The sequence below is a fragment of the Lolium perenne genome, chromosome 7 (assembly GCF_019359855.2).
Source record: "Lolium perenne isolate Kyuss_39 chromosome 7, Kyuss_2.0, whole genome shotgun sequence".
Lineage (NCBI taxonomy): Eukaryota > Viridiplantae > Streptophyta > Magnoliopsida > Poales > Poaceae > Lolium > Lolium perenne.
Genome location: NC_067250.2, coordinates 81768736 through 81840824, shown reverse-complemented (window position 1 = coordinate 81840824; position 72089 = coordinate 81768736). Strand labels below are relative to the sequence as shown.

General features: G+C 43.7%; 2 protein-coding genes and 1 long non-coding RNA gene across 5 annotated transcripts; all 3 read left to right on the top strand.

Annotated features, from left to right (window-relative positions):
* The first annotated feature begins 16145 nt into the window (after positions 1-16145).
* On the top strand, positions 16146-16723 carry LOC127316868 (histone H2B.2). Its single transcript, XM_051347339.2, has one exon. The coding sequence runs from the start codon at positions 16195-16197 to the stop codon at positions 16645-16647; it is 453 nt and encodes a 150-aa protein (XP_051203299.1). The 5' UTR covers positions 16146-16194; the 3' UTR covers positions 16648-16723.
* Positions 16724-22708: 5985 nt separating this feature from the next.
* Positions 22709-23667, top strand: LOC127316869 (thylakoid lumenal 19 kDa protein, chloroplastic). The gene has a single exon (XM_051347340.1). The coding sequence runs from the start codon at positions 22788-22790 to the stop codon at positions 23532-23534; it is 747 nt and encodes a 248-aa protein (XP_051203300.1). The 5' UTR covers positions 22709-22787; the 3' UTR covers positions 23535-23667.
* Positions 23668-31176: 7509 nt separating this feature from the next.
* LOC127316870 (uncharacterized) lies at positions 31177-38568 on the top strand. Of its 3 annotated transcripts, XR_007860690.2 has the most exons (9): positions 31177-31883; positions 32313-32397; positions 32559-32602; positions 33196-33388; positions 36197-36442; positions 36574-36647; positions 37526-37599; positions 37673-37770; positions 38149-38568. It is a non-coding gene; the product is annotated as an uncharacterized lncRNA (long non-coding RNA). The 3 variants fall into 3 exon arrangements; XR_011749346.1 differs by lacking the exons at positions 37526-37599; positions 37673-37770; XR_007860687.2 differs by lacking the exons at positions 36197-36442; positions 36574-36647; positions 37526-37599; positions 37673-37770; positions 38149-38568 and adding exons at positions 34956-35024; positions 35360-35578.
* Positions 38569-72089: the final 33521 nt, after the last annotated feature.

The following is a 72089-nucleotide window of genomic DNA, read 5'->3' as shown; positions in this document are numbered from 1 at the left end:
ACTCAAGCGTCTAAGCTTGGGGATGCCCAAGGCATCCCCTTCTTCATCAACAACTTATCAGGTCACCTCTAGTGAAACTATATTTTTATTTGGTCACATCTTATGTGCTTTACTTGGAGCATCTGTGTGCTTTTATTTTTGTTTTGTTATTTTCATTCTCTTAATAAATTGGATCCTAACATACTTGTGTGGGAGAGAGACACGCTCCGCCTTTTCATTTGAACACTGGTGTTCTTCGTTTTACTTTTAATGTTCATGGCAAAAGCTGAAATCCGCTGCACTTATTGTTATTTGGTTGGAAATAGAAAATGCTTCATGTGGTAGTTGGTATATTGTCTTTAATAATTTGATACTTGGCAATTGTTTTAATCTCTCAAGTAGATCATGTTTAAGCTCTTGCATCATGTAGTTTAAGCCTATTAGTGAAGAACTACCATAGAGCTTGTTGAAATTTGGTTTGCATGATTGGTCTCTCTAAGGTCTAGATATTTTCTGGTAAAAGTGTTTGAACAACAAGGAAGACAGTGTAGAGTCTTATAATGTTTGCAATATGTTCTTATGTAAGTTTTACTGTACCGGTTTATACTTGTGATTGCTTCAAACAACCTTGCTAGCCAAAGCCTTGTACTGAGAGGGAATGCTTCTCGTGCATCCAAAACCTTGAGCCAAAACCTATGCCATTTGTGTCCACCATAACTACCTACTATGTGGTATTTTAAACAATTCAAAACTTTATTACTCCTTATTTGTGTCAATGTTTCATAGCTCATGAGGAAGTATGTGGTGTTTTATCTTTCAATCTTGTTGGGCAGACTTTCACCAATGGACTAGTGGAATATATATCCGCTTATCCAATAATTTTGCAAAAAGAGCTGGCAACGGGGTGCCCAGCCCCAATTAATTAACTTTCATTAATAATTATGTTCACATGTTTTGCCCTGATTTATCAGTAAGAAACTTAATTTTGCAATAGACACTCCTCCATGATATGTGAAATGTTGGAAGGAACCCGAGGATTCAGTTAGCGATGGCTTGTGAAAGCAAAAGGTTGGGAGGAGTGTCATCTATAAATAAAACTAAAATACATGTGTAAACAAAAGAGAAGAGAGATGATCTACCTTGCTGGTAGAGATAACGTCCTTCATGGGAGCCGCTCTTTGAAAGTTTGTTTGACAAGGGGGTTAGAGTGCCCACTACCATTCGTTGACAACAACAAACACTTCTCAAAACTTTATTTGTATGCTCTCTATATGATTTCAAAACTTGAAAAGCTCTAGCACATTATTTAATCCCTGCTTCCCTCTGCGAAGGGCCCTTCTTTTACTTTATGTTGAGTCAGTTTACCTACTTCTTTCTATCTTAGAAGCAAACACTTGTGTCAACTGTGTGCATTGATTCTTACATGCTTACTTATTGGGGAGGGAGCAACCTGGCTCCCCCGACGCTGCCTCTCCGCCTATTTATTCCTTCGTCCGCGAAAACCCTAGTACCGAGAGCCAAAATACGAGAAAAGCTTCAAAGACGCCGCCGCCGTCAACCCCATCTCGGGGGGTTCAGAAGATCTCCTCCGGCACCCTGCCGGAGAGGGGAATCATCACCGGAGGGCTCTACATCACCATGCCCGCCTCCGGACTGATGCGTGAGTAGTTCATCCTTGGACTATGGGTCCATAGCAGTAGCTAGATGGTTGTCTTCTCCTACTGTGCCATCATGTTTTGATCTTGTGAGTTGCCTATCATGATCAAGATCATCTATTTGTAATGCTACATGTTGTGTTTGTTGGGATCCGATGAATATGGAATACTATGTCAAGTTGATTATTGATCTATCATATATGTTGTTTATGATCTTGCATGCTCTCCGTTGCTAGTAGTGGCTCTGGCCAAGTTGATACTTGTAACTCCAAGAGGGAGTATTTATGCTAGATAGTGGGTTCATGCCTCCATTGAATGCAGGACGGATGTAAAGTTCTAAGGTTGTGGATGTGCTGTTGCCACTAGGGATAAAACATCAATGCTTTGTCAAAGGATATTTGTATTGTTTACATTACGCATAGTACTTAATGCAATTGTCTGTTGCTTGCAACTTAATACTGGAAGGGGTGCGGATGCTAACCCGAAGGTGAACTTTTTAGGCATAGATGCATGCTGGATGGCGGTCTTTGTTCTTTGTCGTAATGCCCTAAGTAAATCTCATAGTAGTCATCATGATATGTATGTGCATTGTTATGCCCTCTCTATTTGTCAATTGCCCAACTGTAATTTGTTCACCCAACATGTTATTTATCTTATTGGAGAGACACCACTAGTGAACTGTGGACCCCGGTCCATTCTTTTACATCTGAAATACAACCTACTGCAATCATTGTTCTTTTTTGTTTTCTGCAAGCAAACATAATTTTCCACAACATACGTTTAATCCTTTGTATTCAGCAAGCCGATGAGATTGACAACCTCATTGTTAAGTTGGGGCAAAGTAGTTTGATTGTGTTGTGCAGGTTCCACGTTGGCACCGGAATCCCTGGTGTTGCGCCGCACTACACTCCTTCACCAACAACCTTCACGTGATCTTCATCTCCTACTGGTTCGATAACCTTGGTTTCTTACAGAGGGAAAACTCGCTGCTATACTCATCATACCTTCCTCTTGGGGTTCCCAACAGATGTGTGCTTTACCGTCACAAGCACACGCATGCCTGTGTCACTTTGGTGACTAAGCCAGAGTGACTGGCTGTTAAGCATGCAATGATCCTTGTGAGATGTGTGTGTTTGGGTTGAAACTTGAGCCCATCGATCATTGGCTCCACCATGGTCTGGCTGATGCTTATCTCCCTTTGGCATGGTTTTGGAAACTGAACAGTGGCATTGCCACTTGTATTATCACAATTCTGGTTTGTTTCTTTGTGTATGCAGGTTCAAGCTTCAAATGATCAAGGGTCAAGAAGATTCAAGACTTGTAGTTTAGGATTTGTAGTTATAGATCAACATTGTAATCTTCTTTTACTTCTTTTATTATATTGCCAATTCTTGTATATAAAGATATTGTAAAGACAATGTATGTGTGTTAGTATGATCAATAAAGCTCAAGGTTTTCCTTAAGATCTTTTTATTATTATATGAATTTCATTTTTGAATTATTTTGTGTAAGTGTTGTATAGTTTATTTATTTATTTATGAATTATAATTCATTTATATATTGATTACTTATATAATTCTATGTTTGAAATTCAAATTTGAATTGTCTATTCAAATTCTCCTCCAAAACCCTAATTTTCGAAAGAGGTCATGTCGAAGTTTATAGCACTCACATTGCTCTAGCCCTAATAGCAACGAGAGAGAAACCTTGATTCCTCTTAGGTTTTATACAATTAAGCGTGAAAATTTCCCCCGTTTTGCGATGAAATGCACATTTCTAAATCTACCCCTCGTTTTCCCTATGTTCTGGGATATTACAGTAGAATAAAGCCTTGTGTTCCCAACTCCACCATGTGGTTGTCAAGCACAATGTTTAAAAGCCTTGTGTTCCCAACTCCACCATGCATGTGGTTGTCAAGCACAATGTTTCGTGTAAGTAAATAAAGCACAAGTAATAATAAAGCAAGTAAAACTAGATAAAATAAAGTAACTAAGTAAAAATAGTAAAGGGGTTGATTGCTTTGGGTGTTTTGGATGCTAGTAAGAGAAGTAAATATTTTTTATTTTCGGATTAAAATAGTGCAGAAAATAGAAAATAAGATAAAAGCGAGTTAACAGTGTTTCTTATGATAAAAAGTGGACCGGGGTTCATGTGTTCACTTGACTAATCTCTCTTTTAAGTTGTAGTGGACAAAAACAAATTCATCAATGAGATATGAGATGCAAAATAATAACATGTGAAAGATACACATTCATATGGGCATCACGTCCTAACATAGATATGATGCAACACATCTCTATTATACTCCACAAGAAAGGGAAAACTCCATGCAATCTTGTATTAAGAATTTACAGAGCATAGCTATAAGTACTTTGACATGATGTTTGAATATCAAATATGCTACATCGAATAAACAAGCTCATCAGTTTTGTCACGTGACGAACATAGCACATGCATTCAGTTTATCCCCAGCGAGGTAGCAAAAGAAAACACAAAACCGTAATAGATCTTGAATTTGTTGTCACTAGTCAATAGCTAAAACCATGCTACTCCATCTAATACACACATCACCCCACACACTCTCTTGCATATATGTTGGATCAGAACAAATACTTAAGAATGGGGTACACAATATGCATCTATCAATACATCTTGCACATAATATGATGAGATCTCATAGCACAGTATCATAGAATAAGGATCCGCCACATAGGTATTACAAATATGGCCATAATCATGTAGGGAAGCTCTTATGGCACTAAGAACTATGAAGAACATCAGAGAAATAGATGAAGCTACTACCACAAACCCGTAGTCTAGAGGTGGACTACTCCCCCCTGATCATGGTGACGATGATGAAGACATTGGAGAAGGTGGAGATCCCTCCGGCGGTGATCCCTACGGAATTTCCCCCTCCAATCTTCGCTCTTGGAGGCCTCTGTTTTCGTGTTTTCTGTATTCTGCGACGCTCTCCTCCCGAGAACTCTTCGGGGCCATATATATAGTGATTTTTAGGTCAAAATACGCCGGTGGGCGAAAAAATTAGGTCAATTGGGCGATCGACGGCTGAAAGAGGTTGGGTGTTGCCCCAACATGTTTGGGCGCGCCACCTGCCCTGTTTTGGGCCTCGTGCCTATCCATGCCTTCTCCAAAGCTCCAGGGTGCTTCTCCCGGTGAAAAAGTAACGCACCAAAAATCTCAGGTCAATTTGACTCCGTATAGGTCACTGAAAGTGAAAAATACGCGAAACATGGATTTCCTGTTTTGCAGAGTTATAAACCAAATAGAGGGGATCATTGGTAAATCCCCATAAATCAATGTAAAACATGTTTTTATCATCATATATGCTGCAAATATGTGGGAATTCAACATGATAAAGACAAAGTTCATGTATGCATTTTACACGCATCAAGTATCTACATCAAATGTATTAAGTAGGATGTCATGGGTGAGTCATCTACGCAATTAGATCTCCATCATGTGCTCTGGCATGGCGCCCACTTCGTGACACGTCCAGTTGATTGACCATCATGGCGTTGTGCTATCACTAACTTAGCAACAACTAGTAGAAAACTACTTTACACCATGACCATAACATGTTACAAGCCCCTTGCAACACAAAGATAGGTGTCTCTACTTTATTACTTGCAAAGTTTATGTAACTTTTAGAGATTTTGCAAAAGAACCGTTCTTACCTATGAACATACAACCACAACACCAATTAAACAATTGTATCTACTAAACCCCTTTTGGGGCTCTCTGTTGCAAATGCCACACCGCTAAAGTAAGAGAGATAGACACCCCCAAGTTGCGTATATGGTATAAGCCATATGTCAAGTGAGGAACCAATCTCGCATACGTGTGTATCATTCGGGGACGCTTCATCAAACAATGTTGCAGTAATGACGAAGTACACGTGATAGGGTAAAAATTATAGAATTGATGCCCGCATGCAGCGCATGCGTTCCAACCGTACATGCATACTAGGCATAGATCAGCTCTGATACCACTGTTGGGGATTCATAGAAGAAAACAAAAAAATCGAACTAACGCAAGTTGTTTGCCCAAATCTATTATCTAGGAGTAATGAAGTAATGGAGATGATATCAGTAACATACCCTCGTAGACCGATAGACATTAACGTTATGCTAGAACGTGGTTGATGTAGTCGTACTTCATCACCGACCTCGGGGCTGTGTAAAATTCCTCCTGTACCATCATGAGTACCGCAAGTGCATCACCTTGTAGTTTTGCACACATACGGTGCTCAACGATGCCCCCGGCCCCAATCCAGCAAAGTTTCGGAAGTAGATCTTCTGGATCCGGATCCCGGCAGCGCTCCCGCGTACCGGGTGGAGTACTCCCACCGTGCGTAGCTCTTTGAGGAACCACGAGTAGGGATAGAACTAGAGAGAAGGGATTAGGAGAGGAGACACCCAAAGGGGCTCTCTTTCTCCCGAAACCCTAATTCCTAACGTGTGATTTCTTCCTCTCAATCCATCCACTAAATATAGGGGAAGGGGAGGGGGTGGGGTGGCCAAAGGGGGAAACCCTAGGGGGTTGGCCGGTTGGCCCCTTGGAGGTGACCGGTTGGGGCCCTCAAGGGCCCATGCGCCCCACCTAGGAAACTCTATCCGTCCGCACCTTGGAAACCCTAGCCACCCACCTAGGAAACCCTAGGGGGTTGGCTGGCCACTTAAAGGCCCCCTCCCGGGTTGCACCTTTTTAATTAAATAAATAAATATATTTAACATATGTTAAATTAATTATATAATAATATCATTTAATTCCCGATGATCTGAGACGCCTCTCGTATCACTCCGAACATCCTTAGGATTCTATCGGAACCCTTTTCGGTTCTCTCTTCTCTATTCTCCGTTGTTTCATTTGAATCCAAAACAATCTTAAGTTTCGTTGAACCCTTAAGTGTGTTTCCCTACAGTTCGAGAATGACGCAGGCATGATCGAGACACTCTCCGATCAATGATCACCAGGGTGTTATGGAGAACAGTAGAGATACCCGTGTATTCTATGAAGATGTGATCATCGTTTGAACCATTACGTCGTATCCCATTCCCTTTCTTACTTCGATACGGGCGCTCGTCCGAGACTTGATAATTGGTATCATCATACCTAGTTTGATCTCGTTACCGACAAGGCTATTCAAATTGTTCTATTCGATTCCATCCTCATGACTTAGCCATGTGTTGCAACTCGGATGTAATCTCACTGAGTGGGCCCAGAGTATCTTCCATCGCGCAGATGAACAAATCCCGCTCTTGATCCATACGCCTCAACCATCCCATTGGAATACCTAGCTGCACCTTTATGACCACTCTGCTACGGTGTGGCGGTTGATACAACGAAAGTATCCCCCGTTGACGGTGATTAGATATGGTCTCACTGTCTGACGATTAGGTTACTACACTTTCATAAATATCGAAATGTTTGAACTCGATGTGACTTTGATCTCGTTAAAATTCTTATATATGAGAATGTCCATCATATCATTCACCCAATGATATGACTCCGTTGTCAATGACTACGTGACCATGATCAGGAAACCTCGATCAACGATTGACCACAATGAACTAGTTTGCGAATGCTCACCACAGACCCTGATTTGTTTACAATATCTACATGTGTATTAATGTTTCCGATCGATACAATTATAGCATTGAACAAAACTATTATGAACTATTGATATACAAAAATAAACACTATTTATTATTTTTCTCTAGGGCACTATATCCAACAAAAAACCCCGCACAACCGCCATTACGTGTCGGTGGAACTCTCCATCGGCTATTCGAGGAGAATCGGCTGATCCCTTGGCAGGATGCAGGCATGCCCAACGGTGGATGTTACCTCAAGCACCACCGTGTCCCGGTGCCTCCGGTGCCGCACGAGGAATGCCAACGACAATACGAGATCCGCCATCGTAGATTCATCCTCCCGTCGGATTCACGCGATGATCTGGCCTGCGCCTCGACTCCTTACAATTGGTCCACCTCGGGAGATCGGAGTTCGACCCGCGCCGTCGCATGGGTTGCCTAGGCGATGTTGACTTCTTCAACCAGGAGCTCCGCACATGCTTCAACGACGACGAGGTGCACGAGGAAAGCGCCTTGGAGGATGATGACGAAATCCAACCGCCGAACCTCACGGAGGACGATGCCATGGAGATGGCCATCGACAATGGCGAGCTCGAGAACCTCGCTCAGTGGGATGGCCTCGTCATTCAACTGCGAGCCGCGGACTCCTCCACTGCCTCCTCCCGCACTAGCACCACCTCCAGATCCTCAACAACCTCTTCATTGGCCATGGCCTTGTACTCCTCTGGTCTACATCGACCTCGTCGTTGACGATGATGACAAGCAAGCAGCCATGGAAGGTGCCATTGTTAGCTTGGTTTATTTTCTCTCCCTTTTTACTAATTTTTGGCACTATGTAAATGGTTATATTATAAATTAAAATATTGCCAAAAAATGCATCGTCGCTGGGATACTGTTATCACCAGAATTTGACCGAGTCAGAGGTGGGCCGCGATCAAGATGGATTTGAAGAAAGTACATGAAAGAAATACATGAATCGGCCTGTTACGCAAAGTTTGGGCTAGTTGGCCCGTGTATCTGTAATATAGTAGGATACGTGTCGTTTAGATAGAGTTTGTCTCGTGCACGGTGGGGATTATTCCCACGCTAGAAAGTCCCCTAGACTATAAATATGTATCTAGGGTTTATGAAATAAACAACAACCAACGTTCAACCAACAAATCAATCTCGGCGCATCGCCAACTCCTTCGTCTCGAGGGTTTCTACCGGTAAGCATCATGCTGCCTAGATCGCATCTTGCGATCTAGGCAGCATAAGCTTAATGTTGTTCATGCGTTGCTCGTACTGAAGCCTTTTTGATGGCGAGCAACGTAGTTATCATAGATGTGTTAGGGTTAGCATAGTTCTTCGTATCATATGCTGTCGTAGTGCAACCCTTGTATATCTAGCCGCCCTTACACCTATCTTAGGTGTAGGGGCGGCACCCCGCTTGATCATTATTTAGTAGATCCGATCCGTTACGGTTGCTCCTTGTTCTACAAGGATTAGTTTAATATCTGCAATAGTTAGGCCTTACAAAGGGTTGGAGGATCCAGCGGCACGTAGGGTGTCGTTTGCTAGTCCTAGACAGGATGTTCCGGGGATCAACCTCGTGTTGGTTTTTAGGCCCTATCTAGGATCGGCTTACGATCACCGTGCGTGGCCGCGAGGCCCAATCGTGAGTAGGATGATCCGATTATGCGGTGAAAACCCTAAATCGTCGTAGATCGAATTAGCTTTATCTTGATCAAGCAGGACCACCATATATTCGTGCACCCCGTACGAATCATGGGTGGATCGGCTCCTTGAGCCGATTCACAGGATAACCTGAGAGCCGATCGAGGCTCGTATTTAATGTTTACGTGTATGCCATGCAGGAAACTAAGCGAGGCATCTCCATCACCTTCCTGACCAGGTATAGGTCAGGTGGCACGCCCTTGCATCAGCATCGGATGTGTGTACCAGAGGCTTTGCGGGCCGTCGCTCGGAGGGACCAGGGCCAGCCGTAGCCCTAAGTTGTTCCCGGCTCTACTGTGTTGCCCGTCGCTGCCCGCCGGTGGGTTTTGACCGCAACACATTCTGGCACGCCCGGTGGGACAATCGTCTACATCAACCACATCGCCATCTACATCTGAGATGGCGGACGGCACGCCAGTCACGTACGAGGATCTGACCGACGAGCTCAAGAAGAAGTATGACGAGGTCAAAGCCATCCTCGAAGCCGACCTCATCGGCTCTTTCCACAGAACCCGTTCACATGGCATCGTGGAAGGGGTTCTCGCCCGATGGCGCACTCGATGGGATAGACCTCTCTGCCCCGTCGAAGAGCGCACCAGTGTCCTGCGGCGAGGAGATCAACTACTTGGTGGCTCACTCGCTGCACCGCCACTCTGAGAACCTGGTGAACACTTTGGAGCGTGTCGCTCTTCGGGTGATCCAGGAGATCATGAGGCACCAGTACTCGCCGTCAGGACCAGCTCTCGGGACGCATCAAGGAGAGTTGCCACTCCAGTCCCGTACACCGCTGCCATTTGCGTTGGCAGCACCAGAAGTGCCGAACTCACCGGCATTCGTCGTATACAAGATCGGTGGTGACCCTAGTGACTGCCAGTTCTTGCAAGAGGCACCTAAGGAGATCCCTCACGGGTACATGTGCACGTATGTGCCAGATTGCGGTAACTGGGCGCTCACAAACCAGGCCACAACGTCAGGGACTTCTGGGAAAACAGGAGGAACGTCAGCGACAGATCTTGAGAAGCAGACGTGGCTAGCTAAGTACGCCACCCCGACGAACCTCCGCAGCTCAGCTCCTGCAGCTTGGCTCGTAGCTGGAAAAGCAAGCATGGCTGGCTAAGTATGCCACCCCGGAGAATCTTCGTAGTTCCACTCCTGCAGCCAAGACAGCGGATCGGATCGATACCATACCGAGAGACCAGTTCGGCATGGTGCCGAAAAGGAGGGCAATCGGCTATTCCAGGCCGTACCCGACGAGTACGAGTTGATCCCGCTACCACCTAAATATCGGCTCCCTGATTTCTCCAAATTCTGGATCGGATGGTTCCGCTCCATCGAGCATGTGAGCCGATATTTGGCACAGCTAGGAACGGCCTCGTTGTCGGATCCACTACGAGTGAGGTTCTTCTCCACGGTCCCTCACGGGATCGGCTTTCGGGTGGTACACCTCGTTGCCACCGCACTCGATCCGGACTTGGAAGCGCTTGGAAGAACAGTTCCATATGCAGTACCACTCGAGAGGCTTCCGAGTCCGGCCTTGCCGATCTAGCACAAACACGTCGAAGCGTGGAGAAACCGTGACAGAATACATCCGGCGCTTCAGAATCTTAGGAACCGATGTTATTCGGTTCGTGTGGACTGAAAAGGAAGCGATCGAGTTGGCGTAGCGGGCCTTGCAGCGCCGCTCAAGGACATGGCCTCCCAAGCGTACTACCCCTCACCGGCGCACATGGTTCGAAACTATCAAGATATGAACAGCGCCACCGGACTTGTACCAGGACAAATTCAAGCGTGCAGTAGTCCTGGTCGAGGCAGAGGAAGATGAAGTTTCTGCGGGAGATCAAGAGGTAGCAGTGGCTGAATGGACTCGGGGGGCAACCCCCGTGTCCTGCAAATGGGTGAAGCCACCAGGCCCGCCCAGGGGGTTTGATTTTGACGTGACCAAAACTGAGCAAATCTTCGACCTCTTACTCAAGGAGAAGCAGTTGAAGATACCTGAAGGTCTCAAATTCCCCACGGCACAGGAGCTGAACGGAAGGCCATACTGCAAATGGCATAACTCGCTCTCCCATGCCACCAACGACTGCAGGGTGTGGCGTCAGCAGATCCAAATGGCGATAGAACAGGGACGTCTGATTTTCAACCAGTACGCCATGAAGGTCGACACCCAACCCTTCCCCGCTGTTAACATGGTGGGATGCACTTACCCTGAAGGTTGCCAGCCAGGATCCTCGTTCAGCATCAACATGGTAGGACTTGGACACCACACTGGCAAGGATGGAGACGAGGGCAGCTGCTCTCGTAGCAAGGACACGGAGGAGGCTGCTCCACACGATCGGCTCCGTCATGATGGCAAGCGCTACGTCACAGAGGGAGAAGTGAAGAACATAAGATATCAGCGACCCTTCTCTGACCACCTCCTCAACAAGTATGTGAGTCAGTATGACCAACGCCGACGATCCGGCGATGAAGATGAAAGAGATCGTCTGGCTAGAGAAGCCAGAAGACATCGTCGGCACGATCGCGATGAGGAGGAGTACGAGCGCCGTGCCAAGGAAAAGTCAAGGGAGCGAGACGACGAGGATAGGCACTGGGACTGTCCCTTCTTCAGACACTGCTGGGATTCAGGAATGAGCCGATTGCCTACAATCGGCAATTGCCCAGAATGCAACCAGAAGAAGAAGGAGGCAGCCAACGTGTCCGTGTTCCAACGCTTAGGACCTCTCCCGCCTCGAAGCAAACAAGCTGAGTCCCCTCGGATGGAAGATCTCGATGATTCAGAAGACGAGGGAGAAGAAGAAGAAGACAGGTACCACCGGCCAAGGTGGTGCCCTGATGGACTCAGCCGCTCCCAAAAGCGTAGGGTTCAGCGATTGCGCGGCTTGGAAGAAGCCGAAAGGTTATACCTGCACACGCTAAGGAAGGCGCGACCTGATCTGGCTGCGAAAGTTCAGCGAACCCTGGACGAAGAGGGTCGTCCACGGAAAAAGGAGTGGCGCCCCAAGCAAAGGAAAGCCGATGATGAAACATCGGCTGGCACGAACATGCTGTTCATCCTTCCTTCGGAGATCAGTGCTCCAGGATTACGCGATGCACTCAAGGTGGACGACAGCGAGCGCATCAACATGATAAAGGATGAGGTTGGGCTGGTCTTATCCACTGGCCTGAACGAGTAGTAAGAACAAAGCGATGAGCAAACGTGGCGAGGCTGATCCTTGTGATCGGCCCCAAAAATCTATGAAGGGACATTACAGAACCTTCACGGAGCGCTTCATTCAATATGGAGGCCGATTCCAGCAATCGGCCAAAATTATCCTCACCACATGGTCTGCTTGTGTTCAACATCGATCTTCTGGGCAGCGGTTTTACGTCGGCTGATGAGTCAGGGAAAATCAACATTGGTCTTACCGGAACCGACGTACAAAATTCAATGCTTTGGCTAGCCACAAAGCCGATACCTGCAGTCACCTGGCAGATTCGGCTCGGGGGGGCATATAGTCAGATGAACATGCGCAGATAAACATGTGTAAACATGTGTGCAGTGAAACATTGGGAGCCGATTAGAAAAAATCGGCCAGTAAAATTTTTTTTACATGACATACAGCCGATGCAAGGGCATCGACTTTAGAACTAAGAGACGAAGCCGATGCGCAGCCATCGACTCTAGTGCAATTATACAAGGTTTACCGGATCTCCACCAAGTCCAGTTCAGCTGTGAGGCCCTCTGCTTCTTCGCGGGAGTAAAACAATGAGTGCTGCCTTGAGCCGATTCGGGTTCCTAAACTTTCTTGTCGAGGATTTTTCAGCCCTTGTTGCTAGTTCAGCAGTGTTGACAGAAGAGGTATATCGGCTTTCGAAGGAAGAAAGGTGATCGGCTTTGGTGCCTCCTCTCTGACATTCTCGCCTCTAGTAAGGCTCGGGGGGCAGCAGGCCTGGTGGATGCTCGGTTCAGGAGCCGATTGGGGGACCATCGGCTGATCTTTCGTCGCAACCTTCTTCACAAAATGATGAGTGTTTTGAGAAGATCATTAGGTTTGGTTGGAAGAATTCAAAGGCTTTCCTGAAGACTCTACATTGTCTACCAGATCTCAAAAATCATCAGTTGAAGAATTGAAGGGTGAATTTTAAAGGACCGATGCATGGTTATCGGCTCATTACGCATTGGCTAAGGGGACAAATCGGCAGGATCAGTATGAGAGGAAATCGGCTAAATTAAGCTCAAAGGAAATCGGCAAAATTGAATTGGGAGAAGTTCTTCATTGATAAACAAGATTTCTTACATAAAGAGCTGATTGCTCTCAAAAGGAAGTACTAGGGGATACATTGCCCCATCTACTACTACTGGTCCTATACTAGAGGTCCTATCTACGGGCCGTCGCTGCCCTCGTTGTCGCCGTCGTCACCGCTGTCGGCGCTACTCCCGGCGGGCTCGTCATCGCTGCTCCAATGGCCGCCGACCGGGCCCTCATTGTCCTCGTCTTCCTCGTCAGCGTCGTCGTCGTCGCTGTCGAAGTCGCTGAGGTTCCCCGGCCAGGGACAGAACCGTTTGGCCGGCGGCTCGTCGGAGGAGGGGTCGTCCTCCTCCTCCTTCTCGGAAGAGGTGAAGTCGCAGGAGAAGCGATCGTCATCGCTCTCCTCCTCCGTTTCCCCGTCGGCGAGGAAGCGGAGGTCGCTTTCCCCGTCGGTCAAGGACTTATCGTCCTCAGACCAGACGGAGAAGTCATGGCTGGACTCCTCCCCGGCTTCGATGGCGCGACGGGTGTTCGCCGCGTGGACCTCCTCCTGGTTCGGCTCCGGCGTCGGCTCGCGGGAAGAGGAGGACTGGCTGGAAAGATCCGATGGAGCAGAGGAGGAAGAAGACATGGTGGCGCAGGAGGGCTTTTGGGAGTGCTAATGCGAAGGGGATGCGGAAATAAACTGTTCGGAGCGGTTAAATAAAAGGGGATATAGTGGAAATTCAATGTCACAGCAGTTTCCGAGGAAGTGGTGCCTAAAAGAAAAAAAAAACTACCAGGTCACGCGGAGAAGTTGAGAAGGCAAGGCATCATGATGAAGGATACTGTGACAGTTCTGCCACGACATGACCCAACGAAGGAAAAGCAGAGTGATTTTGGAATTATCAATTCCAAAACCAGGGGGGCATGTGTTATCACCAGAATTTGACCGAGTCAGAGGTGGGCCGCGATCAAGATGGATTTGAAGAAAGTACATGAAAGAAATACATGAATCGGCCTGTTACGCAAAGTTTGGGCTAGTTGGCCCGTGTATCTGTAATATAGTAGGATACGTGTCGTTTAGATAGAGTTTGTCTCGTGCACGGTGGGGATTATTCCCACGCTAGAAAGTCCCCTGGACTATAAATATGTATCTAGGGTTTATGAAATAAACAACAACCAACGTTCAACCAACAAATCAATCTCGGCGCATCGCCAACTCCTTCGTCTCGAGGGTTTCTACCGGTAAGCATCATGCTGCCTAGATCGCATCTTGCGATCTAGGCAGCATAAGCTTAATGTTGTTCATGCGTTGCTCGTACTGAAGCCTTTTTGATGGCGAGCAACGTAGTTATCATAGATGTGTTAGGGTTAGCATAGTTCTTCGTATCATATGCTGTCGTAGTGCAACCCTTGTATATCTAGCCGCCCTTACACCTATCTTAGGTGTAGGGACGGCACCCCGCTTGATCATTATTTAGTAGATCCGATCCGTTACGGTTGCTCCTTGTTCTACAAGGATTAGTTTAATATCTGCAATAGTTAGGCCTTACAAAGGGTTGGAGGATCCAGCGGCACGTAGGGTGTCGTTTGCTAGTCCTAGACAGGATGTTCCGGGGATCAACCTCGTGTTGGTTTTTTAGGCCCTATCTAGGATCGGCTTACGATCACCGTGCGTGGCCGCGAGGCCCAATCGTGAGTAGGATGATCCGATTATGCGGTGAAAACCCTAAATCGTCGTAGATCGAATTAGCTTTATCTTGATCAAGCAGGACCACCATATATTCGTGCACCCCGTACGAATCATGGGTGGATCGGCTCCTTGAGCCGATTCACAGGATAACCTGAGAGCTGATCGAGGCTCGTATTTAATGTTTACGTGTATGCCATGCAGGAAACTAAGCGAGGCATCTCCATCACCTTTCTGACCAGGTATAGGTCAGGTGGCACGCCCTTGCATCAGCATCGGACGTGTGTACCAGAGGCTTTGCGGGCCGTCGCTCGGAGGGACCAGGGCCAGCCGCAGCCCTAAGTTGTTCCCGGCTCTACTGTGTTGCCCGTCGCTGCCCGCCGGTGGGTTTTGACCGCAACAGATACGCCGACCCAAACAAACATATCACCAAAGGAGGCCAACTTCGTGTCCACGGCCCGACCCAAATGTGCGCATGCGGTCACTTTTGGTGACCAGAGGTTTCAATGTAGGAGTCGTATCTTGAATTTATGCTTTGAAGTATTATATAAGTTATCATATTACCTTTTTTTTGATAATCCTATCCGTGGTGTGATCTACTATGTTTTTAATGGTATGTGCTATTGGATTTTTAATGGTGAATACCATTAAAAACATAGTACTACTCCATTCGGTTGAATTTAATCAATGCGGAGGGGCTGTGTTGATTAATTACGTCCGGAGTTAGTACTCCGTCCATACTGATTTACATGGTAATTATGTATTTCGAGAAAAAATTTGAGTTACTAATTTAGTTAATGAAATATAAAATATATATCACAAAAATTATAATATTTGAAACTGTTTTTGAATATGAATTCAATGGTATAGTTTTTGTGGTATATATTTTATATTTTGTTGACTAAATCTGTAGTTAAACTTATTTCTTCAAATGCGTATTTGCCCTGTAAATCAGTACGGAGGAGGTAGGTAGTAGTAGTTTTCTCTGATTTAGATTTAACTTTCGGTACCGAAAAATTTTGCACATGAAAAAACAATTGGTACACGCGCGCGCCGAAGCCAATCGCCTCCCGCCTCTACCTTTTCGCGAGACGCGAGGTTAGCGATCCGAGTCGAGACGCACCTTGGCCGTCCATCCCAAAGAGCGGTGAACGGCTGGTATCAGTCTGCGAAACCGATCCGTGGCACACCCCCTCCACCAATCAGCGCGCACCTCCTCCTCGTATATAATCGTCCGCCCCCGATCGTCCCCAGGCATCTCAAATCCCCACTCTTTCCTCCACCTTCCGGCGAGAACCCACACCACCGCACCTCCCCCAGCACCACCCATGGCCCCCAAGGCGGAGAAGAAGCCGGCGGCGAAGAAGCCCGTGGAGGAGGAGCCTGCGGCCGAGAAGGCCCCGGCCGGCAAGAAGCCCAAGGCGGAGAAGCGGCTGCCGGCGGGGAAGGCGGCGGCCAAGGAGGGCGGCGAGGGCAAGAAGGGCAAGAAGAAGGCCAAGAAGTCCGTCGAGACCTACAAGATCTACATCTTCAAGGTGCTCAAGCAGGTGCACCCGGACATCGGCATCTCCTCCAAGGCCATGTCCATCATGAACTCCTTCATCAACGATATTTTCGAGAAGCTCGCCGGCGAGTCCGCCAAGCTCGCGCGCTACAACAAGAAGCCCACCATCACCTCCCGGGAGATCCAGACCTCCGTCCGCCTCGTCCTCCCCGGCGAGCTCGCCAAGCACGCCGTCTCCGAGGGCACCAAGGCCGTCACCAAGTTCACTTCCGCCTAGGCTGCTGTCTTGTGTTCTCGGAGAGTGGCTCCTCTCTTCTGTGTCGTCTTTAGGTGAAATCGCTGGTACTCTGTAGTTAGATGTCTGAGTTTGTTCTGAGCATGTCGTCTTGTAAGAAATTTGCTGCCTGTGGAATATCGCTACTGTTTCAATCTGAAGAAATGTTACCATCGCTTCGAATCTGACTCATGTCCTTCTTAATCTGGGATATAGTATTAAGTCTTACCACTGCCAGCTTCTTGGCGCGACTTTGTTTTGGTTTCATTGTAGGTGCCAGTTTCTGAACTTTTGGTTTGAACTAATTTAGTACTGGTATGATCTATGTGCTGAGTAGCTTCCTCTGATTTAGATTTAACTTTCGACACTTGAAAATTTTGCACATGAAAGAATTGGGCGGGCTTTCAGTTTAGAATCAGTTGCTTGTTCAATCTGACTATCTGAGTCGTGCCAGTTTCAATCTGTGTCTGGGGGTATACTACTACTATGAGCATGTTTACGGACTTATTTTTGTTTCAGTGTAGGATTCAGATTCTGAACCTTTGGTTTGAACTATTTTAGAATCACCTGTCCGATCTATTGTTCTCTTGAGAATCCTGTCTGTCCTGATCTGTGTGCTGAGGAGTTTTCTCTGATTTAAGATTTAGATTTAACTTTGGTACCGGGAACTTTTGCACACCAAAAGTCTGGGCGGGCTTTTGAATTTCAATAGAATCAGTTAAGCGCCAAGTTCCAAGTTTCCAAACTGTTGTGATAAAGCACAGCAGAGGTGTTGCCTCTCCTTCCATGGTTACAGTGTGGCTCAGCATTGGATGAAGGAGGAAGTAAATCTCTGTCAAATCATGTTCATTAGACCATCGTGCAGGCTACCGATCTGATTCTGAATATGCAATGCGATCCTTTCTGTTCTTACTGATCTCTGTCAAAACTTTTGATGACTTTGCTAGCATGGGTCTGAAATCTCCGGGTTTGCGCTCCAATTACAGTGCGTGGGCAGTGATTGGGGCACTGCTCTGGTCCATTTGGCTTGCTCGGAATGATTTAGTGTTCAATGATAATATATGTAGCTCCCCCATGTATAACATCTTCAAAATGATATCCTTACTTCCGCAGTGGAAACTTCTGTGACCGGCAAAGCGTGAAGAGGAGTGTGTGGTGATAATCAAGAAACTGAAGATGGGGGCTAAAGGTTCCTTCTTCCTGATAAAACCACGCCGAGGTGTTGGTTGAGCTTTTAGCAGTAGTCTCCAGTTTATCTAGTTGCTCGCTAGTAGTGTAGTTTGTAACTAGGTGCTCCCTGGAGCTTCTGTTGTTTTTCTTCGTTCTGTGGTGTTCGAACTTTGTAAGGGTTAAATTCTCCCAGTACTCTGTGTTTGTGTGTTGCTTTTATATAAAAGCAGGCTTCAGCCTTTTCTCCGAAAGTTCTGTCGTAACCATCTTCTGTAATCAGAATATAGTTCTTGAACCAGTAACCATCTTCTGTAATCAGAATATAGTTCTTGAACCAAAGTTGTATACTTGTATTGTACTGCATTTGTATGCCATTACCCTCAGGAAACATTTCAATCACGGTGTATTCTCAAACTGTTACTGCACCAAACACTTTCTTGGTTTTATCTGTATTCGGTATATTTGCTTCCAACAACATTTTTGTGGAGTGAAACTGTAGAACACTATTCTTTGTATGTGTTATTGCTAGTCGACTTTGGGAGTTCACAGCAGGTTTTTTTTAATGTACACAGCCCGAATCAGTTGACGACATTTCTGGGTGGTGGCTCACTTCCAACAAACACTCTGTCAGAATTAACTTATGTGCTGCGTCCCTTTGGAGTCTCTGTACCTTACAAAATGAACTTCGGTTTCAGGATCCTAGGTGAATTCTGCAAAGACACACAATAAATACTAGTGAAATGATGCTTCTCCTGGACAGAAGAGTGTGGGGAACTGCTTCACATAGCCTGGGTCTGATCGTTCCGGTAGAAGCTTCGAACGAAGAATGATCTCTGACAGAAGGATTCTGAGAGCATATGGCGTATTGAGTTGTGGGATTCCCTTAAATTGGCTTGTCGGCCAATCTGTAAACCTGATACAATGTAAAACCTTTGTTTCATTGATGCAAATAGTGAGCTCTGCTCCTCTTTTTTGTAAACATAGGACTTCCAACATGTTACTGATGCTGATGATGTAATATTATTTTCGCGCAATCTAAATCTCAGGATTCAGGATAATTCTCTCCAATCCCCTAGAATACACTTCAAATAAAAAAAACCCTAATTGTGAGCTAGGGTCATCCTCGATGTGTTGGCACACTGTTTGACATTAGCTGCATGGGCTTTGTGTTGAAATTATAACTATCTCATCCTCGACGACGTGTCTCGTGTCTGTGTTGGTAGTCAGGTTGGACAATGTTTTGGGTGTGTTGTACCTTTTCTATACTTAAATCAACAATTCTCTTCGGTTAATTTACAAATATAGGGCCTTGGACTTTGATTAAGAAAACACTTTCTTAAGTATTAGTCCTAACTCTGATTTTTTAACCAAACAACAAAGCGTCTCACTTTCCAAAAAGAAGAAGAAAGAAATTGCTGTCTTCAAATAGAATAGAAAAAACTACAAGACACACTAGCATGTGCTGCTATTCCTGGTCAGACTGATAGGCCAAAATGGAAATGGACAAAATCAGGGAAATTCACAGTGAAATCTATGTATTCTCACTTATGTAGTAATGGTATTGGCAGGTCCTTCAACCATTTTTGGAAAGACAAAATTCCTTTAAAAATCAAAGTTTGGCTCTCGTTGATTTGGCATAACACAACTGCAACCAATTAAGGACAACATGACGAAGAGAGGCTGGGTGGGCAATACCAAGTGTCAGTTTTGTAATGAAGAAAAGACAATTTATCATCTTTTCTTCACTTGTTCAGCTCCGAACTATGTATGGAGTGTGGTGGCAACATCAATTGGTACAAGTAATAAACCTGGCAATTGGTGGATGGCTCAGTTTATTCCTTTAGCAGAAACATGCGGATCACTACCCTGGCCGCTATTTGCTAAGTGATCTGGAAATTTCGTAATAGAGCTTGATTCGTTTGGATTTTATATTTATAAACTATTGGCCAGGTTCGCATCCTAACACTGAGCAGGAGCTCATGCGCTCTAGAGTTGCGACTTTGCAAAGAAATGCACCGAATGATCTTGCCGGTGCTGGTAGACCTCAGCTGGAAGCACTTGATATTCAGATGGCTGATGATGATAATGTTAGAGAAGATGAAGAAGCTAAAGAACATTGACATGTTCTTGTGGATAAAAACAATGTTCTGGGGGAAGAAGGAAAGTAAGAGGAAGCTTTGATTAGGATAAGTGTTCCTGTTTTTTGTCCCTATCGTTGAAAAATTTGCATCACTGGGTGCTTGTTTTATATATATGTCGTGTTGTTTGAAAGTCCTAGTTTGAGAACTAAGTGTTAGCTCAGTGGCAAGGCTAGCGAGTGCGCAGCCAGCCCGCTCGGGTTCGAATCCCCATCTCGCGGTAATTTCGCAGGGAGGGGCGAACTTTAAATCGGGTTATTATCCTAGCGTCCATCCGCGGGAAGAGTTTCATCCTACCTAACAACGTATAGCCAGGGGAGGGATCATTCCCCCGTTGGTCAACGTTTTTAAACTACTAGTTCTCGGTAATGAAAGATGCTAGTAGTACACGGCGCTTCCCGCTTAGAATTTTTCGTTTTCCTTGTTTTATGTGGATGCTGTTGGTGTGTGCTCATTCCATTATCCCAAGTCAGGATCACATGGAAAAAAAGAAAGAAATTGTCATGTCAGTCGCCACACCAAATTTCCAGGTCACTACGCCTAAGCTACGCGAGATTCATCAAGTAAACTGCAAGGTGTATATTTATGATATGCGTGGAATAGCCCCCAAAAGGTTATTCCTATCGTCTCAAGTTCTGAGTAAGACAATATATGGCGTTTTGGCACCTAGAGCAACATATACTCCCCGGTTTGTCGAACCTCCCCCATGCATGCTATTGGGAACCTCTTGGCCTTAAGGTGGCTGGCAAGAGAGTTTGGATGGGCAAGTTCATGTCCTCTGCGGCAAGATTGATTCTCAGCAAGGCCTAAGGCCTGTTTGTCGAACCTCCCCATGCATGCTATGTGAGTTTGCTTACTTGGCGCTGGGGTGCACCAAGTCTTCAACAAACATCACTCCCGGTTCTACTGGGAGGGTTCTGGTCCGAGCGTAAATATCATTGGGTGTACTGGGATGCGGTGTGCAAGCCCAAGTCCTTGGGGGGTCTTGGGATTATTGACACCAAGCTTATGAACACCTGCCTGATGGCAGAATGGATCTAGAAGCTTTATGCGGGCGAGCAGGGCCTCTGGGCTGACATACTCAGAAGCAAATATCTACATACTAAAAACCTGTTGGTCGATTCACACCAGAGCGGGTCTTAGTTCTGGAACGCCATCCAGAAAGTTAAACCGGTGTTCTGCTTGGGAGCACGACACCGGGTACGCAACAGTTCTTCCACTAGACTTTGGGTAGACTAGTGGCAGGGGAAGGGCCCCCTCAAAGATCGCTTTCCCACCCTATTTTCGCTGGCTTTAGACCCGGCCGTCTCGGTAGCTCCTGCATATAGGGATGGGGATTGGCACATTCCTATGCGTCAGGCCCTAGGGCAACGCAAAATGGTGGAGTGGGGGGCCCTTAGAGGGAGCTGGGAGCCCCCCCGCTCTCTCTCTCTCTCTCTCTCTCTCTCCCAGAAGCCGGATATTATTTCGTGGGCATTGGAACCTTCAAGAAGGTTCACGGTCCGATCCCTTTACAGGAGGCTGTGTTAGGGGACCCCTAGAAAACACTGACGAGTTGTGGAAAGTTGCCATTCCCCTTAAAATCATGGTGTTCCTGTGGCAGCTGGTTAGGAAACGACTGCCATCCCGCGACAATATCCATCAAAGACAGGGGCCTTCCACGGGCAGATGTGCCTTGTGTGATGGGTGGGAGGATACAAACAATATCTTCTTTACCTGCTCTTTGGAGAGGTTTATGTGGAGCGTAGTGCGGGAACTACTAGGCTTCTCCTGGAACCCTTCGTGTACGGCAGATGTTTTTAGATTCCTAGATGGTTGTGTCGGTCAGACTAGGCGCGTTCTATCTACTTGCTGTGCGGCTCTCCTGTGGTTCCTCTGGAACATTAGGAACAAGTTTACGATCGAGGAAAAGTACCCTTCGCAACCGGCTGATATCATATTCAAAATGGTCATGTACTTACAAGTGTGCAAGCCAGTGGCTAGGAGGCAAGACCGTGAGGCGCTGGAGATGACGATCAGATGGATCCACTGTCTTCACGCAGAGATGCGAGAAGTAATGGCGCCGACCTGATTCTCCTTTGTATCGTCAGTGTTCTCTAGGTTGAGCTTGTGGGCTCTTGGACCTGTTCGGCATTTGGTCCATGCCTATTTCGCACTGTGTTGATGGGTCTTTGACCCCTGGATCTTTGTTGTACTCTGTCGTGTTGTGGCTTTATTAAGTTAAAATCGGGCTCGTCTTGAGCCTACCGTCTATATATACTCCCCGGTTTAATTTCTTTACGCTTACATCTCTACATTTTAACTGCTCACAAAGTTGTTTCACGAAAAAATGATATTTTTTATGTCGCGTGTAAAAAGAAAAAATCCGAGATATTGTTTTGTTGTTTTTACACATGACACATAAATATCTATTTTCACGAAACTTAACGTGGACACATAGAATATCGAGATATACATGCAAATTATTTATTTACAAATTTTTAACAATTTGAATATTTTTTCCGATGGCAGAAACATGCACCCGAGATGAGTAATGAATTTCTGGTCATTAACGCATCATGAAACTAGACCGAACCTCAATTTTTTTTGGTATTGTACAACGAAAGGCCTTGCCAAGTAACTGGGCCGCAAGCCCACACAAGTTCACAAGCACCATTTCTTTCTCCATACAGCGACAAGGACAAAGTCGGAATGCCTTCCTTCAAAAAAAAAGTCGGAATGCCTCGTCGCGCTCGCAACGGATAAGCCACGCCGATCTCTCCTATCCTCTCAGCGACACAAAACCACACAAAAACGCGCGCGAATCACCACAGGGGCACGTCGTCGAGGTCCACCATGACCATGCTCGCCTCGCTCTTCTCCCCTTCCCCTCTCCTCACCACCACCGCCTCCACCTCCTCGTCGGCTGCCACCTCCCAGCAGCCACCGTCGGCGCCGCAGTCTGTAAATGTGAGGCTCCCGGCGCCCAGGCCGTTCGCCACCACGCTGGCCGCGGCGGCCGCGGCCGGCCTCCTCCTGTTGTCTCCCGCGACGCCATTGCACGCAGAGGCGGAGTTCAAGACCTACTACGGCACGGCGGCGAGCGCGGCGAACTACGGCGGGTACGGCGGGAACGCGAGCAAGAAGGACGCGGCGGAGTACGTGTACGACGTCCCCGAGGGGTGGAAGGAGCGGCTGGTGTCCAAGGTGGAGAAGGGCACCAACGGCACCGACAGCGAGTTCTTCAACCCGCGCAAGCGCTCCGAGCGGGAGTACCTCACCTTCCTCTCCGGCTTCCGCAAGCTGGCGCCCGTCGGCGCCGTGCTCGACAACCTCGCCCTCTCCGACGTCGGGCTGCAGGACCAGATCTCGTCGGCGGACGGCGTGACGTCGACGGAGCGTAAAGACGAGGACGGGCAGGTGTACTACGAGTACGAGGTGGCCGGCGCCGGCGCGCACAGCCTCATCTCCGTCACGTGCGCCCGGAACAAGCTGTACGCGCACTTCGTCACCGCGCCCAACCCCGAGTGGGGGCGCGACGAGGCCGTGCTCCGCCGCCTGCACCAGTCGTTCAAGACCGTCGACTTCAGCGGCCAAGATTGACATGCCTGCTGCCCGTGTGGTATGTTGCGGTGGATCAAGCAGTTTTGTATAGGCGCGCGCGATCGGGGAAGAGGTAATTGATGTGGAACTGTGGATAATTAAGCAATACGATCTGGTATATCTGATCTGTAAACAGTTGCACGGTAAAGACTTATTTTCCCGTAGTGAAGTGTTGCTCTGCTGTTAGCACTGCAACGGCTCAATCGCAATGAATGCAAGTTAACCTGCGTAGCAGATCAGGGCCTCAGGGGCCATACGAGTTTATAGAACGAGTTTGTGACTGGCAGTTGTAGATGGAATGCGTACATTTTAAATGAAATTTTGTAAGGACTTCAGCGAAAACCGTTAGATTTCCGCACGATCTTGGGGAAATTTCTGTGTTCCATCGGGATGACCGACCGAATTGTTTTGAGGTCTTGGCGATTCCATCACCCTCCAGGCTCCGGATGTGGGCAAAACCTGTTCCCCTCCCAGCAGCGGCGCAGACTAACACCCGCACGCGGGAGATAGCAGGCCGCGGCCCATCTGGAGTTGTTTTTTTTTCCTTTTTCTTCGCTGATTTGGTTGGTTTTTGGTCGGTTTTCGTTTTTCTTTTTTCTGTTTTTATTTTTTTTCATGGTTTTTTCCTTTTCCTGTTTTTTTAAAACATATTTTCAAATTCGAGCAAATTTTAAGTTTGAGTAAATTTCAAATTGAAGTAAATTTCAAATTTTAGCAAATTTCAAATTCAAGCAAATTTTTAAATTGAAGCAATTTTAAATTTAAGCATTTTTCAAATTCGAGCAAATTTAAAATGGAGCAATTTTCAAATTTGAGCAAAATTTCAAATTTAAACATTTTTGTAATCCGAACTTTTTTAGATAGGATTTTTTTTTCAAAATATGAAAAGTTTCAAATCTGGAAGTTACTCAAAAAGTTAAAATTAATAGGAAAAAAATTGTAGGTCACTTTTTTTGGGCGCTGGGCCGGCCCAATAGGAGCGAGCCACTGCGTGGGTGCGTTAATCCCGCACACACGTGAGTGGGGTATAGGCGCGCCACCGGATGGGGGACTGCTATATGCCGACCTGGTCGGCGCGTGCGGGGTGCCGCACACCCCCAGCGACCAGGTCGGGTAGTTTGGGCCGCGGCCCATTAGCTCAGGTACATTTTTTTTTCTATTTTTCTTCTTCTCTTTCTTCTATTTTTTTTTCTGTTATTAATATTTTTCTTTTTCAAAATCTAACATTTCTTATGAAATTATTTTTCAAGATTTTTTTCAAAATATGAACAATTATAAATTCAACAGTTTTAAAATTTGAAAGATTTTATATTTTGAATATTTTTTTAAAAAATTATATTTTTCAAAATTTAAACATTTTTCACATTTGAACGGTTTTTTAATTTGAACGGTTTTTAAATTTGAACATTTTTCATGTTTGAACAATTTTCAAGTTTGAATGATTTTTAAATTTGAACGGCTTTCAAATTTGAACATTTTTCATGTTTGAACAATTTTCATGTTTGAACGATTTTTAAATTTGAACGGTTTTCAGATTTTGAACGGTTTTTATATTTGAACATTTTTTTAATTTAATTTTTTTAAAATATTTCTATTTTTTGAATCTGAAAAATAAAAGTAAAAAAAAGAAACAGAAAAAACGAAAACAGAAAACAGAAAAAAAGAAAACAGGAAAAAAAGAAACAGAAAATAAGAAACAAAAAAGAAAAAAAAATCGAAAAAGGAGGCAGCCCGCACCTAACTGGGCCGGCCCGTACCGCGCGCGGCTGTGCGGCGCGCGGTACGCGCACCTGGTCGGTGTATAGGGTTTGCCCCCGGATGTGGCCAAATCCTGTCTTCACGCCCCGTAGCGGGCCACTAGAAGTATGGTCAGGTTGGAATAGTATTGGACTGTAAGCCCAATTTTTATTGAAACATGAAAATGACTCAATCGGCTTGATAGGCTAGATAACCGAATTATTGTTTGAACTTTGATCCCATACAGAGGTCCACGCAGTATTTTTGGATGATTCAAAAGTTTGTCAACTACCGTGTAATACAGTGTTTGTATTTATTTGTTATTAAAAAAAATACTTACATAATTATCACTTCACCATTTCAGTATATGTTTCCCATTCTGCTCCTGCACATTTTCTCAATATTTCTATACATGGCGTCTTGCAAAAAAGTGTCAATGCTAATTGGGCAGACTGCATGTGTCAACCCATGGCAACAAGGATAAAGATGGTGCATGGATGTGAACAACTCGTACTGTAAGGTGTTAGGTTAAGTCAGGCAGTGAGCGGAACCCTCGTGTTTAGCTGCCGATCATAGTTTGAAACCCTTGACAAACTCCGAGTGGTAAGCCCGAGGAAGCAGGGTATGAGGCTAAGTCATCATGCCCATAGGCGGACCTAGAAATTTTTCAAAGCCTAGGCGATCCAAAGAGTGACAAAAAATTCCACGTAGACAACAACTAATATAAACATCAGATAGGGAAAATACACCTCCAACAAGGTTTTCATGTATAAAGATTAATGCGGTGCATAAAAAGCAAATAGCACTATCAAATGTTTATCAATATTAAATATAAGACTTTGAACATTTAACAAAGGTAGATATGAAATTCAATTGAGAAAATGTTGTGCTAAAATTGACAATTGGGAACCAAAGTACCAAATACTAACAATTTTGCAACGGTCTTCTGCCCGGAGATGCTGAAATCGAGCCAGCCCGTTGGCCCTGGTTTGAGCCTCCGTCGGCCGGACTTTCCCTCTCACTTCCTCCCGCATCGGCCATTGTCATGTCCATGTTGCTGCCTCGCTTCCATTTCCGACCGCGATCTGTGCCTGCCAACACCCGCGCGGGCTATGCATCCCGGTATGTGGCCTAATGCCTGGAAGTTCACTCCCATCGCCAGAGGACAACGTCGAAGCACCAGAGGTCGCGACCTCTCCGGCTTGCTTCCATCTAGAAAGATGCGCTTGTCCCGCTCGAAGAGAGTTTGAATGAGTTAAATTGGAAAATTGGGGACCGATTCATTTTCAGATATCGATCGGTCAAATCTTCTATTTTGGGAACGATTGCTCAATCAATCACAACATATCCCACTACAAGAGGTTACGATGGCCCAGTGGTAGAAAGTGCTGAGTTCCTGGCCGGTTGGCCCAAACTGAGGCCCAAGAATCTCTCCGACTTTGGGGCAGGACTGCTTGCATCACTCAGCACCAATGCCAGTGGCAATGCCGCACGAGCCGGCCATCTCGTTCCCCTGACTAAGAGCAAGTACAATAAGGCACAGTCAGCTGGCTATAAGAGATAAAATATAATAAATTTGCTTAGTTGGAGGAGAGAGATTAGGAGAGAGAAGGGAAGTGGGCTCTTATCTAATAGCCAGCTCTAGCACGTGCTCCTAGGCACTATATGAGACTAAAAGGTGGGCCATGTACTGTAAAAGTACTATAATTTTATAGCTTACTATTGTACATGCTAGCTATAAGTTGACTATAGATGATGTGGCAAATTGTTATAGCCGGCTGCCAGCTGCACTATTGTTCTTGCTCTAACAAGACGGCCGCCCACAAACCTCGTACACCGTGTCGAATTCGGGGGCGCCACCCTGACATAGCAGCTGGACTGATGGAAGTCGAACCAGCCAGGTCGACAGTCTTGATGACCCGAATTATAGGAATTTTGATGATGCAACCAAAGTTAAGGATAAATCCCTAACACACGCGCACTATTTTCTTCATTTTTTTTTGTTTCCCTCATTTTGGCAATCGTGTTCATGATCTTGATGTATGCACAAACAATAACTCTAGATTTGTTCCTACAAAAATATGACTCGATATACCCTTAAAAACTGGATAAATGTTAGTACTTTCTCTGTTCGCTAATGTTACTTCCTCTATTCACTAATCTATATCTAATAATAAAAGCAAAAGGGTTTCTCCCTCGGTCGTTCGTCTAATTCAAAACTTCCCTAAAAGTTGGTACAAATTACCCACTACTACCACCCGTAAGTTAAAATCTATACTACTTGCTGACACGTTAGCTTGCTTTGTTTTTTCCTTTCCTACGTTGCCATCACAGAAACGGGCCAAGACCAAGATGGAAACCCTCTTGGTATGTCTACCCGACAGGTTTTTACGCAGTACTGATCGAATTCCACTCCTTCGACCAGATAAATTCCATCCGATTCCCGACCGAATTTGTACGTCACGCAAGGCACATAAAAGCCACGCAGGCAGACACAAGTAGAGAGGATTAGTCGGCGCACAATCGCTGCCCACGAATCCGTCAAAAATCGTATCCACTGGCCGTCCTATATATAGGTCGCCAAGCCGCTGCCGATCGTCCTTTGTCAAACAAAAACAAGATCGCATGTTGCCTTCCAACTCCAGGCGGAGAACCACCGTGGGCTAGCATAGAGGAGAAGAAGAAACAGACTTTGCACTGCAGATTTTTCATAAATCGATCATGGAAGGAGCAGCTGACATGGCCCTGCTCCTCGATGCAACCGATGACCAGGGCGCCAGTCCAGATCCACCTGTGTTGGTCTACGTCGGAGGTATTCACTTGGGGAGGTGGCGCCGAACCCCTCAACCCTCTCGCTCCGGCAGCCAGCATAGGAGAACAGTCGACGGGGATTCAGTTGAAGAACAAAGAAGAAAAAGTTAAGGGCTAGCGGATATATAGGGACGAGGGGAAAAGGAAGTGGAGATCGCCATACACGTGCACAGCCAAGAGTCAAGTATCATTGTGTCCAGGATTGAAATTAGATCCGTGTCGTGCTCTCACAGGGTCTCCATACAGAAAAATCGATGTCATAAAGAAACAACCGCCGTCTGTCGATGCCTATGTCTGTGTGTATTAATACCTTCTGCATATTGTTGATACTGCATGCACTTGATGTTTAAATTGATTTTCTTTTCACATTGCGAGGTCTGCTCAACTATGTGAGTGAGAGCTGCAAAAGAGGACTACGACACCAAGCGGTAGAGCCAGCTGAGCAAAAAAGTGCATATTTTGTTCCATTAAAGTCCAGATGCCCGATTAGATCGAGTGGATCTCGTGCCAATGGTGTCAAAATTTTGGTCTTCAAAAGGTCGAAGATCATGTCCGCCATGGTCGGCGAGACAATACTTAGGCTAATCATCTTCATGGACCGATGGCATCGCGCCCTACCACGAGAAGACACACGGCGATGTAGCGCCGAGTTTTGTTATAGCTGCTCACCGTTACCGACCTACACTGTCCAATCGAAGAGCGGACGGTAATGTCGTCCACTTATTGAATAGGGTCTATGATCGATCCGTGACCATTGGATGTTGGACGGACACCGGCTGCGCTCGCAGTTCGTGGTAATTGACGCCAGCTATCATCCCAACAGCCTACACATAGAGCTCTGGCGCAACCTTCGCTTGAATAAAGGGATTGCTATCGGTGTGCATAGGCGGACCCAACTGTCCATAAGCTCTGGCACATGTCTAGGCTTCCGGCCGACGCCGCAACCTATTTTGATGAGTATTTTGATGAAAAATTGGTCGGGTTTATAGTACCTCCATGCTTGATGGAAATATTGGGTCTTGTGTGCATGACGATATCAGCTGGCTCGAGATCCTCCACTTCAATGTGCCACAACGCGTGACAGTGGCGCACCCAGTGACGAGGCTGATTGGTTTTTGTGATACGCCGCGATATCAACACATATTTTTCTCCCGTTGCAACGCATGGGCACATTTGCTAGTCTAAGCTAACTTGGATACTACGAAGTTTTCTTTATCAACCGCTCAGGCTGCTACTGCGTTTCGTCTTTTTTAGATAAAAGGCATTCAAGTGCCCAACTTTGAATTAACAAAGCAACCAACGGTGAGAACGATACAAAGTGCTGAACTCAGCTTACAGAACGACACCACACACCCACACGAATTACCGAAGAAGCTACAACCAGAAGCGCGACCAAAATGCTCAGCCAAAGCGCCTACGAGGACTCGAAGTAGAGTTGGAGTCTACAGTGTCGGGCCGGAGCTCACTCAGCCATTTTTCACGCGCGTCTCAACAGAACTCCTCCGTCGCAGAAATGCCACCGGAAGCCAACCACCACCGGGGACCAACCCAAGTTGCTCACAAACCGAACAACAGCGCCAAGGAAGCTCGACGAGGGAAGGGCACGGAGCAAGCCTTGCCGAAGATCGCCGAAGAATCACCTCCGTCACAACCATCTGCGAGCCTCGCGCTGTGGGCTCCAAGATAATGTCTTTAAGAAAAGCACGACACCGGAGTGCCGCCACCGCCAGATCCGAGGATCTTGGGTTTTCACCCGGACGGAGTAGAGGGATAGAGAATGGCCTCACGGCGCCTTCAACAAGGGAACGCCGTCCGCAGACGCCGCCGCCGTGGCCCTAGGGGCAAAGGTTTCCCTTTGGCAACATCACCGCCATCTACACCCCACAGCACTCGACTCGCCAACCACCACGCCGCCCTCACAGCCGTGGTTACCAACCAGCACCAGAGTCATTGGCTCGCCCGCCAACCAACATGACTCCCACCTTCCAGGGCCGCCGCCCGGCGTCCCAGCTCAGAGCTCAACGGAGAAAAGGATGAGAACGAGTAGACCTTCGCAGCGAGTACCCCGGACCCCCTGCCTGGAAGCATCGAACCTGACTGTAGAGAGCACCTCCCGAGGATCGGTAGACCAACAGCCCCCTGGCTGCCGGCAACACCAGATCGCGGGACGGAAGACGATGGATTCACATGGCACCAGGCCCCTGCCTGGCCCGTAGGTAAGCCAACACGCCTCCCAGCACCCTCACCTACACCGGCGCCCCCCCGCCGCCGGCCAAGCTTGCCACCAAGGCAGCACACAGCTGACCACTTCACGCGCCCACCGAATTGGAGATCCCGTCCAAATCGGGGCTGGATCTGGGCTCAGAAGGGGCTCGGGCCCCTGCCCGACCCGTGAGGCGCCAGATCCCAGCCTGGGGCGGCACACAGGGTCGCCGTCGGCCAAGAGGGCCACAGACTCGCCATCGGGTCAACCTCGTTCTACCTCCCGAGCCCGCCGAGAGAGGAGCTCGCGCCGTCCGTACCTGCAGCCACCGTCGCCACGAGCCCGCACCCGCCGCGAAGCCACCACAGCGACCGCACCGCCGCGCCCAACGCCCCAACAGCACCTCCGCCGGCCATCGCGGCCCGCGCTGCCACCACCACGCGGAGAAGGGGTCAGCCCCGCCGCCGCCGACGCACCCGAGCTTTGCCCGGGCAGGGCCTTTCGGCGGCGAAGAGGAGGAGAAGAGAGGAGGGAGGGGGCTCTGACGGCGCGGATTTTTAGGGTTTCGCCCTGGGCGTCGCGGGAGCCCAGGGACGAAACGATCTCCGCGTTTCGTACGTCAAAGCTAGATATCTTAATGCGCGCGATCTGCAGGCATATGCCTCCCGGTGGCGGTAGGCTATCTAAAGGTGTATATGATGCCCCCCATAGGGGCTCTCACAGGCGTTTGGATTGTAGGCCGTCAGATCGAGCTGACGTGGCGCGATCTCGGCCGTCGACTTCGTCCAGGGCAGCGAGGCCCTCGCGGAACCCGCGTTTTATCCATGGGTCACTGAAAGCCCGCTCGGCCCGACGTCGCTAGCGCTCCACCAATCCGTTGCACGCCTCCTCCTCTCCCCAATCCCCTCTCGTTTGGCGGCCTCCTCCGCTCCCAGCCGCCGCCTCCGCTCCGCGCCTGCCCCACGGAGGAAACCCTAGATGCCGCCCGCCTATCCCCTCGCGTGCTCCCTAACCCTTGTAGCCGCCGCCCCCGTCCCTTCTCCTCCCTTCCCCTTGCCTCGTCCTCGCCTCCTCCACCCGCAACCCCCGTCGCCGGGCAGCCGCCTCGTCACTCGAGCAGCAGCACACCATGGTATGGAGCGGCTAGGAGGAGCTTATTCGTGGCGGCAAGAGGAGGGCAGGGCGTCGGATCGGAAGGAGCGCGGATGGCGGCCGGTGGCCCGCGGCCGGCAGGAGCAGCGCAGACCGTCACTCGCACCGCCGCGGCGCGCCGTGATGTCGCCGGAAGGAGCGGCCGGTCGAGCTCCGTCTGTCCTGCACGTTTCTACGCCTGTGAGATTCTCCTCCACGACCCCCACTTGCTCCTGCTGCTTCGTCAATGATCTTACCGAAGGTACATATTCTGTATCCCAAGCTGCTCGTCCATGACTCATGTTGCAGCTAATCTCCTTAATCACTGTATCCACCTCACCCGAATGGAACAAGGAGAAGCCTGCTGCCTTTTCGTTTTGGTAAAAAATTCCCCTAATCTATGCTTTTGCATTGTATTTCACCTCACCCGAATGGAACAAGGAGAAGCCTGCTGCCTTTTCGTTTTGGTAAAAAATTCCCCTAATCTATGCTTTTGCATTGTATTTTTACATAAATAATATCCATTGTTCAAATCAAGTGTGCATCATTGTTGATAGGATCTGGGTGTCAACAACCGGTGAGAGGTTAGTTGAGGATAAATTGTTGGAGACGTATAGTGCAAAATGTAAACATAGCTTGAGCCCAAATAAGAATGGTCTAGAAATGTTGTATATATGTTGTTAGTTCATTGCAGTAACCAGAGTGTGATATTATAAATGCTATTTTCAAAAGTTCTAGATTGGGTTCTCTAAATGGGTGACTTGTTTTTTTGTTGGACCAATTCTTTAGTGAACACTAATGTATATTCCTTTAATATTCGTTCAAAGAAGTGGCATGACATATGTTGCAGATTGTTGAGGATCTTCAGTTCAAACGTTAGTTTTCTATCTTGATAGGTACATCAATTTTTGTAAATCATGCTGCTCAATTCATGGCCCCCTCCTAGCAAGAATTCAGAGATAGGGCCAAAGTGACAATCAGGTGAGATGATGCTCTTTTTATCTGTTAGGATCACACACTGATTCAGTTTGTTGATGAATATTGGTTCAAAATTGACCTTTACAGTCACATGTTTTCGTTTCTCAATCAGGACTCAAGAGTTAAGCAATATGAATACTAATTATTGTTTTATATACTTTTAGATTCTTTCCATGATGCTAGAAAGAGACAAGAAAATAACAAAGAGGTACAGTTCTGAACCTGTGTTCTATTTTCTTACCATATTACCATATGATATGTCCTTTTCACTAAACATGCTGATCATGATATTGTTATCCTAACTTTATACACTCAAGTCGAATGTACTTCTGTTTTGTGACATATGCGGAATTTTATAACAATTTTGAGATGAAATTTGTGGCACCGATGCTAGCTTGGTTAATTTTTTCTCTTTCGGCAATTGCAAGGCTGCTGGCTGTGTTATAGAATTTTCTTTTTCCTAAAGAAATTATCAAGCTTTGCTTGCTTGGCCATAGGCATTTTAAACTGTGGTACAAATAACTATGAACCAAGTGTTCCATATAATTTATTTGTGTCATAGTGCTATATATATGCACTTTGGATACAATAGTTTCATTCAAATGTCACCAACGTTTTCTTATTTCAGCGGCTTATGAGCAAATGCGCCTGATTTTTTTCCTGCAAGATCATATAATGTTACACATATGTGTTTATTCAGTAGAAGATAGTGTCAGTTTTAGTACATTTCTCCTAACTGAGTCTTAGTTGGATACCATGCACATTGTTTGCGTATTTATTCCATTTTCTCCATAAATGCAGAATATTGATGGTTTTCTGGCTATCCTGAATTTGTCTGGCAACAACTTCTCTCCCCAACTCAGTAGCGCATGATCGGGTGACGACGGTGCTTCTGTTTGTAGTAACAAGCATTGATGAGGATAGCTCTCTACTCTTCCCAACTCAGAAGCTTCCGCTTGCATGGTTTTCACATGTGGTTCCATGGCACTGATAGGTAAATCCTATTTTATGTCCAACTTCTCCCCCCCCCCCAACTCAGAAGCTTCCATTTGCAGTACATGGTATTCACATGTCCCATGGCACTGATAGGTAAAAGCTATTTTATGTCCAAGACAAATTGGCACAGTAGAACATGATTAGGAGGACTGAGTTATCACTTTGGAGTTTGATAATTTTAACTTGGTCAATGCTTAATTTTGGCCGTGGTTCACATAGACTGGTAAAACTGATGTTCCTTTTCATTATTACTGCTGCTTTTTTTGTTTTACTCTCATTTCTTCAATCTAACATTATTATTTAAAAATATTTATCCTTCCATTTGTTTCAGCGATTTTGTAGAAGTACGATCTCTTAGTTAGCTTTCCAGTCTTAATTTCGTTTTAACATGCATAGATCTTGCGCTGCATATTCACTCTGTACTATATTTTATTCAGAATACACATGGTAGTTCGTATCTGAACTTTAGCATGATATTCACACTTTTGTTATAATTAATTTCTCGAATCCAATAAGATGTCTTGCATTGCTAATCTGTGCGTTATGATTTTGTTGGCCAATGAAGATATTAGCAACTTCTGATTCACCGAATGCTCGCCATTTCTCAAATTTGTTCTTTTTAAAATAGTATTGTTGTTCTGTAGTGGCTTTTTGGGCGTCCATTTTCGATAAATACCCTCGGTTCTTTCCATTGCACACTAGAGAGCGATCTTTACATCAAACATTGGCACAGAATTTCCATTACAACTTTTTGCTTGTCTTTTCATCTAGGGTTGAGCATATGTTACCTGTACTAAGTGGGGTTGTCCAGAATGGCATCAGCGATCGACTGAGACTACACCACAAAAGGAAAATAAAACCACTTATAATTGATGTTGAAGTCGAAACAACGGTGAGTGTCCTAAACCCTGTGTTATTAACCTTATGTGTACGAACTTACATTGAAGGTAATTATCAAGTTGTACCTGTACTAAGTGGGGTTGTCCAGAATGGCATCAGCGATCGACTGAGACTACACCACAAAAGGAAAATAAAACCACTTATAATTGATGTTGAAGTCGAAACAACGGTGAGTGTCCTAAACCCTGTGTTATTAACCTTATGTGTACGAACTTACATTGAAGGTAATTATCAAGTTGTATGCATTTGTTCAAGAAAGGCAGAAAGTCCATTGTCTAAACGCTCTTTTTTCCAACGATTTTTCCATGAACTCTTTTAGTTGATATCTACTTGTTTAGCAACGTTTTTCAGTCTGGTCGTAGATCATACCTTTTACCTTTGTAGCTGCTGCCATTCTTTTTTCAGTGAAGAAAATCTATTTAATTTTCTTCAGTGTTCTGGGATCTTTTCCATAATTTTCATATATGCTATCAGCTTCTACAGTGAAGAAATAAGAGGTGTAAGATATTTTCCCCTCTTAGAGCCAAGTGACCTGCTTGCTTCAAAGATATAGCCAGTTTGGCCTCAGCGTTGTGTTCTTCTCTTAGCATGATTTAGTATTTTTTGTGGTAAAATCTATATTGAATCTTTTGACCATCTGACCCTTCACCTTTGCTTCTGTGCAGCTCATTCAGAGTTGATATCCATAAAAAAAACGTTTGGTTGCTCAAGTTTTAAGTAATATATGACTTCTGGTAAGTGGTAATTACATGTTATACTGCAGGCATTTCGGGAAAAAATTGACACCTATTTTGAATAGTGTACAGCAACGTGTTCTTCTTCACCCCGAGCATGACCCTAATTCCTTATATAGACTGTTCTCACATGAACATTGATATTACCACGGTTGTATTCTTGATACACTCTTGTGTTGAACATACTGTTGAATAATGCTTTCGTTAGTATTGTTGCAGAGCTCGCAACCGATGTGTTTGACATGTATAATAGATACCTTGCCTACTTTTATGTTAAATTCCAGCCTACCAAAGATTATCTTGAGCTTTGAACTCATGAAATCCTGCTTGGCCAGGTTTCCGTTCGATTTGAATAGGGAGATACACTCCATATTACCTCTACATGTCATTGATTTTTCGTCAAGATATCAGCCTTGGACTCTGCTCTGAGATTGCCTCTGCAATGCTGAGCCACGACCGGAGGCTTGCAGTGGTGGTGTGGTCACTGGTCTGACCCTGGCAGGGTGTCTAACACTGGCAATCTCGCCATCTCTATACAAGCCTGAGGTAAACAAGGCCTCCCTGCCCTCAAGCTGACTTAGGATGTACATCTGCAACCTCAGGTTGAAGCCGTATCACCAAGGTGCAGCACAGTGGCTGCGTGTAGTGAGCAGCCTTTGAGGAAACTCAAGCACACTTGCCCCTTCTATTGCAGACCTAGAGAAGTGTTCTATTTGCAGCATATAAATTTCTTCCTGTATTAATTTATTGACGAACAGTAGGTGCACATCAGCATGCAATGTTGTTATCAGTAACCAGACTTCCATACTCTGCATTTATAAGCGTTTCCATTGATCTGGCTTTCCCATCTACACTTCTTCCTCTTAGTTAATATTGGTTCTCTCTCTGCAATTGAAATGTACTGCTATATATGTTGTAGGACTGCAAACCTGGCATAATTTAGCTTTCTCTTAATGTTTCCTTTAGATTTACTTCCATTCTCTGTTATATTACAAACCCTACTTAAGCTTGATCGCAGTTATTTATTTTCTTGCATTTAGCTTTCTTTTAATGTCTCCATTAGATTTACTTCCACGGTATTCCTTTTTAAGATGCTATTGCTTCCCAGAATTTCATAGTTGTCCTGTTAGATACTTTTGGTGATATCACTGGACATTGTTGTTTGAATAAAGATCGTGTTGCTCGACCTGCTGCTGCGACCATGAGGTGATGCGATGTGCTACTGCTACTGGTGAGAACCAACAGGAAGAGCAGAAACAGAGGGAGAAGGAGTGGTGAAAAAAAAGAGGATTGGCAGAGGAGGAAGAGACCTCGGCGGCGTGCTTGGAGCTCCACGATCCCATCCGTACCCCTCTTTGTCTGGCTGCAGAAGGAGGGCTTCGATGGCGTGTCTTCTCTCTCTCCAGCCGAAGGGCGAGGTAGATCTGACGGTGATGAGTGTGCTGTTGCTGCAGCCACAACTGCTGCCTCTCTACCTCTTTTCCATCTTCGTTTTTGTTTTGTTTATGCAGTGCAAATTAAATTTCAATATGTATGGTTTCTTGTTCAGGAAATGGATGAGCAATGAGTTGAAAGCAAAGGTCAGAAAGGGACCAATATTATCAACTTCACGGTGTACATCTGGTATTTGTCCTTTTTCTCATCTGTTGTATTGTAAATAGTTACATACTGAATATCTAATATACATACTAGCTAATCAGAGGATGGGAGATATGAACATTACTGCACTATTGTACCTTTAAATTTTATAATAATGATGTGTCCTGTTCGAGAAAAAGTATCGACAAAAAAGTATCGACAGGTTGAACAATGCTTGGTGCAGGTGGATTTCTAGGGAAATTTGGTGGATAAGTTATTTGATCTAGAAATATCTATGTAGGGAAATTTGGGGAGTGACTTATTTGGTAGTGATTCATTCTCATATTTCCCCCCATATGGTCCTTTTACAATTTGAACTTAGATACAATGTTCTTTTAGTTTTTATCACCAGGAATTCTACCTACGACGTGCATAACAGGAAAGCTTGTGCATATATAGAGAACGTGGATTTTGAGATATTTATACATAACAGTTATTGGTATCATAACTTCCAGTCTCTCTTACTTTATGGTTGCAATAATGCATATATAGGTCAATAGGTGGTAATAAAAGAAGAAGGGTTTGAATATGAGTGCATCTACCACTGAATGGTGCTTCCATTGCAGCTGGGGCACCTTCTATGACAGGTTACTGTGTTGGAAGGTGCAATCAGTTTAGAACCAAGGATTGTTTAAGCATCAACCTTAAAATCAGTACTTTCAGTTATTTGTATGTGATGGTTATGTTTTATCAAAACCACATATGTTTATTCACATTTCAGGCTATATTCTTGGAAAGATGAAAATAAAGGCTTGCATGAGTTGTATCTCTTAATTTCCCTGTAACTACTCTCTCAATTATTTATACATGGAGATAGCAGAAGGTGGTTGTGAAATTGAATCTTATTTTGTTTTACCTTTCAGTCTTTCTCTGACCCTGGGCTAGAGGATTTTGTTTCTTGATGCACCTAAAAAATAAGAAGTTCATAGCAAATTAGGTATCATATATGCACCTTCATTTTCATTGCATCCCATCTTCTTGATATAAATCTCAGTCTGTTACTTTTGTAGGTCCGTGTGATTGAATCGTTGACTGGCTTAGGCAGGGTGTGATTGATTATTGCTGCCTCTCTATCTTTTGAAAGACGCTATTTCTTAGGTCTTGAAATGTACGTGTGTGCATTCCAGAATTTTTAACGCGCTCTTCCCTTTTTGTTATGGAGAACTAGAAACTGCTATGCCTATAATGCCTTACGCTCGGTCTATTTTTTAAGTAAAGATAATTTCATTTTTTCCTGCATTATTTTTGTTCAAATAAATGTGAACTTGGGACTGAACAGTGGCAATGACCGGGCATAGCTCAAGAAATATGTTGTAGTTTTCATATCCATATTTGTGGTTGTTGAGGATCGATTAAATCTCAGATTTCATATAGCTGATAGATTATTAGGTGCCTGGTATCAACGTGTTCTGTCAAAACATAGTATGACCGTGTTTGCTTGTGTTTTTTGTACCAGCTTTCTTATTTCTTATTGTTTATACAACAGGAAGCAATGGAGACATGCATATCGCTAGCTCTGAACACCACTGTATTAGCCAGCTCATGGTACCTGATGGGTTCAGGCCCTTGCTTCTAGCAGGTTCCAGCAGACACATGCACATCTGTCGTTGTATGACTGGTCAAGAAGGGAGATGCAGGGGAAGGTTTTGTATCTGATGAATAGTTCTAGCTAACGTGAAGTGGAACACCAGCAACATAGATCTGCTAAGGTTCCCAGGACTGATGTGCTTTCCACCATGTTTGGGTGGTCGTCAGCATGTCCGTGCACTTCTTTTGTGTGTCTTTGCCTCGTGCGTGTTTGGTCTATGTTGCTGGTAGTCACCGATTTCTATGGTGGTGATGTATGCTATTGGCATGTTATGCCATGATTTTAAGGCATTCAGCTATAATTGCTAAATCTGATGAAAATATTTCAAGATTTTTGTACCCACCACCTAACCTTGATATTGTTTATTTTTTCAACAGATCATTTATAGAACCTAGCGAGATATAGAACCTAGCTAGATAATCATGATATTACAGTATCGAATATGTGTTAATGTTCTGTTGTTACCGTTTCTTACATTTGACTGTTGCTTAATTTATATTTCCATTTGCAGGGGTGTTAAATTTTGGTGGTGCAAGTACCATTTACGTTTCCTCGGTGCTACAAGAATGCCCAACTTATGTAGATGTTGCTTTTGTTCTTTCATTACTTCTATTGCTCTTGACATAGCCATCGGTTGTTTTCTACTATAATATACTCCTATGTTTCCCTGTTATATATAAATGTTTCCAATTTTGTTTGGAATTTTGTTTGCCTTATCCTAAGTTCATCCTATCGACTTCGTTTTCTGAAACCTAAGAAATGTATTATTATTTTTGCACTTAATTTTTATGGGTGCTATACGAAATGTGTATTTTTATTAGATTCACGGGGTCGTGCGCCAAGGCGCACATCTAAATCTAGTAGCCTATAGCTATGACTTGGCTTAGCTCTCACCACGACGTACACAGTTGCAGCCTGTGCAAAGCTAGAAAGAAAAGCCTCTCTCAAGTCCCGACTCAGTTTGAGGGAGACAGGAAGTAAGTGGTGCCATTAATTCCGTGCATCCATCCATCTCTTTTGCTGGGATCCATCCAGGACGATGGCTCTGCTACTACGTACAGTGCCGTACTATACACTACCAATACAGATGTGCATGCATTTACTCTCGTCGTCGATCGATCTGCCTAGCTAGCTCCATGCTGCTGATCTGCACAGCTTACTAATTCGCTGGCGAAATGAATATCATGACCATATCAATCTCTAGTGGAAGAAGGGTAACTCATGCCAAGACTCATTTCGAGGACAAAATTTATCCGTTTTGGTTTAAATTTGTCCATTTTGGTTTATTTGGGTGGGGCCCCGGACATATGTTCCCCGAAATAGGCTTTCGCCCCGCTATATTAATATAGCAACCAACCGATACAATATAGCAAACAACGCTGGGGCAAACAGCACATCAAGCCCAAAAAAAAGAAGAGAGAAAATATAAAAGAAACTAATGCCGACATCGATAGATTGACGAAAAACGAAGATAGCCCGCAATCGCTGCGCCCTCCGGGAAGTCCCACCGCTTCCTAGCACATCGAGTCATCGCATACGAAGCAACACCTTCAACAAGGAGGCGACGATGACGCCGCTGCTGCCCGAACTCGTCCTAGGGTTTCCCCCCGTATGTGGAGAGGATAGGGTAGGGGTACCCCCGACGCCCTTCAGGAAGGAAAGGCGACACCCGCAGGCGTTGCCGCGTCGGCGTCGAACAAGCCGACAGGGATTTCTCCCGATCCCCAAACCACCATCACCTCAGACAACTCGAAGCGCTCCACCCAGCTGCCACCAACCAGCATGCGCCACCACGATCAAGAAGCCATCCTCGCCGTCGCACTGTGGTCCCAGACACGAGGCCTCGAGGGAAGAAGGGGCACAACAGGGTCATGGGAAGCAGCACCGCCGCCGCGGGGGAGGGAACATCCTCCACCGCCATCGCGGTAGCAGACCGGACGTGCCAGCAGAAACACACCGAGCCCCTACTGGCCCGGCCAGGCCCGTAAAGTTTCCACTGCCAGTGACTATGGGGTTGTGTGTTGATGACGCGTGAAGCACATGTCCGTTGGGAACCCCAAGAGGAAGGTGTGATGCGTACATCAGCAAGTTTTCCCTCAGAAAGAAACCAAGGTTATCGAACCAGTAGGAGATGAAGGCCACGTGAAGGTTGTTGGTGAAGGAGTGTAGTGCGGCGCAACACCAGTGATTCCGACGCCAACGTGGAACCTGCACAACACAATCACAGTACTTTGCCCCAACTTAACAGTGATGTTGTCAATCTCACCGGCTTGCTGAAAACAAAGGATTAAACGTATGGTGTGGAGAATGATGTTTGCTTGTAGAAAACAACAGAGAACAGAGATTGCAGTAGATTGTATTTCAGATGTAAAAGAATGGACCGGGGTCCACAGTTCACTAGTGGTGTCTCTCCAATAAGATAACTAGTATGTTGGGTGAACAAATTACAGTTGGGCAATTGACAAATAGAGATGCACATACATATATCATGATGACTACTATGAGATTTAGTCAGGGCATTACGACAAAGTACATAGACCGCTATCCAGCATGCATCTATGCCTAAAAAGTCTACCTTCGGGTTAGCATCCGCACCCCTTCCAGTATTAAGTTGCAAACGACAAACAATTGCATTAAGTATGATGCGTAATGTAATCAACACAAATATCCTTAGACAAAGCATTGATGTTTTATCCCTAGTGGCAACAGCACATCCACAACCTTAGAACTTTTACATCCTTTGTCCCAGATTCAATGGAGGCATGAACCCACTATCGAGCATAAATACTCCCTCTTGGAGTCACAAGTATCAACTTGGCCAGAGCCTCTACTAGCAACCGAGAGCTTGCAAGAACATAAACAACACATATATGATAGATTGATAATCAACTTGACATAGTATTCAATATTCATCGGATCCCAACAAACACAACATGTAGCATTACAAATAGACGATCTTGATCATGATAGGCAGCTCACAAGATCTAAACATGATAGCACAAGAGGAGAAGACAACCATCTAGCTACTGCTATGGACCCATAGTCCAAGGATGAACTACTCACGCATCAGTCCGGAGGCGGGCATGGTGATGTAGAGCCCTCCGGTGATGATTACCCTCTCCGGCAGGGTGCCGGAGGCGATCTCCTGAATCCCCCGAGATGGGATTGGCGGCGGCGGCGTCACAGTAACTTTTTCCGTATCGTGTCTCTCGGTAATAGGGTTTTCGCTACGGAGGGATTTTATAGGCGAAGGGGCAGCGCAGGGGGGTGCCCGAGGGGCCCACACCATAGGGCGGCGCGGGCCCCTCCTTGGCCGCGCCGCCTTGTGGTGTCGCCACCTCGTGGCCCCACTTCGTATCTCCTTCGGTCTTCTGGAAGCTCCGTGGAAAAATAAGACCCTGGGCATTCGTTTCGTCCAATTCCGAGAATATTTCCTGTGTAGGATTTCTGAAAGCAAAAACAGCACAAAACAGGAACTGGCGCTTCGGCATCTCGTTAATAGGTTAGTGCCGGAAAATGCATATAAATGATGTAAAGTGTGTATAAAACATGTGAGTATTGTCATAAAACTAGCATGGTACATAAGAAATTATAGATACGTTTGAAACGTATCAAGCATCCGCAAGCTTAGTTCCTACTCGCCCTCGAGTAGGTAAACGATAACAAGGATAATTTCTGAAGTGACATGCTGCTATCATAATCTTGATCAATACTATTGTAAAGCATATGAGATGAATGAAGTGATTCGAAACAATGGTAAAGACAATGATTAAACAACTGAATCATATAGCAAAGACTTTTCATGAATAGTACTTTCAAGACAAGCATCAATAAGACTTGCATAGGAGTTAACTCATAAAGCAATAGATTCTTAGTAGAAAGTTTTGAAGCAACACAAAGGAAGATATAAGTTTCAGCGGTTGCTTTCAACTTCAACATGTATATCTCATGGATAATTGTCAACACAAAGTAATATGATGAATGCAAATAAGCAAGTATGTAGGAATCAATGCACACAGTTGACACAAGTGTTTGCTTCTAAGATAGAAAGAAGTAGGTAAACTGACTCAACATAAAGTAGAAGAATGGCCCTTCGCAGAGGGAAGCATGGATTACTATTTTTGTGCTAGAGCTTTTATTTTGAAAACATAGAAACAATTTTGTCAACGGTAGTAATAATTCATATGTATTATGCATAAGACATCCTATAAGTTGCAAGCCTCATGCATAGATTACCAATAGTGCTCGCACCTTGTCCTAATTAGCTTGGATTTACATGGATTATCATTGCATAACATATGTTTCAACCAAGTGTCACAAAGGGGTACCTCTATGCCGCCTGTACAAAGGTCCAAGGAGATAAATCGCATTTGATTTCTCGTTTTTGATAGATCTCAACTAAGGACATCCATACCGGGACAACATAGAAAACAGATAATGGACTCCTCTTTAATGCATAAGCATTCAACAACAGATAATATTCTCATAAGAGATTGAGGATTAGTGTCCAAACTGAAACTTCCACCATGATTCATGGCTTTAGTTAGCGGCCCAATGTTCTTCTCTAACAATATGCATACTCAAACCATTTCATCTTGATAAATCGCCCTTACTTCAGACAAGACGAACATGCATAGCAACTCACATGATATTCAACAAAGGTGTAATAGTTGATGGCGTCCCCAGAAACATGGTTACCGCTCAACAAACAACTTATAAGAAATAAGATACATAAGCTACATATTCTTTACCACAATAGTTTTTAAGCTATTTTCCCATGAGCTATATATTGCAAAGGCAAGGAATGAAATTTTAAAGGTAGCACTCAAGTAATTTACTTTGGAATGACAGAGAAATACCACATAGTAGGTAGGTATGGTGGACACAAATGGCATAGGTTTTGGCTCAAGGACTTGGATGCACGAGAAGTATTCCCTCTCAGTACAAGGATTTGGCTAGCAAGGTTGTTTGAAGCAAACACAAGTATGAACCGGTACAGCAAAACTTACATAAGAACATATTGCAAGCATTATAAGACTCTACACTGTCTTCCTTGTTGTTCAAACACTTCACCAGAAAATATCTAGACTTTAGAGAGACCAATCATGCAAACCAAATTTCAACAAGCTCTATGGTAGTTCTTCATTAATAGGTGCAAAGTACATGATGCAAGAGCTTAAACATGATCTATTTGAGCACAACAATTGCCAAGTATCAAATTATTCAAGACCATATACCAATTACCACATGAAGCATTTTCTGTTTCCAACCAAATAACAATGAACGAAGCAGTTTCAACCTTCGCCATGAACATTAAAAGTAAAGCTAAGAACACCAGTGTTCATATGAAACAGCGGAGCGTGTCTTTCTCCCACACAAAGAATGCTAGGATCCGAGTTTATTCAAACAAAAACAAAAATAAAAGCAAACAGACGCTCCAAGTAAAGCACATAAGATGTGACGGAATAAAAATATAGTTTCACTAGAGGTGACCTGATAAGTTGTCGATGAAGAAGGGGATGCCTTGGGCATCCCCAAGCTTAGATGCTTGAGTCTTCTTGAAATATGCAGGGATGAACCACGGGGGCATCCCCAAGCTTAGACTTTTCACTCTTCTTGATCATATTGTATCATTCTCCTCTTTTGATCCTTGAAAACTTCCTCCACACCAAACTCAAAACAAACTCATTAGAGGGTTAGTGCATAATCAAAAATTCACATATTCAGAGGTGACATAATCATTCTTAACACTTCTGGACATTGCCCAAAGCTACTGAAAGTTAATGGAACAAAGAAATCCATTCAACATAGCAAAAGAGGCAATGCGAAATAAAAGGCAGAATCTGTCAAAACAGAACAGTCCGTAAAGATGAATTTTTTAGAGGCACTTAACAGGCTCAGATGAAAAAGCTCAAAACTAGTGAAAGTTGCGTACATATCTGAGGATCACGCACGTAAATTGGCAGATTTTTTTGATTCTTCTACAGAGAGATCTACGCAAATTCGTGACAGATAGAAATCTGTTTCTGCGCAGCAATCCAAATCTAGTATCAACTTTACTATTAGAGACTTTACTTGGCACAACAATGCAATAAAGTAAAGATAAGGAGAGGTTGCTACAGTAGTAACAACTTCCAAGACTCAACAAAACAGTAGTAAAAACATACATGGGTTATCTCCCAAGAAGTGCTTTTCTTTAACGCCTTTCAGCTAGCGTAGAAAGTGTGAATCAAGTATTATCGAGAGATGAAGCATCAACATTATTACCAGGGGAGTTGGGAGTTTTCTCAACAATGCATTGTATCTTGTCTATGTAAGTAACTCCTCTTTCGTTGCTCTTAGGCTTACTATCCTCATCAAACAAATTTTCAGGAACAAGCCAAGCATAGTTATTTTCTAGAGCTTCATGCATCCCTAGGAGCTTACTAGGTATTGGTACTTTAATCTCCCCCTCACCATTGACGTTATTAGTGTACTTTAATCTATCCATGTCCATCTTTTCAAGTGTTTTTGCAAAATCGGTATAAAAGCCAAGCCTCTTATGCTTAATAAAAACTTTTCTAGCTTCTTTAGCTATATCACCAAATTCTCTAAGAAGGACCTCTAAAACAAAATCTCTCTTTTCTCCTATTTCCATATCAGAGAGTGTAAGAAACATATGTTGCATTATTGGATTAAGATTAACAAATCTAGCTTCCAACATGTGTACTAAAGAGGCAGTAGTAATTTCATAATTAGGAGCAAGTTCTACCAAGGATCTATCTTCAAAATCTTCAACCATACTAACATGAGTAAAAAATTCTTCTATATTATCTCTTCCAATGATAGACCCTTGCCCTACCGGTATATCTTTCAGAGTGAACTTAGGAGGAAGCATGATGAAATAAACAAAAGGTAAATAAAGTAAATTCAAGTAACTAATTTTTTGTGTGTTTTTGATATAGAGAAAGCAAACAAGACAAATGAAATAAAGTAAAACAACTAATTTTTTTGTGTTTTTGATATAAAGAAAGCAAACGAAACAGAAAGTAAAGCAAGACAATAAACAAAGTAAAGAGATTGGATGTGAGAGACTCCCCATGCAGCGTGTCTTGATCTCCCCGGCAACGGCGCCAGAAAAAGAGCTTGATAATGCGTGAAGCACACGTCCGTTGGGAACCCCAAGAGGAAGGTGTGATGCGTACAGCAGCAAGTTTTCCCTCAGAAAGAAACCAAGGTTATCGAACCAGTAGGAGATGAAGGCCACGTGAAGGTTGTTGGTGAAGGAGTGTAGTGCGGCGCAACACCAGGGATTCCGGCGCCAACGTGGAACCTGCACAACACAATCACAGTACTTTTCCCCAACTTAACAGTGAGGTTGTCAATCTCACCGGCTTGCTGAAAACAAAGGATTAAACGTATGGTGTGGAGAATGATGTTTGCTTGTAGAAAACAACAGAGAACAGAGATTGCAGTAGATTGTATTTCAGATGTAAAAGAATGGACCGGGGTCCACAGTTCACTAGTGGTGTCTCTCCAATAAGATAACTAGTATGTTGGGTGAACAAATTACAGTTGGGCAATTGACAAATAGAGATGCACATACATATATCATGATGACTACTATGAGATTTAATCAGGGCATTACGACAAAGTACATAGACCGCTATCCAGCATGCATCTATGCCTAAAGTCCACCTTCGGGTTAGCATCCGCACCCCTTCCAGTATTAAGTTGCAAAAAACAAACAATTGCATTAAGTATGGTGCGTAATGTAATCAACACAAATATTCTTAGACAAAGTATTGATGTTTTATCCCTAGTGGCAACAGCACATCCACAACCTTAGAACTTTCTGTCACTGTCCCAGATTCAATGGAGGTATGAACCCACTATCGAGCATAAATACTCCCTCTTGGAGTCACAAGTATCAACTTGGCCAGAGCCTCTACTAGCAACGGAGAGCATGCAAGAACATAAACAACACATATATGATAGATTGATAGTCAACTTGACATAGTATTCAATATTCATCGGATCCCAACAAACACAACATGTAGCATTACAAATAGACGATCTTGATCATGATAGGCAGCTCACAAGATCTAAACATGATAGCACAAGAGGAGAAGATAACCATCTAGCTACTGCTATGGACCCATAGTCCAAGGATGAACTACTCACGCATCAGTCCGGAGGCGGGCATGGTGATGTAGAGCCCTCCGATGATGATTCCCCTCTCCGGTAGGGTGCCGGAGGCGATCTCCTAAATCCCCCGAGATGGGATTGGCGGCGGCGGCGTCATAGTAACTTTTTCCGTATCGTGGCTCTCGGTAATAGGGTTTTCGCGACGGAGGGATTTTATAGGCGAAGGGGCAGCGTAGGGGGGTGCCCGAGGGGCCCACACCATAGGGCGGCGCGGGCCCCTCCTTGGCCGCGCCGCCTTGTGGTGTCGCCACCTCGTGGCCCCACTTCGTATCTCCTTCGGTCTTCTGGAAGCTCCGTGGAAAAATAAGACCCTAGGCGTTCGTTTCGTCCAATTCCGAGAATATTTCCTGTGTAGGATTTCTGAAACCAAAAACATCACAAAACAGGAACTGGCGCTTCGGCATCTCGTTAATAGGTTAGTGCCGGAAAATGCATATAAATGATGTAAAGTGTGTATAAAACATGAGAGTATTGTCATAAAACTAGCATGGAACATAAGAAATTATAGATACGTTTGAGACGTATCATGTGTCTGCTCCAAGCTCAACCTCTCCCATAGCCACTCCCTCGTCGCCGTCACCCGTCTCGCCGGGGTTTGCCAGTGAGAACCGTTCCTTGTATGTGTCTATGGGGAGGGTGTCGTCTCCCACCTCAGCCTCCCCTACAGCCACTATGTCGTTGTTGTCTCCCGTTTCGCCGTTGTCTATCGGGGGAAGGGGGTATCTACACCGACTACGCCCGTCCCGGTAGCCTTTCCCGAGTGGCAGCAGAGCTCCACCACCCCGGTCGTCGCAGGGCTCGCCATCCGGTGGGGAGAGGATGGTACTTCGGCCACATATGATGATTCCTTGGCAAAGGTGATGCACCGTAAGGCAACCGTCAACCTTGATTCGCCAGGTACATTTAAATCGGCAAAATCCTTTCTATCTTTCTCTACACTGCATAATACTGCCAATTTAAATAGTGTAGGTGTTTCTTTGTGTAATTCTATTAATGATATCCATGTGTCAACTAAGTCTCTTAGGCATATCGAGTTTGACCGATTAAAGGTAACCCCTAAAGCCTTGAGTAAGTCAGATACCACCCTTATAAATGAGGATGAAGAACTACATGCCAATACTGATGGTCAGCTCCTCTGTCACCTGGTAGGTGAGGTATCTGAGGTTGACTTTGGTGATGCGGTGCTTGGTTTAATTTTTGAATTAAAAGCATCCAGAAATCTAAGTCTTCTTCCACAAACAAACATTTTGGCCATTCTAGGGGATTATTACTTGGCATCGGAACAGACACCATGGATGTGTTGGCTCATTCGGGTGGATATTTTCATATTAAACTTAAGTCTAACAATTTCATGTGGAGTCTGGTCGCCGTGTACGGTGCAGACCATGATGAGCTCGAGCCTGCCTTTCTCGGTGAGTTGGTTAATATAACAAAAGATAACCCATACCCTTTTTAAGATTTGCTCATGAAAAGATTAAGGGTAGGTTCGACAACCATTGGCAGTTTTATTCAATGCTATCATTAATAGCTTGGATATTATAGAGGTTGCAATGGTTATGAGCCAGTTTACTTAGACGAAAAGTCTCCGGGAGTCTACATATGAAAAGTTGGACCGTGTTCTAATGGATTCTAATTGGGAATCTAAATATCCAATGGTTTATGTACGGGCCCTTCCACGTATTGAGACTTTGTCGGATCATGCTACTATATTGTTAACCACCGGAATTCGTAGACCGCCATCAGACACCCATTCAAGAATGGTTGCATAGGGAAGGTTTTTCGGACTTGGTTAGGATGGTATGGGAGAATCCCGTTGCTGGTCGGACTCCCATCCAAAGGTGGAAAAATAAACTACGTGCTGCATGTAGATACCTTGATGGATGAGCTAGGCATATGACTAGGGAACTCAAAAATGAGAAACCTAGCCTGTCATCGATTATCGATGAGATTGAGGCATATGAGATAGATCAGGCTAGTGGATGCGGCCGTTAGTGGAGTAGATCCAATGCATGCACATGACATGCGGTGAAGGACCTAAGGTGTGGAGGAGGCCAGCGGGTAAGTAGATCCGTTTCGATGGATGAGGGCGGTGTTGGGGCAGATCTAGTGCATGGACATGGAAAACAGTCAAGGATACTGTATTGAGGAGGGGCCCGTGGTGGAGAGGGGGATTTTTGATGTGCGAGAAGATTCGAGGGAAAGCGGTGAATGGGTGGGACGAGCACAGTGGTGAAGCGGATCAGGTCGATGGACGAGGGCAGCAGTGGAGTGGATCCGGTGCGTGGACACGAAAGGCAGTCAAGACTGGGCTATGGTGGAGGAGGCCTGCGGTAAACCAAATCCTGTACGGTGGAGGGGGGAGAGTTTTGGTGTATGAGAACTGAGAAGATTTGGGGGAAGCGGCGAATGGGGACATATATGTGAGATAATTCTAGCTACCAAATAGCTCTCTAAGGTCAGTGGATTGGTGTTTCCGGACCAGGGATAAAAGAGTAATTTTGTGTTGATAAAAAATTGAGCGCGTGATATTTGAAAGGATGACTGGGATGCTTCGGTGTGCTGCCAAAATTTTGAGTTTAAAGCTACTAGTATATCGATAACAAGGTTCCTCTATCCTAGGTTTCACTCACGTGGGACCGCTGACATATGGTGCCCACCTCATATAGACTCACATGCTAGTGAATGTTTCCTTTCCAACATACAAATGATTTTTTTCCCGATTCAACAAATATATGTCTAATTTAAACTACAAGTGTGTGATAGTCTGCTAACAAAAATCGTCAAAGATCATTTTAAGCTACCAAGTAGTCATTCTATCGTAGATCCACTTATATTTTTTGAAAGATTCAACTTCTTGGTATGAATGCTCATGCTAACAAAATTCACCCTGTTTTAAAAACAATCAAAGAAATGAAGAATAAAAATGAAAAACTTGTGGAAGGAATCTTCTAAAGGGCACAAGTTTCCATGAACACCAATTAAGTTGAATTTGATAACTTCTCAAAAAAACTTACTTCACAATATGGCCTTGTGTGATTTCTTTTCTTCTCCGGGTATTCGGTAAACTAGGAACCCGTTAGCTCCAGTTTTAGACCCCTACAACACCGAAGAGGGAGAGCGACACTGGTCGCAACCATCGTCCGATCCTAGAGACCCAAATCTAGGGTTTCCCCCTGAGCACCCCGAGCAAGAAGACAACAATTGCGTGGTTGCAACAAAAAATATGAGCTCATAGATGATGCCTCAATGGAGATGAGTGATGCTCCCGGCGCCACCATCGATTGGTCTAAAGATCCAGGGTTTCCCCTGGAGACTAACAAATCAGAACTTCGTAGTGCCGCTCCCACGAACGATGCCTCCATTGGGGTACACGGCATCCGAAGATGTTGCACTCGGCGGCTCTAGCAAAATGCCGGAACAAGGTCACCTAGGAAGGAACAGCCTAGCGTTGTCGCCATCTCGCAAGCTTGGTACCGCCAAGGGCCTTTGCCACCATGCAACGAGGGTGCCTTTGGCATGGTTATAGCCGATCCGGGGCCGGCGCCCCCCCCCGGATCCAAAATCCACCTTAGAAGAGCGTCCGGAGCCCCCCCCCCCCCCCCCCCCCCCCCCGGTGGCTGATGAGAATAGTGGAACAATGCACCTTAGGGCTGGCTGGTTCCGCCAGGCACCCCGATGGATGATATGTGGGGAGGGGCCGAGGGGGGGGGGGGGGGGGGGGGAGTGTCGGACAAAAGAGGCAGGGGATGGTGGGGGTGCAAACAGCGATGTCGGCGACGGCTTCTGCAGATGGGAACCCTAAGGAGTATGGCCTTTGTGGATCCAACCTCGGCTATTTTCACTTGTAACCTCGATATATGTTTGCCGCGTAGGCGTTGTCTGGTGCGAGACACCCACAGGAAGTCGGGAGATTGGCGGGGCGGCGTGGACTGTTTGCAAGGTCACGTCAAAGGAACAATCCATCCATCCATCTCTTCGATCAATCGATCCATCACCAGTTTCTGTTTGTAGCTAGGTAGGTCAGGATGGCGCGTGCGTGCGTGTGAGTGGACTGTGGATCGGGGCATATGTGTGTAGACAGCACCCAGCAACGTGACTTAGACTCCACACTTTCCTAACCTGCACTGTCCTTTTGCTCCACCTCCGACGCCTTCCCCTCCTCCTGTCCATGTCGTCGTCTCTCTCACGTACACATACACTAGCTCTAGCTCTAGCTAGGTAGAGCTAGGCACCTGCATATACATTTCACGCAGGCAGGCCGTCCACGACCCTGCCTGCCTCCGGTAGTTGCGATCCGGTTGCGACATGTCTAGTCACCGGTTAAATTCAGGCCCTGTCGCCAAAAGTCGAGCACCAAAAAGCTCGATAACCTCATTTCCCAAGCTCACCGGTTAACGATTTTGGTGATCAAAAGCACTGGAATACACCTCTCATGCTGGACAGAGGGACACATGCATGCCAAAGCTAGCGCTAGGCACCTCATCCATTTCCCAACGCGAACTACTCTAGCTAGGATTCATGGCAAAGCTAGCTAAGTCGACCACAACATCACCTCGATGGATTAATCAGCTAGCAGGGTACCAGGAAAAAAGGGTTTATGTGTCCTTTGATCCCTATGCGTGCTAGCCATCGTCAACGACCCTTTCTGCACACACGCACGGATAAACAAGTTGATCTGGATCCCATGTTTCACTCACCACTTACATGATCGATGCTTCTCAGGCCCTTCCCTTTCGTCTCTAAGACTGCTCATAGTGGGAGTAACATAGCTAGTAACATCACACATCTCAAGGCATTTTGATGACATGACATGCGAATAAATGAAGAAAGAGAGTGAGATGGTAACTAGCTATGTTACCATAACATCACACACCCCAAGACAAAATGAGTCTACAACATAATAAATGACACAATGCATGACACCATATATAAATTACTACCCACTATGAAGGTAGTAACCTAGAGTAGTAACATGGCATATGTTACTACTCTAAGTTACTCCCCACTATAAGCAGCCTAATCAGCTGCCTCGAAACTGTGGCAAGAAAAATGTATTGAATGTGCTACCTACCAAGTGACCAACACACATACATGCCCTTCTTAAAAATCCTCCTGGGGCCTCGCAAGCGTGCGTGCATGCGCGTCGTGTGGCGTGGTTAATTAACCAATTGAACTTGGAGTTGAACGTAACGGACGGGGAGACCAGGAGAAGCAGCGGGGGAATATACAAGTGATATGCTGTCCCGCGCCCAGCGGGCCGGGCAGGAACAGAGCGGTCTCCCTTGATTGGGTTTACGAGGCACTAGCTTTTCCCTTCTGTGATCTTCTTCTTCTTCTCTCTCTCTTCTCGTCGTATCAGGCGCCTCACCAAACATAACCCTAGCCAGAGTGAGAATCTGTCCCAGGTAACATGGCCCCGTGAAAAAGGCAACTGGTTGTTGCCCATCTGTGGTGTTTAATCCCAATATCCCATGCATGCACACACACGATAAGTTAATTTCTCATACTACTCTGTTTCAAGAAATGAGGCGTCCACATTTTACGTATTTTTTGTTTGACTAAAAATTACTTTAAATAGATAAAAATTATTTGTATGTAATTAGTATCATTAAAAAGTACTTTTTAATATGAATTTAATGATACTAATTATATATAATATAATCAAGATTTTGTTGCTCAATTTTTGTGGTTAAAGTTTATCTTGAAATACGCGTGTGCCTTACTGCTTGAAATGGAGGTAATAACTAAATAAGTGGCATCATAAAATGAGCTACACCCTCCATCTCGATCTATAGATCACCCGCGCATCCTAGATCCTCAATTTAACCAAAGTACTATTATACTTTAGATACTCACCCGATCCATATTAGTTGTCATTAATATAGATATATGTAGACATGTTTTAGTTGTAAGTACATCTATACTAATGGCAAGTAATATGAATCGAAAGGAGTACCATAAAACATATATTATTACAAATTTCAGATGCTATACTTTAGGCATCCTTGATGGATTACAGGAGACAGAGTGCCATGAAGTGGCTTGCCTTAATTTGGTAGTGATGTCAGTTTTAAAGTTTCCGTTGCGTACAAAATTGGCCATGGGTCAGCATCTTTTGTGTCCAGCCTTGAAATGGATTTGGAAGACATCAAGTTTTCTTCTGGCTTTTGTTATGGACAGATTAAACACTAGGCAGCTCCTCCAGAGGAAATGATTCTTCATGTCAGATTACTCTTGTCCAATGTGCAATTCACATCATATAGAATCTAGAAATCATTTGTTTTTTACCTGTCCTTTTTCCTGCTTTGCTGGAGGTACATCTGTCCTACCTGGATCCCTGTATATGCACTGACTCACGCACCAGTTACTCCGTATCTCATTCATAGAGGGCTTAAAGGGAGCCATTCATCAGCCTTTCTACTTGCATATCATTGTTCTTGTTCGCTGGTCTATATAGGTAATCAGAAATCACCACATCTTTAAAGAAGTGGATCCTAGTGTGTACAGAGCAAGGAGCATATTTAAGAAAGAAATGGCTTTACTTATTCACAAGGCTTCTAGAAGGTCTTATACTGACATGCAATCTTGACGCAACAACTTCCCTTAGTTTCTTGGGTTTAGCATGTTAGTTAATTTTTTTGCGCTTCCATCAAGCTCTGCTCTTTATGTTGTTTGTACTTTTGTAACTTAAAAAAATGCAGTGGGAAACCAGTTGTCCAGCTTCAATAAAATGGTGTAATTCTTGTGTTGTATAATTTAATTTATATTTTCAAATTAACAACTTAGGAATACTCTCATGCCCTAGAAATTCGGACAAATTGGAGTACTTTGGAAAACTGTTCACTACTATCATAGATTCATAGTTAGCACTTTGGGCAACTCCAACACGGTGCCGTATTTCATCAACGCGTGTCCTTTCATGTCCTCACGGACAAACAACTTTGTCCATGTGTATCCCATTTGACGTTATGTCCAAGGAATTGTTTACATGCGGACCCAATTTCGGCCAAATTTGGGTTGGCTATGTATCTGCATGGATAGACAGCGGGCCGCTCGTCTGCACATCCATGTCCTCGATCCTCTGGCCCCGCAAGTCGGTGACATATTGTCCATTATCAAAAGAAAATTCACTAAAATAAAATGACACATTACAACAAAATTTGAACTACAACTTAAACTGAAATTATAACTAAAACATATTCTACTAGGTCGCTACGTCCATCCTTGTCATTGTTCGTCGTGGCCTAATCCCTCCTCCCCGCCTCTACTTCTACACGCGCTCGACGGGGCATCTTCAACATGGCAAGGCAGGCAACCTTGCGCGCGGTGGTGTTTTCCTCTCTCTGGGCGAGCTGATCCGCCATTGCCTACCGCTCGAAGACCATGAACTGGTAGACAACATCCTCCCTTCCCGCTCTATCACGGGAGATCTGCACGACACATTACTCGATGGACGTGCTAGTTAGCTCGAGAGTGACGACATCTAGCTCCACTCAGCGGCAGTTTCAAAGGGGGTAGTAAGGTCACCTATTTTAGATACGCTGGCGGCTCTGCCTCCTCCTCGCTCTCCTCATTAGAATGTGGAGGAGCAGGGTTAGAGAACATGAGATACTAATGCGTGGCTTGGACGATGATGGCCGACACGACGGGCCATTTTATAACTGGATACCTGGGAGGGAAACGTTGGCGCGCAGCCTAGACGAGGGTGGACGACACAACATAACATTTTATAACCCGAGAGCTGGGTAGGAAGCGCCGCTGCAACTGGGGAGGTGATGTGTGTGAGGCCACGCCATCGTGGCGACGCCGCGTGGGAAGACGAACTGCGGAGAGGGTAGGCCCAGTTTTTTTTAAGATAAAGGGTTCTTTATTATATTACTTGAAAGGTTTAAGCATTATACCCGACCTCTGCATAACTAGGATGCACACAGCCGCACACCAGCCACAGTACAATCCAACAAATTAAAAGGTTCGATACATAAAACATGATGATGTTGCATCAACCCTAAGATGATGAAGAGCTAATGATGTTGGGACTCCAAGTGCATAGTATTGTGTCAGCAGAGTATTTTCCCCACAACGGTGACTCGAATTTATATCGAAATCTTGGGAAACTGAGCAAAGAGTATTCTCTTCTCTCTTTTTTTAGCAATCCTGCAAAGTAAAATGAAAGCCTTGTGTCCCCAACTCCACCATGTGGTTGTCAAGCACAAGGTTTCGTGTAAGTAAATAAAACACAAGTAAAATAAAGCGAGTAAAACTAGATAAAATAAAGTAACTAAGTAAAAAATTGTAAAGGGGCTGATTGTTTTTGGTGTTTTGGATGCACTAAGAAAAGTAAATATTTTTGTATTTTCGGATTAAAATAGTGCAGCAAATAGAAAAGAATATAAAAGCAAGATAATGATGTTTCTTATGATAAAAAGTGGACTGGGGTTCATGGATTCACTTTACTATTTTCTCTTTTAAGTTGTACTGGACAAACAGTAATTCATCAATGAGATATGATTATGCAAAAAAATCACATGTGAAATATACACATTCATATGGGCATCACGTCCTAACATAGAGATGATGCAAGACATCTCTCTTATACTCCACCAGAAAGCAAAAACTCCATGCAACCTTGTATTAAGAATTAACATAGCATAGCCATAAGTACTTTGACATGATGTTTGAATATCAAATATGCTACCTTGAACAAACAAGATCATCACTTTTCTCACGTGATAGATCATGAATTTTTTGTCATTATTCAATCACTAAAACCATGCTACTCCATCTAACACACATATCACCCCACACACGCTCTTGCATAGATGTTGGATCAGAAAAATACTGAAGAATGGGGTACGTAATATGCATCTATCAATATATCTTGCACATAATATGATCAGATCTCATAGCACAATATCATAGAATAAGGATACACCACATAGGTATTACGAATATGGCCATAATCATGTTGGGTAGTGTAGGGATACGTTGCATAGAAAACAAAAAATTTCCTACCGCGAACACGCAAACCAAGCCAAGATGCAATCTAGAAGACGGTAGCAACGAGGGGATTATCGAGTCTCACCCTTGAAGAGATTCCAAAGCCTACAAGATGAGGCTCTTGTTGCTGCGGTAGACGTTCACTTGCCGCTTGCAAAAGCGCGTAGAAGATCTTGATCACAGTGCCACGAACGGGCAGCACCTCCGTACTCGGTCACACGTTCGGTTGTTGATGAAGACGACGTCCACCTCCCCGTTCCAGCGGGCAGCGGAAGTAGTAGCTCCTCTTGAATCCGACAGCACGACGGCGTGGTGTCGGTGGTGGTGGAGAATCCCGGCGGAGCTTCGCTAAGCGTGCGGGAAAGAAGGAGTAGTGGGGTGGCTAGGGTTTGGGGAGAGGGGGGCGCCGGCCATCTAGGTGGTGCGGCCACCTTGTGTTGTTGGGGTACGGCCAAGCTATGGGCTTGTGGTGGTCAGCCCCCTCTCCTATGCCCCTCATTATATAGGTGGAAGCCCCAAGTGTTGGACTACAAGTCTTCGAATAAGATCCGAACCAAAAACCTTCCATGTGTAGGGAAACCTACCCAAGGTGGGAATCCCACTTGGGGTGGGATTCCCCCCTTCCATGAGGGGGGTTGGCCGGCCACCCTTTGGGAGTCCACCTTGGACTCCTCCCCTTTAGGGTTTGGCTGGCCATGCAAGGTGGAGTCCCTCCGGGACTCTACTTTCCATGGTGATTTCTTCTGGACTTTTCTAGAACCTTCTAGAACCTGCCATAAATGCATCGGATCATTTCCAAACTTGGAATATGACTTCCTATATATGAATCTTATTCTCCGGACCATTCCGGAACTCCTCGTGATGTCCGGGATCTCATCCGGGACTCCGAACAAATATTCGAACTCCATTCCATATTCAAGTTCTACCATTTCAACATCAAACCTTAAGTGTGTCACCCTACGGTTCGCGAACTATGTGGACATGGTTGAGTATTCACTCCGACCAATAACCAATAGCGGGATCTGGAGATCCATAATGGCTCCCACATATTCAACGATGACTTCAGTGATCGAATGAACCATTCACATACGATACCAATTCCCTTTGTCACGCGATATTTTACTTGTCCGAGGTTTGATCATCGGTATCACTCTATACCTTGTTCAACCTCGTCTCCTGACAAGTACTCTTTACTCGTACCGTGGTATGTGGTCTCTTATGAACTTATTCATATGCTTGCAAGACATTAGACGACATTCCACCGAGAGGGCCCAGAGTATATCTATCCGTCATCGGGATGGACAAATCCCACTGTTGATCCATATGTCTCAACTCATACTTTCCGGATACTTAATCCCACCTTTATAACCACCCATTTATGCAGTGGCGTTTGATGTAATCAAAGTACCTTTCCGGTATAAGTGATTTACATGATCTCATGGTCATAAGGACTAGGTAACTATGTATCGAAAGCTTATAGCAAATAACTTAATGACGTGATCTTATGCTACGCTTAAATGGGTGTGTCCATTATATCATTCATACAATGATATAACCTTGTTATTAATAACATCCAATGTTCATGATTATGAAACTAATCATCCATTAATCAACAAGCTAGTTAAGAGGCATACTAGGGACTCTTTGTTGTTTACATATCACACATGTATCAATGTTTTCGGATAATACAATTATAGCATGGTATATAAACATTTATCATAAACATAAAGATATATATAATAACCACTTTTATTATTGCCTCTTGGGCATATCTCCAACAGTCTCCCACTTGCACTAGAGTCAATAATCTAGTTTACATTTGTAAAGATATAACACCTTGGCCTTCCGGTGCTTTATCATGTATTGCTCACGGGAGAGGTTTTAGTCAGCGTATCTGACATGCTCAGAAACATATGTATTTTGTAATTCATTTGCGTCTCAACGCATCACTCATTCCCAAATGAGTCGGCATTCAATATGTTTGGTCTTCTGGTGGAACCTTAATTCCACGGTCTGAAATATGTCACTAATATTGTCACACACAATATAGCTTCAAAGTTCTGACTTTGTTGGAACTACACCAAGTTCTCAAAGAACCTCTTGACTTTAACATCCTTTGTCATTGTCAAAACAATGACATACTCTGCCTTCTTTTGTAGAATCCGTCACAATATTTAGAACTCTTCTAAATCTAGCATAGACAACTTCTATCTCATTGTGCTACCTTTTAAACAACACTTAGCCTAACTGAGATTGAAATTTATTTTTATATGTGACCAAACTAATATCGGTGCAACACATTACATCGATTTGTTTGTCATTACACCATATAAAATTATATATATATCCTTGGATCTTCTAAAGTACTCAAGGATATTCCTACTGTTTGTCCAATAATCATCATATGAATTATTCTGGTATATGCTCCTAACTCTTTAGAGCACAGGACATCTGATTTTGTACATATTCTTCGTGATCTAAAATCACTCATGTGTTTTTACTCATCGAGTGTCAAATACACTCAAGTCTTTGTTTAAACCTTCACAAGAAAAGAACACCTTCTTAATATTTCTATATTGAACTACTTCAATATCCAGTCTATGTACTTTGACTTAAACTTATTATGTATTTCAATCTATCTTCATAGATCTTGACACTAAGTATGTTTCAGTCCATGTTCTTTCATTGAAGTTAATTTCTCAATGAAACCTTTTAATCAAGTATATAATTACATCATTTATAACCAACTATATGTCATCTACATAAAGTATTATAAATATGTCTCAGCGCTCCCACTTAATTTCTTGCAAATGCAAGCCTCTTCATCATCTCTGATGAAATCAAAAACTCTTTGACTATTTCATCTGGTGAAGATTCCAATTCCGTGATACTCACTTCATCCAATTGAAGTTTGTATACCTATCTAGTATTCCACGGACCAGCAAAACTCTTGGTTGTATCTTGTATACACCTTTAATACACACTTCTTATAAGTAATGTATTTTGCCATCCTACTAGCATATCTCATAAAAGAAATATGTAGTGATTACTAGAATAATCCACATAGAATATAAGCATTGCTACGGAAGATCTAATCTTATCGTAGTCAACTCTTTGAACTTTGTCGTAAACAACTTTTTAACAAGTCAAGCTTTATCAATTTTTATAGATCCATTTACTTTCAAAAAGTATTCATCTATCTTGGATTTCATGGCGTATAGCCATTTTAACGGAGTCAGGGCCCATCATAACTTCTTTGTTTGTAGTTGGTTTATCATTGTTCAAAATCAATCCTTTGTCCACAAATCATTTATTTGATCACAAAGTAAACCATACCTACAAGGTTCAATATATACTTCAATCTCCATGGCTAAAACAATTTATAGTCATGGGAGCCATGATCGTCGTGGCCGCTGATGACCCACAAGTATAGGGGGTGTATCGTAGTATCTTCGATAAGTAAGAATGTCGATCCCAACGAGGAGCAGAAGGTGTTGACAAGCGGTTTCGATGAAGGATTCACTGTAAATGCTCACAGACAAGTATTCAGGGGGGTTTGATGTAACAGTTGAATAAAGTACGAGTATGTAAAGTGCGAGAGTAATAATTGCAGCGAGTGGCCCAATCCTTTTTAGCACAAAGGACAAGCCGGTTTGTTTACTTATAATGACCAAACGTTCTCGAGGACACACGGGATTTTAGTCTAGTGCTTTCGCTACATACGGCTAAATAATCTTCATTGTTATGATAAGTGTTGTGTGGGTGAACCTATGCTAATGTACCGCCCTTCCTAGGACTAATACATACTTGTGATTATACCCCTTGCAAGCATCCGCAACTACAAGAAAGTAATTAAGAAATAAATCTAACCACAGCCTTAAACTCTGAGATCCTGCGATCCCTCCTGCATCGATATACCAACGGGGGTTTAGGTTTCTGTCACTCCGGCAACCCCGCAATTGGCAAACGAATACAAGATGCATTCCCCTAGGCCCATAAATGGTGAAGTGTCATGTAGTCGACGTTCACATGACACCACTAGAAGAATAACACCACAACTTAAATATCACACCATTGAATATTACTCATCCATAGTTCACTACTAACATTTAGACTTCACCCATGTCCTCAAGAACTAAACGAACTACTCACGAGACATCATACGGAACATGATCAGAGGTGATATGATGATGAATAACAATCTGAACATAAACTTGGTTCAATGGTTTCACTCAATAGCATCAACAACAAGTAGGAATCGATACCGGGAGTTTCCCCTATCAAACAATCAAGATCAAACCCAAATTGCTACGGCGGTGACGGTGTCCAGCGGTGATGACGGCGGTGATGATGGTGGAGATGATGATGATGGTGATGGCGATGATGTCCAGCTCGATGACGGTGACGATGGCGTCGATTTCCCCCTCCCGAGGGAATTTCCGGCGGATTCCTGCCCGCCGGAGAGCTCTTTTTCTCTCTGGTGTTCTCCGCCCCGCAGAGGCGGCTGTAACTCTTCGCGAGGTACCCCTTCTGGCTTAGGTCTTCGGGACGAAGGGTTTGGCGAAGAAAAGGAGGCGAAAGGGGCCGTGGGCCCTCCACACCACATGGCGGCGCGGCCAGGGCCTGGGCCGCGCCGCCTAGGGTGTGGGCCCACCCCGGCTCCTCCCGGCTCCTCCTTCCGGCTTCCTCCGTCATCTTGAAAAATAGGATTTTTGGTATAATTTCCTTCCGAGTTGATCTTCCGAAATATTGCGTTCGACGGTGCTTTTTCCAGTAGAATCCACGGCTCCGGTGTTCGATCCTCCAATAATGATGAAACATGCAAAATAGATGAAATAACATAAGTAATGTGTCCCAATATGAAATATATCAATGAATAACAGCAAATTATGATATAAAATAGTGATGCAAATTGGACGTATCAACTCCCCCCAAGCTTAGACTTCGCTTGTCCCCAAGCGAAACTGAGCTCGATAGACATGACCTCATGTTTATGGAGTGAAGAGTCGATAAATAAAATACGGACAAGAAGCATCATATTCATTCACACAGGACATTATAGTAGACAACCTCTTATAACTCATATTGAAACAAGTATAAGGTAATCACAAGTAAAGGTGCATGAGAAATCATGATTGGTGATGGCAAACTTCGTTCTTGGTCAGAGAACAATTAACAGATTATATTTATCTCATTGAGCAGCGCTCTAATGTTAGAGTTTATAAGGCACAACTTGCATACTCAAGCATAATGGTCTTCTCATAATCATTGATAACTTGCAAAGCTATATTCATTCAGATAAAACTTGTACTAAACAAAGAAGAATAAAAGACATGATGTAGCAAGTCACAATATAATGGTTTGATCACAACTACTCAAATGCTTGCTTGAGATGGAGGGAAATAGGTTTACTGACTCAACATAAAGTAAAAGACAGGCCCTTCGCAGAGGGAAGCAGGGATTAAATCATGTGCTAGAGCTTTTTCAGTTTTGCAATCATATAGAGGTAATAAAAGTAACATTTTGAGAGGTGTTTGTTGTTGTCAACGACTGGTAGCGGGTACTCTAACCCCCTTGCCAGACAACCTCCTAAGAGCGGCTCCCATATTATTTTCATTTTGTGTGGCACTCCTTCCAACCTTTCTTTCACAAACCATGGCTAACCGAATCCTCGGGTGCCTGCCAACAATCTCATACTATGAAGGAGTGCCTTTTTATTTTAGTTTTATTATGATGATGACACTCCCCCCAACCTTTGCTTACACAAGCCATGGCTAACCGAATCCTTCGGGTGCCGTCCATCAATCACATACCATGGAGGAGTGTCTATTTAGTTTAATTAATTTGGGACTGGGAATCCCATTGCCAGCTCTTTTTGCAAACTTATTGGATAAGCGGGTGAAGCCACTAGTCCATTGGTGGAAGTTGCCCAACAAGATTGAAAGATAAATCACCACATACTTCCTCATGAGCTATAAAACATTGGCACAAATAAGAGATACTAAGTTTTGAATTGTTTAAAGGTAGCACATGAAGTATTTACTTGGAATGGCAGAAAATACCATGTAGTAGGTAGGTATGGTGGACACAAATGACATAGGTTTGAGTTAAGGTTTGGATGCACGAGAAGTATTCCCTCTCAGTACAGGTCTTTGGCTAGCAAGGTTAATTAGCAAGCATAAGAGTCGAGGGAAACAAACAAATATACATGTGATAGAAACAATCATGCATCTTCCTTGTAAGCACAAACAATTTTAACTTCCGAATAGTAAGCTATGAGCTAACAAGAAAGACAATGAAACATCTACATGTATTTCTCTTCTATTTAAACCTCAAAGTGTTGTTGCTATTGACCAATACTAAGTTTGCCAAAACCAAATAGATTTATTCAATGCTCCCAAAGTGATACCAATACTAACAACAAGGTGAATCATATAGTAGAGATTGCCAACTAAAATAAGATGTGCAATATGTAAATGATAAGACTTCTCATTAATATTCCATAACGATAACTCACACCAAGGGATACATAGATAACCAACTAAAGGAGAGATACTTCCAAATGCAACCCATCTTATACGATAACTTCCCTACTCATGATATGACACTACTTGACAATAAAAGTAAAAGGTAGTGATAATGTGATACCGCGGCACTCCCCCAAGCTTGGAACAAACCAAGGGGATGCCAATACCGATGATGAATTACTCCTGCGGTGATGGTGGTGATGAATTCCTGACAAGCTTCTCAATAAGCTCCTGAAGCTCGTCAATCCTGTGTATGAGATTGCGAATCATCTCTGAGTTATGCTCGACGTGGTTAAAGAGTCTGTCTGATGGCGAGTCCCAGCTCTTGGAGTTATTTCCCCACTCTTCAGCCTCAGGCTCCTTCTCTCCTGCAGTGTTAGAACGATCTATATCCCACTGGCTAGGCAATGCTGCCTTGGGAGTCCCTTCAATTTGATTATTGAAAATTAGATTGTGGAAGGGGTGATGAGTGCCTGATGGAGATGTTTTCGGAGCTAGGTAATGACGTGGGACTGCCCCTCCAGTGCGAATTCTTGCGCTCTTGTTTGCACTAAAAGGGTTGTCCACAACCTTGATGCTTGCGATGGTAGCACGCGGGCGTACGCGCGAGTCTTCCTCCACCTCTTCTTCATCTTCTTCCTTGACGTCCTTGTCTTCCTCTTTCCACCCAAGATCTCGATCATCTTCATCCGGGAACTCCTTGCCCTTGTTCTTGGAGACCATGGTGCTTCTAAACCGAAAACAGATCCTGGCAGAAACAGCTCAAAGCAAAACACGTCGAGAATACGATATACGGACCTCCAGGGGTCCGGGGGATTATATAGCAAAATTTTTCACGACAAACGGAAAGTACCAGATCGAACCAGAGTCGGAAAGGGGCGACGAGGCGGCCAAACCATAGGGCGGCGCGGGCCCAGGCTTGGCCGCGCCGGCCTATGGTGGCGCCCCCTCGTGCGTCCTTTCCACTCCGTTTCGAACTCGTAATTTTTCATATTTTCCAAAAACAGCGAATATATTGTTCGGAAAGTAAATTGCGTACTTTTCATTACCAGTACTGTTACCTATTCAAAGTCGAGTTCTGGCGGACTGTCAATTTGCCCTTTGATGAAAGCTTCCGGTGTTTCCACTTGAATAATATCAATATCAACATTATAAGAATCACCCGAGATATAATGCTTGAGTCTTTGTCCATTCACCACTTGCGTAGCATTGCCTTGGAGAGAGCTAATTTTGATTGCTCCTGAACGATACACCTCCTCGACAACATATGGTCCTTCCCATTTCGAGAGTAATTTCCCTGCAAAGAATCTGAGACGAGACCGATACAATAGGACTTTATCCCCAATATTAAATTCTCTTTTGATAATCCTCCTATCATGCCATTTTTTAACTTTCTCTTTAAAAAGTTTAGCATTTTCATAAGCTTCACTCCTCCATTCATCTAGAGAACTCAATTGCAACAACCTCTTATCACCGGCAAGTTTAGGATCTTTATTTAATTCTCTAACAGCCCAATAAGCTTTGTGCTCTAGTTCTAAAGGTAAATGACAAGCTTTCCCATAAACCATTTTATAAGGTGACATTCCCATGGGATTTTTATAAGCAGTTCTATAAGCCCAAAGTGCATCCTTCAATTTACTAGCCCAATTCTTTCTAGTTTTATTAACGGTCTTTCCCAAAATAGATTTAATCTCTCTATTTGATAATTCTACTTGACCACTAGTTTGAGGATGATAAGCAGAAGCAATTCTATGATTAATACCATACCTAGCAAGAGTTTTTCTAAATCCTCCATGAATAAAATGAGAACCTCCATCAGTCATAATATATCTAGGCACTCCAAATCTAGGAAAAATAATATCTAAGAGCATTCTTAAAGAGGTCTCACCATCAGCACTTTTTGTAGGTATAGCTTCCACCCATTTAGTAACATAATCAACAGCAACAAGTATATGAGTGTTACCTTCTGAAGACGGAAAAGGTCCCATGAAGTCAAATCCCCAACAATCAAACGGTTCAATAACAAGAGTATAATTCATAGGCATTTCATTACGTCTGGAGATATTACCAACCCTTTGGCATTCATCACAAGATAAAATAAACTTTCTCGCATCCTTGAAGAGAGTTGGCCAATAAAAACCTGATTGTAGAACCTTTTGCGCGGTTCTTTCTCCGGCGTGATGTCCTCCATAAGCACTACCATGCCATTTACTCAATATCTCCTGTTGTTCATATTCGGGAACACATCTTCGCATAATACCATCCACTCCTTCTTTATATAAGTGTGGGTCATCCCAGAAATAATGCCTCAAATCATAAAAGAATTTCCTCCTTTGCTGAGCTGAAAAGGTTGGAGGCAAGTACTTGGAAACAATAAAGTTAGCATAATCAGCATACCAAGGACTGTCTCGCGAGCTCACCTTTATTACAGCCAATTGTTCATTTGGAAAACTATCATTAACAGGAACAGGATCATAAGCAATATTTTCCAATCTAGACAAATTATCAAGAACAGGATTATCAAGACCTTTCCTATCTACAATATGTAGATCAAATTCTTGCAAAAGAAGTACCCATCTAATAAGCCTAGGCTTAGCATCTTTCTTTGTCATTAGGTATCTAATTGCAGCATGATCAGTATGAATAGTAACTTTTGAATCAACAATATAAGATCTAAATTTATCACAAGCAAAGACTACAGCTAATAATTCTTTTTCAGTTGTAGCATAATTTCGCTGAGCAGCATCAAGAGTTTTACTAGCATAATGAATAACATTCAGTTTTTTATCTACTCGCTGGCCAAGAACAGCGCCTACAGCAAAATCACTAGCATCACACATAATTTCAAAGGGTAAATTCCAATCAGGAGGTTCAACTATAGGAGCAGTTGTTAAGGCTTTCTTAAGAGTTTCAAAAGCTTCCTTACAATCATCATCAAAAACAAATGGTACATCTTTTTGAAGAAGATTAGTAAGAGGCTTTGAAATCTTAGAGAAATCTTTAATAAATCTCCTATAAAACCCAGCATGACCAAGAACACTACGAATACCTTTAACGTCCCTCGGATAGGGCATCTTCTCAATTGCTTCAACTTTAGCTCTATCAACTTCAATACCTCTCTCAGAAATTTTATGTCCCAATACAATTCCTTCATTAACCATAAAGTGGCATTTCTCCCAATTAAGAACAAGGTTAGTTTCTCCACATCTCTGCAAAACTTTATCAAGGTTTCGCAAGCAACTATCAAAAGAATTCCCATAGACGGAAAAATCATCCATGAATACCTTTACAATACTTTCACAAAAACCATGAAAAATAGCAGACATGCATCTTTGAAAAGTAGCAGGAGCATTACATAAACCAAAAGGCATGCGTCTATAAGCATAAGTTCCATAAGGACAAGTAAAGGTGGTTTTCTCTTGATCTTTAGCTTTAACAGCAATTTGTGAAAACCCAGAATAACCATCAAGAAAGCAAAAATGAGTATTTTTAGACAATCTTTCTAGCATTTGATCAATAAATGGTAAAGGGTAATGATCTTTTTTAGTAACTTTATTAACTTTTCGAAAATCAATGCACATTCTATACCCTACAACTACTCTTTGAGGAATGAGCTCATCATTATCATTAGGCACAACAGTCATACCTCCTTTCTTGGGAACGCAGTGCACAGGACTAATCCATCTACTATCAGCAATAGGATATATAATACCAGCTTCAAGGAGTCGTAATACCTCATTCCTTACCACTTCCTTCATCTTCGGGATTAGACGACGCTGAGGTTCAACAACAGGCTTTGCATCATCTTCCATATTAATAGCATGTTGGCAAATAGAAGGAGAAATCCCTTTCAAATCATCAAGAGTGTAACCAATAGCGCTTCGGTGCTTCTTCAATACTTCCAATAGCCTTTCTTCTTCAATCTCTGAAAGCTTAGAACTAATAATAACAGGATATATTTTCTTATCATCAATATGAGCATATTTAAGATTATCAGGTAAAGGCTTTAAATCAAAAACAGGATCTTCCTTTGGTGGCGGTGTTGTACCCAAATCTTCCACCGGTAAATCATGCTTGAGAATAGGTTGACGAAGAAAAATTTCCTCAAGCTCATCTCTTTCTTTCCTAAAAATTTCGCTCTCGCTATCCTCCAAATGTTGCTGCAAAGGATTATTAGGAACAAGAACAATAGATGCACATTGCTCCATTTTAATATCATTACTAGGCAAATCAGCTTTATAAGGAGTTTTAGTAAATTTAGAGAAGTTAAACTCATAAGATTCACCAGCAAATTTAGTCAAAATTTTCTCTTTCTTGCAATCTATAATAGCTCCACAAGTATTTAGAAAAGGTCTACCAAAAATAATAGGACAATAATCACTAGCAAAGAACCAAGTACCAAAAAGTCAGCAGGATATTTAATCTTACCGCATAAAACTTCCACATCTCGAACAATACCAATTGGAGAAATAGTTTCTCTATTAGCCAGCTGAATAACCACATCAATATCTTCAAGTTCACAAGAATCAATTTCGTGCATAATCTCCGTGTAAAGCTCATACGGAATAGCACTAACACTTGCACCAATATCACATAATCCATAATAACAATGATCACCAATTCTAACAGATAGCATAGGAACACTAGCTTGTTTGGGTTTATTAGGATGTGAAACAATATGTGAAGCATCTTCACAGAAAATAATATGACCATCCTCCACATTTTCAGTCACAAGATCTTTAATTATTGCAACAAAGAGGTTCAACTTTTATTTGTTCTTCAGGTTCTACAGGTTTCTTTTCACTTTTATGAACCGCACTATTTATAACAGAGTACTCTTTCATTTTAGCAGGGAAAGGAGTTTTTTCAATATAAGCTTCAGGAATAACATGATCAGCAGTTTCAACTACTACACATTTATTAATAGATGAATCAATTTTATCTTTATACGGTTCATGATACTTATCAAAATTCTTCTTTGGCAATTCATAATGAGAGGCAAAAGCTTTATAAAGATTTACAGCAACTTGAGAATCAAGACCATATGTAGCACTCATATTACGAAATTTATCAGTATCCATAAAAGCTTCAATGCATTTATAATCATAAATTATACCTGATTCTCTATCCTTGTCGTTCTCCCAACCTTCAGTATTTTCTTGGATCCGATCAAGAAGGTCCCTTTTAAACTCTTCTTTGTTGCGTGTAAATGATCCAGAACAAGAAGTATCCAGCAAGGTCTTGTCTTGAAAAGAAAGTCTTGCATAGAAATTATCAATAATAACATTACCAGGAAGCTCATGAATGGGCCATTTGAGCATTAAAGACTTCAATCTCCCCCAAGCTTGGGCAATACTCTCTCCATCATGAGGCCAAAAATTATATATGCGATTCTGATCCTTATGAATTTCACTTGGAGGATAGAACTTAGAATAAAACCGGGGCACAATATCATTCCATTCAAGAGAATCCCCATTATCCAGTAATTTATACCAATGCGCCGCCTTACCAGACAGCGATAAAGAGAATAGTTTCTTCCTCACTTCATCCATAGCAATACCTGCACATTTGAATAACCCGCATAATTCATGCAAAAACAGTAAATGATCACCGGGGTGGACAGTTCCATCCCCTTCATAGCGGTTATCCATAACACGTTCAATAATTTTCATAGGTATTTTATATGGTATTACTTCCTCACCTGGCGCTTCATCCACTACCATTGCAGTAGTAGTAGATTTTCCAAATAAAAATTGAAGAGAAGATCTCTCCATAATGACTTATAGCAGCAGGCAGAAATAAAATCAGCACAACAAGAAGGTTTTCCTTACCAATTCCACTTACCAATAGCGCTTCACTCCCCGCAACGGCGCTTTAAAATAGTCTTGATGACCCACAAGTATACGGGGTGTATCGTAGTATCTTCGATAAGTAAGAATGTCGATCCCAACGAGGAGCAGAAGGTGTTGACAAGCGGTTTCGATGAAGGATTCACTGTAAATGCTCACAGACAAGTATTCAGGGGGGTTTGATGTAACAGTTGAATAAAGTACGAGTATGTAAAGTGCGAGAGTAATAATTGCAGCGAGTGGCCCAATCCTTTTTAGCACAAAGGACAAGCCGGTTTGTTTACTTATAATGACCAAACGTTCTCGAGGACACACAGGATTTTAGTCTAGTGCTTTCGCTACATACGGCTAAATAATCTTCATTGTTATGATAAGTGTTGTGTGGGTGAACCTATGCTAATGTACCGCCCTTCCTAGGACTAATACATACTTGTGATTATACCCCTTGCAAGCATCCGCAACTACAAGAAAGTAATTAAGAAATAAATCTAACCACAGCCTTAAACTCTGAGATCCTGCGATCCCTCCCGCATCGATATACCAACGGGGGTTTAGGTTTCGTCACTCCGGCAACCCCGCAATTGGCAAACGAATACAAGATGCATTCCCCTAGGCCCATAAATGGTGAAGTGTCATGTAGTCGACGTTCACATGACACCACTAGAAGAATAACACCACAACTTAAATATCACACCATTGAATATTACTCATCCATAGTTCACTACTAACATTTAGACTTCACCCATGTCCTCAAGAACTAAACGAACTACTCACGAGACATCATACGGAACATGATCAGAGGTGATATGATGATGAATAACAATCTGAACATAAACTTGGTTCAATGGTTTCACTCAATAGCATCAACAACAAGTAGGAATCGATACCGGGAGAGTTTCCCCTATCAAACAATCAAGATCAAACCCAAATTGCTACGGCGGTGACGGTGTCCAGCGGTGATGACGGCGGTGATGATGGTGGAGATGATGATGATGGTGATGGCGATGATGTCCAGCTCGATGACGGTGACGATGGCGTCGATTTCCCCCTCCCGGAGGGAATTTCCCCGGCGGATTCCTGCCCGCCGGAGAGCTCTTTTCTCTCTGGTGTTCTCCGCCCCGCAGAGGCGGCTGTAACTCTTCGCGAGGTACCCCTTCTGGCTTAGGTCTTCGGGACGAAGGGTTTGGCGAAGAAAAGGAGGCGAAAGGGGCCGTGGGCCCTCCACACCACATGGCGGCGCGGCCAGGGCCTGGGCCGCGCCGCCCTAGGGTGTGGGCCCACCCTGGCTCCTCCTGGCTCCTCCTTCTGGCTTCCTCCGTCATCTTGAAAAATAGGATTTTTGGTATAATTTCCTTCCAGAGTTGATCTTCCGAAATATTGCGTTCTGACGGTGCTTTTTCCAGCAGAATCCTGGCTCCGGTGTTCGATCCTCCAATAATGATGAAACATGCAAAATAGATGAAATAACATAAGTAATGTGTCCCAATATGAAATATATCAATGAATAACAGCAAATTATGATATAAAATAGTGATGCAAATTGGACGTATCAGCCGCTTCCGGAACTAATTCCGATGCTGCGCTACTCTGATCATTATGCTCAGGTTCATAAACCTTATCAAGTTCTATTGTCCTCCCACTCAAATTCTTCGCTAGAAAACAATTTCTTGGAAATAAGCAAGTAACATTAACAAACACTTTTGTCTTTTACTTCATAGTGGAAAGAATTCCCAATCAATCTCTGGGATAACCAACAAAGACATTCATCCGATTTTGGTTGTAAACTCTTAGACCAAAATTTAAAGAAAAGACTATTAGGGTTTATACCCATACCATAACTTTTATGGTGTCATTTCAACGGATCATGATGATGCTCTATTCAGTGTAAAAGCGGTAGTCACTAAAGCATAATCTACAAAAATATAATGGCGTCATAATATTTTATCTCATCATTAATCCAACAAGGTTTGGATACATCTCTTGGATACTATATCATCATTATGATACTCCAAAAAATGTGAGTTGTAGAACAATTTCATGACTCTCTTAGATGTTCGCTAAAACTCGTAATTCAAATATTTTCACCATGATCCAATCATAGATATTTGACTTTTCTATTACGATGATTTCCACTTCATGCTGAAATTTATTTGACTCCATTCAAATGTTTCAAACTTTTTCCTTATTGAATATATCCACATATATACTCAATTCATTGTTGAAAGTTTTCATGAAGTAGAAGAATCTCCCGCACACAACTATATCCAGTGAACCACATATATCATTATGTATGTTTTCACTAAGTTAGTTGCCCGTTCAACTCTCGGCCTATGAATGGTATTTCAGTCATTACCTTTTAGAAAAGATTTTGCAAGTGCCAAACGATTCAACAAATCAAATGACTCCAAAAATCTATTTGCATGGAGTTCCTTCATGCGATCCTTTCTAACATGACCTAAATGGCGGTTCCACAAATAAGTGGAATTCAAATCATTTGCCTTATGGCATTTTAGCGTCAGTGTTATGTATGTGTGTTTCACCATTAAAATTTATAATAACTTATCCATCGTACATGGAGTAATGTCATAATTTGAACAACTCATTGTTTTCATTTGACCAGAGCAAAATAACAATTATTAAGTTCTTTATTATAAATTCTAAGGGCTAGATAGAATGCCAACGACGAACATAATAACACTTTATTTTGTTCCAGATGTGCATTCCTATCATATTCCTTGTCAGTCACTTAGGCCATTGTATTCTTGTAAAGCGTTATTTTGTATGACACTTCATACCAACCAATATAGTACTAATACCCAAGAATTTCACATTGTGACTTAACTAGGAATACAACCATAACATGTATATCATTTATATACACCTGAGCTAGACTTTCTAGTCTTTTCTTTTCTTTTTGCCAAAATATCTTTTGCAGTTTCTCTTTTAGCTTTCCTCATTATTCAAAAAACACTTCATCTTTAATAACATCTAGGTTTGTTGGTCAAATACCAATAACCTTGAGGTTCTTGCTTTGATGTTGATCATCATATGACAAGTGTTCTAGATTTCACTATTAGTAACTTTGTAATATGATGAACAATTTCACTCATAATTTTATCCATCAATTCATGACGTCTTTCCGAGACCATGTCTGTACATGCTAGGCTCATAAACCTTAGTATTCGCATGTGCAAATCTGGCTTGCACCCGTTGTATGCACACGTAGAATCTATAACACCCAATCATCACGTGATGCTTCGAAACGACGAGTCTTAGCAACGGTGCATACTAAGGACGATCACTTCATGGATATGCGAATATCGTTAGTGCCCCAATAGTTGGAGGATTGGGACGCCTTGCGTCTTCAACCTTCGTACATTCCCATAAAACTTATGAGTTTATGTAGTCTCACCAAATTATATTCTATCATCTTGCAATAAGGTCTTAGATATCACATATATCTCATACCTTGATTATTTCTAAAAACTAAATTTTCAGCTCCTTACTTTTCAAACATATTTGAACTTTCAAGTTTCACGGAGACAAGATAACTTTAGGTACTAATTGAAACCATAGTTCTTTGAATCAACAATGTGAGGTTTACTAAAAGTTTGCAATAGAACTTAATCAATTCTTGATGCTTTAACAATACGGTACCAATCCGTAAAGTTTCTTGTCAGATTTTAACAGTATTTCTATCTCAATAACAAGACTAGCGCATGGTAGAAAGCGGATGCCAATACTACAAAAATTAATTCAAAATACTACTCAGACTATGTTTATGATAATTAGTTCATGTTTTAATCTAATTACTAATGAACTCCCACTTAATACAACATCCCTCATAGTTGTTAAGTGGTACACGATCCAAATTCACTACACCAAAAACCGATCATCACGTGAGATGATGTAGCTTCAATGGTGAACATCAACATGTTGATCATATCATCCATATGACTCGTGTTCAACCTTTCGGTTTCCGTTGTCCCGAGGCCATGTCTGTACATGCTAGGCTCGTCAAGCAAACCCAAGTATTCCGCGTGTGCAACATGGCTTACACCCGTTGTATGTTGAGTTTATCACACCCGATCATCACGAGATGCTTCAAAACGACGAACAATGCAACGGTGCATACGAGGGGAGAACACTTTATTATCTTGATATTAATGTGAGGGATCATCTTATAATGCTACCGTCGCGTTCTAAGCAAAATAAGATGCATAAAGGATTAACATCACATGCAATTCATATGTGATATGATATGGCCCTTTAGTCTTTG

Coding starts and splice junctions, on each gene's coding strand:
- LOC127316868 (XM_051347339.2), top strand. CDS start 16,195: ATGGCCCCCAAGGCGGAGAAGAAGCCGGCGGCGAAGAAGCCCGTGGAG.
- LOC127316869 (XM_051347340.1), top strand. CDS start 22,788: ATGACCATGCTCGCCTCGCTCTTCTCCCCTTCCCCTCTCCTCACCACC.